The 72,089-nt window shown below is 43.3% G+C and overlaps 2 protein-coding genes and 1 pseudogene across 2 annotated transcripts; all 3 read left to right on the top strand.

Annotated features, from left to right (window-relative positions):
• The first annotated feature begins 20,453 nt into the window (after positions 1–20,453).
• On the top strand, positions 20,454–22,198 carry LELP1 (late cornified envelope like proline rich 1). Its single transcript, XM_025860075.1, has 2 exons — positions 20,454–20,581; positions 21,759–22,198. Exon 2 carries the CDS (start codon positions 21,777–21,779, stop codon positions 22,068–22,070), a length of 294 nt encoding a protein of 97 aa, XP_025715860.1. The 5' UTR covers positions 20,454–20,581; positions 21,759–21,776; the 3' UTR covers positions 22,071–22,198.
• Positions 22,199–33,064: 10,866 nt separating this feature from the next.
• Positions 33,065–33,881, top strand: PRR9 (proline rich 9). Its single transcript, XM_025860069.2, has one exon. The coding sequence runs from the start codon at positions 33,065–33,067 to the stop codon at positions 33,389–33,391; it is 327 nt and encodes a 108-aa protein (XP_025715854.1). The 3' UTR covers positions 33,392–33,881.
• A 20,184-nt stretch (positions 33,882–54,065) lies between these two features.
• Positions 54,066–54,332, top strand: LOC112814521 (guanine nucleotide-binding protein G(I)/G(S)/G(O) subunit gamma-5 pseudogene; annotated as a pseudogene).
• Positions 54,333–72,089: the final 17,757 nt, after the last annotated feature.

Genomic DNA, 72,089 nt, shown 5'->3' with positions numbered 1-72,089 from the left:
TAGTGGATAGGCATTTCTGCATGTCATGAATGGAATTTATAGAATGATTTTCTTTGAGAAATTTAGACACCATTCACTATAACATAACTTGCTTCAGGTGAGAAAAAAATGCATGCTACAAATGTTAAGTGACATTCCCAAAGTCCCAAAGGGAGGATGTGGAAAGTCAGGACAAATTAGATAGTGGACATTCCAGTTTTCATTCCAGTACCCTTTCATTCTCCTTAATTTGGATGAAATTACAGTCTAAATAAGAAAGTAAGCTTGGGTGGAACCCTTAAGTTTAAAAAAAAAAAAACAGATTGTGTGCTAATATTCCTATATTCCAGGATTTGGATGTTTAGCTGCAAGATGGCTCTTGTTTATAGCTTGTCTGCTTTAGACAACAAAGTCACGGGTGTAAGGGAGTTATAATACACCCCTCAAACATCATCACCAAGTGAGCTAAGCAGGACAGGATGTGCAGAACAAAACAATAGGGAAGAAAGAAAGGGTTAGATACTGGCCACAGAATGGGGCCTCTCCTGAGGTCAAACCATTGACCTTGTCCAAGTTCAGAGACTATGTGACCAGAAGGAGCCTTGGAGGGTGAATCAGGATGGGGAAACCTTTTTCTGTCATCAACCCCATGGAGGACATTTCTGCTCATGTCTAAGGTGGGTTGCTCTGACATCACTGCTGGAAATTTCCACATACATGCACCTTTCAGGTGGGGTGGACTTTCAGGTATTGATTGGAAACTCTCTTGTCCCTCCCCCACACCATAGATGCTATTCTTCCCTACCCCAGGTTGAGCATGACCCATTACTCCCCACACACACCACAACATAATTTTTGTTTTTTTTCTCCTTATCATCTTCCTTTGGACTAGCAATAAGTACTCACTGGATACCCAATTTTCTTTTTTTCTAAGATTTTATTTATTAATTTGACAGAGAGAGAGAGAGAGCAGGAACACAAGCAGGGGGAGTGGGAGAGGGAGAAGCAGGCCTCCCACCGAGCAGGGAGCCTGATGTGGGACTTGATCCCAGGACCCTGGGATCATGACCTGAGCCAAAGGCAGATGCTTAATGACTGAGCCACCCAAGCACCCTGGATACCCAAATTTCTATCAGATTTTTCCCTAATTCCTAAAGCAATCATAAGATATGGTTATTGTTTATCCCATTTTAAGGGGAAGGCTGAGGAAAAACAAAGGTAGTTGGTTTGTTCCTCTTCATACGGCTAGTAGTTGACAATAAGGGGTCAACAGCCAAGTCTCTCTGACCTAAGTTCCCAGCTTCTCGGTTCCACATTTGGCTGCAGTGTTGATGCTAGACCTGCTGGGTCCTTCCCCTAAACTGGGCACTGCCCAGATGGCAGAGTCCAGGGAGTGCCATAGACCAGGAATGGTCACCTCAGGGTGGAAAGAAGGACAGGTCACAGAAAAACCCTCTTACAGTCCTAAAGTGTTTTTTTATTTGGCAGCTGTTACCCATGGTGGGTCCTGTGACTTGACAGATATGCCAGAAAGTTTGATGGGAAGGTTGTCCCTGAGGACAGGGCTGTGGTGTTTTGAGGCAGTACAAACAACAAAGAAAACAAACACAACAAAAAAGTATTTCCTATTTCTTACAGATTCTCTCCCACCCAGAAAGATGTCTTTTCAGCAACAGCAACAATGCAAAATCCCTTGCCAGTCCCAGGTCCCAGAGCCCTGTCCTCCCCAGGTCCCTGTGCCTTGCCCTCCCAAAGGGCCTGAGCCATGTCTCCCACCCCCCAGCCAGCAGAAGTGCCTCCCTGTGCAACCTCCCCCATGCCAAGAATACCTGCCAAAGCAGAAGTGATTTCTCTGAAGCCACCCTCCTCAACCTGGTCATGAAGCAGATGGATTCTCTTTCCTCTCACTGTAGATTCTATTTTCACCCAATAACATGGAACTACATGTGGCCTCAGAAGAAGCTACTTCTCCAAATTCAAGGTGAATCATGAAACCTCCACAGTTTGTTCACCAGCTTTTCTCATTCTACCCCAGACAGCCAAAGTTGGTCAGATGTGACATGTTCTTAGGGCACTCTTTGGAGTCTGGACAGGTGTGTGCTTCTCTGGCTACCATCACCTATAGTGGGCCATTCTTCCACCACAGCACCCTCTACCCACAATGCCATTGGTCTCTCCATGACAAATTCTACCTCTGGAAGCTGAAGAAGAATCCCACAAAGGAAAGAAAACATTAGCTTTTCTTTAGGTTTCATAAAGGAAAATGGAATTCCCCTAAATGGTCTTAAAATTGACATGAGAAGACACTCTCCTCTTCTACATGCCACAGAGTAGTTGCTAAAGCTACCTGCCTTCCCTACCCCTCCCCACCCCATCTCTCATGGTTAGTAAGACCCTTCCTGGGAACAAAACCCACAGAAGGGCTCTGTGGCCCCTTTCCCAGTCCCACTGGAATCATGTCCCTGCCTCTCTGTTTGATCCACTAAAAATATTATCCTTGAGGAAACTTGACCTTTGTTCAGTTAATACTCAGACCATTATGGGTATAGACTGGGTTTGGGAAGGTGGGGAATGGCAAGAATTACAGGAAGAGGAGTAATGGCTTATCCAAGAAAACAGGGCACAGGGAAAGAGGGAGGATCTCCTCCTTAGAAATACCTCCTGCCCAGTCTCCAAACCAAACTGACTAGCACCCCAAATGGGCTCTACCTTCAATGCCTCAGCCTTCTTCCCAGAGGAAACTCACTCCAGGGAAAGGAGATGAGGAGCATTGGTGGTGGAATGATGGGACTGCTGAGGAGCTGTGGGGTCAGCAGGACCCTCAGGGAAGTGGAGAGTAAATATTCCCCTTGAATTGTATTTAGCTAATCGTACCATCCTTCAGCTACAATGCTAAATAAAGGGAAAAGATTCAAAACAGCATGTGACCTCTATTGTGTACAGTTATAAGGCATGTATTTGTAATTGAAAGCCCAAATGCCTCCCCTACATTGGATATTGTGGGGTTCAATCTAATACAAGGAATGACTAAAAGAAAAGAAACATGGTAATTTTAAAACTCCCCTGAAGCATCGAGGGGTGGGTGCCCACAATGTGTGATGCTCTGTTTCTTACTATGTTTTTAGGGAGATGTAAATACAAGGCACAAAACTTTGTAGGGGAGACAAGAAAATAGAACAGGCACCAGAACTCTAAGTGATGTGTATTTAGTCAAGTCACAATTTTGTGACTTGACTGAATGGCTGAATGATGTCTCCCAAAGTTGTCCACGACTTAATCCTGGGAATTTGTAGATACCTTACCTTACAGGGTAAAAAGGATTTTGTAGATGCGATTTAGTGAAGGATATGGAGATGGAGAAAGTATCCTGGATTATCCAGATGAACCCGTGTACTCATATGGCTTCTCATATGAGGGAAGTAGGAGGATCAAGAGTGAGTCATAGGAAATGTAAAGATAGAAGCAAGATATTGGAGTGATATGAACAGGGGGCCATGTGCCAAGGAATTCAGGCAGCCTCTAGAAGAAGCTAGAAAAGGCAAGAAAACAGATTCTCCTTTGAAAGCTCCAGAAGGAACACAGCCCTGACAACATCTTAATTTTAAACTCTGACTTCTAGAACTCTAAGACAATAAAATTGTGTTGTTTTAAACCATTGAATTCATGGCGATCTGTTACAGCACATAGGAAACGAAAAGAAACTTCATTCCCTCTGCTTAAAACTCCTGAAGGAGACAGGAGGTGGGAGGATGAGGCAGGGGGCGGGGACACAAAGGGCACTTGGTTCATGAGCCCTGGAGCCCCTAGACTAGGTCTAGTGGCCTGCTGGAAATGATACTTAGGAGAGCTGATTCAGCTGAATATTTCTGTTAAATATTCAGAAATTTGGAAGCCGGTTGTTAAACCATTGGTAGCTTGAAACTGTCCAGGATTTACACCCTGAAAAGCATACAAATTCAGGCTTTGCTGCTCTCCTTGCAGCAGTGTTACCAGCCCCCATTGGTTAGCCCCAGTTTGGGGGGCTGATAAATTCAGCAGTGCTGTGATGGAGCCTGTCAGGTGGCAGGGGGCTATGGGTGCCTTCTAGCACCTGAGGACTTCAGTCTTACACCAGGGAGAACCTGAATCCAGTTTGGAAGAGGGCCCAAGCTCCAGAAAGGAACACAGGAACCACCACCTTGATCTCATCCTGGTGAGACCCTGAGCAGGGGACCCAGCTAAGCCATGCCCATACCTCAGAACAAGGACACCATGAGATCCATGAGATAGATAGTCGGTATGTGTTGGTTAGGCTGCGTTTGTGTGATTTGTTATGCAGCAATAGAAAACTAACACACATTCTATAAACAGTTTCTTTTTTTTTAATTTTTTTATTGTTATGTTAATCACCATATATTACATCATTAGTTTTTGATGCAGTGTTCCATGATTCATTGTTTGTTCATAACACTCAGTGCTCCATGCAGAACATGCCCTCCTCAATACCCATCACCAGGTTAACCCATCCCCTTACCCCCCTCCCCTCTAGAACCCTCAGTTTGTTTTTCAGAGTCCATCATCTCTCATGGTTCGTCTCCCCCTCTGACATACTTCCCTTTTCTTCCTCTCCTGTTATCTTCTTCTTTTTCTTTTTTCTTAAAATATGTTGCGTTATTTGTTTCAGAAGTACAGATCTGTGATTCAACAGTCTTGCACAATTCACAGCGCTCACCGTAGCACATACCCTCCCCAATGTCTATCACCCAGCCATCCCATCCCTCCCACCCCCAACCACTCCAGTAACACTCAGTTTGTTTCCTGAGATTAAGAATTCCTCATATCAGTGATACATGTCTTTCTCTGATTGACTTATTTCACTCAGCATAACACCCTCCAGTTCCATCCACGTCGTTGCAAATGGCAAGATCTCATTCCTTTTGATGGCTGCATAATATTCCATTGTGTATATATACCACATCTTCTTTATCCATTCATCCGTCGATGGGCATCTTGGCTCTTTCCACAGTTTGGCTATTGTGGACATTGCTGCTATAAACATTGGGGTACACGTACCCCTTCGGGTCCCTACATTTGTGTCTTTGTGGTAAATACCCAGTAGTGCAATTGCTGGATCGTCTATAAACAGTTTCTTGCCCCCCCCAAATATTAGTCCTTTTTTTTTTTTTAAGCATTTTTGACACAGTCCCATGTCCTGGTTCTGCCCCATCTTCATCTCTCTCATCTTGAGTCATTTCAGATGATGATATTCCTCCAACTATAAGGAGTGGATCTGACAGGACAGACACAATGATAAGCAACTCCAGGAGAGAGGCACAGGATCCATGTTCTGAATTGAGTATCTTGTAAATATGGCTGTGGTGGTTCCTATGATTGTGGCTAATTCCAGGGGACAGAATGGCAGTCACAAAGGGTAAAAAAAAGTGTGTGAGCAGGCAATGCTACTCCTCTCCCCTCTGGGTCCCTCATGGTTTTTGTCCCACCATGAATTCCCAGCCCACCAATGAAGGGCTTCTGTTAGAAGTGTGAGAGAGGTCCCATCACAGCAGAAATGAAGGAAAGGTCCCCTTAACCCTCCTCAGGTTCCTGAGCACTGCCCAATGGCCCCAGCCAGCATTGATGCCCCAAGTTCAGGGCCTACAGTGCTCCCAGGAATGCCCACCAAAGCAGACATGCAGCCTCTGAGGCCACCACCAATAATCAGACTTGAAGTTCCCCCATGCCCCTCCTTCCCCCACAGCCCCACAAAATTCCAGCTCAAATGGGCTCCAAGCATAAAAATCTTCACAATCCACTGGCTTTCCATAGGCAGTTAAGTGACCCACCCTGGACCCTATAACAATAGGGATTAGACCAGAGTACTCTTAGGATCATCTCTGGAGCCGATGGGTGCTTCTTTCCCATTCTGTCCTCTGATCAGAGCCAACTCCTCTAGCTGGTCAGCCAACTGCTTCTTTCCCATTCTGTCCTCTGATCAGAGCCAACTCTTCTAGCTGGTCAGCCAACTCAACACTGGTCCAGTGTTGCCTCCTGGTGGTAAAAGAAGATCATTAGGAAAAACGTTCTCTCCCTCCTCCCCTGTTAAAAATATGAAGACATGTATTGCAATAGGCACTGGGTGTTATACGCAAATAATGGATCGTGGAACATTACATCAAAAAGTAATGAAATACTGTATAGTGACTAATATAATAAAAAAATAAACAAAATTAAATTAAAATATGAAGACCTTGTAAAGCAAAGATGGTTCCAAAATTGCAAGAACTGTCCTCAATCATCTGAAATTCCCCCCAGAATTTACTGACTTTGCAATCCAACCTTCAGGGAAGGAAATGGGTCCCCTGTCTTTTATTGCATGCACAGAGACTGAGCCTGCAGAAGGTACCCAGTGTGCCAAGGGGGCTTCTCTTCATCTCTGCTCTCTCCATTCAGACATTTCTCTCAGTGAGACTCTGTAATTTTCCCCCTTGCAGGGAGATGGGATGGTGACAGAGTCATAGGAGCACACAGGAAATGGAAGCTGGTTGGGAAAGCTTGGGAAGAGCCTGAGGAGAATATGGGTCACAGCAGAGGGAATGGGAAGCTTTGTTCCAGGGAATGACTCCCACCTTCCCACGGCCTCACAGATCCCATGCCAGCTGCTGCCCTTCCAAATCCACCCTATCCTGCATCCTCCCTTTACTCCTGAAGCACGTCTCTCCTGGCAGGAGGTTTGGGTGTGTAGGGGGGTGGAGGAAGTGTTCTGGGCAAGGCGGGCACTAGTTCTAGAGAAGGGAGGATTGACTTTCAAAGCTGGAACTTGACATGTGAGTCCATCTCTACTTGCTTATGACCCTGAACCAGATGGGGGCTGTATCCTGGACAGATATGGGTGGTCTGGGGTTTCCAGCCTATAGGCCCAAAGATGCTTGCCTCCTGGGGTCTCTGGGCTGATACAGATATACTGACAATGGAAGCTGACCCTTGGAGACAGATCTCTTCATTAACATCTCCACCTTCATGAAGCCAGATCTCCCTCCTCTAACAAACAGTTTATTTTATTCTTAACTCCTCTGCTAGATTTTGTGTTGTATGTCCACTCATTCATTCCCTAAACATTCACCGAGCATCTATTACCTATCAGGTCCTGGGCCAGCACTGAAGATGCAAAGAATAAGAAGGCCCTTCTCGGGAGCAGGGCACCTTGTTAGGCAGGAGACAGAAGTGTACACAGCCCTTGCCTCCCAGCAGAACAGGTGAGGGCACCAAGCTGTAGGGAGTGCACTGGGAATGTCCAGAGATAGCATCTCTTGACTACAGCAGTATAGGGTGCAGGGACATCTGCATGGAAGGCAGCGTTTTCAAGATGAGTTTGGAAGGTGAGAAAAAAATAATAAATATCAATCAGAGAGAAGGGGAAGGAATCCCAGTTTAAGAGAAGAGCAATGGCAAAGCTACTGAAATATTACTGCATCTCTTTATTGATAATAAGCATCAGTAACTGAGTGGCCAAGACATGTTGGGCTATGTGCTGGGGATTAGGAGTATAGAGATAAAAATGAGCGTTTCCTGATCTCCTAGACTAGCCCATCATTTGAGGGAGAGAAATTGGGAAATAAGTACACAAAATGGGGATGAAATCTTAGAATGAGCCTGGCTCAGGCAACAAACAGCTTGTGAGGATCAGATAAATCACGCAGATGACAAAATGTCCTAGAAATTCAAGGAGAGAGGAGGGAGGTAGGAGAAGAGGAAAGGAAGGAAGGAGGATATGACTGGCAAAAAAAAAGCACAGAGTCAAAAAAGCTCAGCACATTTTGGGAACCATAAGTAGTTTAGAAAACTGAGATGAGGCTGGGAAAAGATGGCAGAGGAGTAGGGGACCCTAGTCCAACTGGTCCCCGGAATTGAGCTGGATATCTACCAGACCACTCTGAACACCCACAAAATCAGCCTGAGATGTAAGAAGATAGATCTGGATCTCTACAAACAGAATATGGCAGGCGGTGGGTTTTGAGGTACAAAGCAGGGAGCCATGATTCCCTGGGCAGATATCAGAGGATAAATGGCAGCAGGCAGGAGCCAGCCCTCAGCATCCTACACCGCCGGTGAGTGATAACCTCACGCCCTAGGGACGGGGCACAGACTCATGGACTGGTAGCTGCAGGGAAAAGACTTTAGGGACTTTGTTTCCTGCGGACGGAAACAAAGAGCGGTGGGGCCACACAAGCGAACTGGGGGCGGCTGGTGGTTTTAGAAGCACAAAGGGCAGAGACGTGCCATGACCTGGAGGCAAGGACTGGGAGTGCTCCTGAGGGGTGCACAACCCAGGACGTTGCAGTTTATAGCAGCATAGACAGAAACAGAGATAGTGTGGCCTGGAGAGCTGACTGAAGAACAGACTGTGATCTCTCTGCTCTGAGCAGAGGGTTAGAAATGGTCTCTTCTGCTCTGACTCTCAGAAAACATGCAGAAAGCCACCAGGGAAAGACGCCAGAGAGCAAAAGCCCCCCCAAAATGGTTTTCACTGAGCCCATCCCCCACCACAGGGGGCAGAGCAACTCTGCCCAAACAGGGTTGTCTGAGTAACAGTGGGGCAAGCCCCTCCCCCAGAAGACAGGATGGGAGGATGAGAGGCCAGCAACCCTAGGTCCCTACAAACACGAGCATCTTGCTTGTGTTGTGGTCAATAATTTGGACTCTATACATTCTCTCAACCACCCATCAACAGAATGACTAAGAGGAGGAACCCCCCAAAATAGGAAAGACTCAGAGATTATGATTTATGCCACAGATTTACAAATGGATGCAGATATAACCAAGATGTTGGAGATGGAATTCAGGCTAGTGATTGTGAAACAATAGCTAGAATGGAGAAATCAATTAATGGCAACATAGAGTCTCTAAGGGCAGAAATGAAAGCTGAATTAGCATAATTTAAAAATGCTATCAGCGAGATCCATCTAATCTAGATAATCTAACAGCTAGGGTAAGTGAGGCAGAAGACCAAATTAGTGACCTGGAAGACCATTTAATAGATAAAAAGGGAAAAGAGGAGGCCAGGGAGAAACAACTCAGAATCCATGAAAATAGAATCAGAAATAAGTGACACCATGAAACATGCCAATGTCAGAATTATTAGAATCCCTGAGGGGGTGGAGAGAGAGAGAGGACTAGAAGATACAGTTGAGCAAATGAAGCTGAGAACTTCACTAATCTGGGGAATGAAACAAACATTTGTGTCCTAGAGGCAGAGCAGACCCCACCCAAGATCAAGAAAAACAGGCCAATACTCGGCATGTAATAATAAAACTCGCAAATCTTAGAACCAAGGAAACCATCTTAAGGGCAGTTGGGGGAAGAGAGTCCTTACGTACAGAAGAAGGAACATCAGCATAATGTCAGACCTATCCACAGAGACCTGGCAAGACAGAAAGGGCTGGCAAGACATATTCAGGGCACTAAATGAGAACATGGAGCCAAGAATACTTTATCCAGCAAGGCTGTCATTTAGAATGGATGGAGAGATGCAGAGCTTCCAAGACCTCCAGAAACTGAAAGAATATGTGACCACTAAGCCGGCCCTACAAGATATATTAAAGGGGGTTCTATGAAAGGAGAAAGAGTGATATAGAAAAGAAATTTAAAGGAACAATATATAGAAACAAGGACTTCACCAGCAACATGATGAAAATAAATTCATATCTTTCAATAATGACTCTTAATAGGAATGGTCTAAATGCTCCCATAAAATGGCATAGGGTTGCAAAACTGATTAAAAAGACAGAACTCATCCATATGCTATCTACAAGAGACTCATTTTGAACCTAAAGATACAACCAGGGGGGAGGAGCAAGATGGCAGAGGAGTAGACCTGGATTTCTTGTGGTCCCAGGAATTCAGCTAGATAGGGATCAAAACATTCTGAACACCTATGAACTCAACAGGAGATCGAAGAAAAGAATAGCAACAACTCTCTGAACAGAAAAGCGACCACTTTCTAGAAGTTAGGACGTGCAGAGAAGTGAATCCAAGGCGATATTTGGGAAGATAGATGGCGGGGGAGGGGGACTCCGTTAGCCGCTACCCACAAGTGATAGAGCAGCAGGGCACAAAATCGGAACTTTTAGAAGTCTGCTCCGCTGAGGGCCATTGCTCCAGTGGTTAAGCAGAGGGTGGAACCTTTGCTGGGACAGTGTGGTCTCAGGACCCCTGGGGTCACAGGAACACCGGGGGTGCCTGAGTGTGGCAGAGCTCCCAGGCATTAGAGCAGGGAAGCCGGCTGCAGAGACGGAGCCAATGAGTGGACTCTCAGCTCGGGGTTGCCATAAACCATGATCTGCGGCACAGTCGGGCCACTGCTCTTCCAGCAGGGACCCAACAAGCAGCAGATCCAGGAAGACTCCCCTTCCTCCCTGGGAGGAGTGGCACAGGAACGCACTGCAGGACTCTACTGGGTTTGGAGACTCCACATGGGGTCGTGTGCCAGAGATAGAAACGCTCAGTCGCAAGTCGGGTGAGCGCAGAGTGCGGCCAGAGTCTGGGGAGACAGGAGTGACTGACTGCTTTTCTCTGGGGGCTCACTGAGGAGCGGGGCTCCAAGTTCTCGGCTCCCAATCTCAGAGATTGGGAGGCCGCCATTTTCACTCTCACCCTCCAAAGCTGTATGGAAAGCTTACAGGGAACAAAAGCTCACAAGAGCAAACCCAAGCAGATTACTTAGCCTGGACCTAGCAAGGGCGGGACAAATCCGCCTCTGGTAAAGACATCTGAGAACCGGGCCAACAAGCCCCTCTTCCAGAAGACCAGCAAGAACAGTCAGCCAAGACCAAGTTTACCAATCAATGAGTACAGCAGAACTCCAGCACTAGGGGAATACTGCACATGGAATTCATGGCCTTTTTACCATGATTCTTTAGTCTTTCAAAGTTAATTTTTTTAATTGAAAAAGAAGTTATCAATCTCAACACCCAAAGAACAAATGATCCAATCATGAAATGGGCAGAAGACAGGAACAGATATTTTTCCTAGAAGACATCCAAATGGCCAACAGACACCTGAAAAAGTGCTCAACATCGCTCAGCATTACGGAAAGCCAAATCAAAACCTCAGTGAGATACCACCTCATACCAGTCAGAATGGCTAAAATTAAGAAGTCAGGAAATGACAGATATTGGCGGGGATGCGGAGAAAGGGGAAACCTCCTACACTGTTGGTGGGAATGCAAACTGGTGCAGCCACTCTGGAAAACAGTATGGAGGTTCCTCAAAATGTTGAAAATAAAGCTATCCTACGACCCAGCAATTGCACTACTGGGTATTTACCCCAAAGATACAAATGTAGGGTTCCGAACAGGTACGTGCACCCGATGTTTATAGCAGCAATGTCCACAATAGCCAAACTGTGGAAAGAGCCAAGATGTCCATCGACAGATGAATGGATAAAGAAGAAGTGGTATATATATACAATGGAATATTATGCAGCCATCAAAAGGAATGAAATCTTGCCATTTGCAATGATGTGGATGGAACTGGAGGGTATTATGCTGAGCAAAATATGTCAATCAGAGAAAGACATGTATCATATGACCTTGCTGATATGAGGAATTCTTAATCTCAGGAAACAAACTGAGGGTTGCTGGAGTGGTGGGGAGTGGGAGGGTTGGGGTGGCTCGGTGATAGGGATTGGGGAGGATATGTACTATGGTGAGTGCTGTGAATTGTGTAAGACTGTTGAATCACAGATCTGTATCTCAGAAACAAATAATAAATTATATGTTAAAAAAAAAGAAGATAGCAAGAAAGGAAAAATGAAGGGGGGGAAATCAGAGGGGTAGATGAACCATGAGAGACTATGGACTCTGAGAAACAAACTGAGGGTTCTAGAGGGGAGGGGCGTGGGAGGATGGGTTAGCCTGGTGATGGGTATTAAAGAGGGCATGTACTGCATGGAGCACTGTGTGTTATACAAAAACAATGAATCATGGAACACTACATCAAAAACTAATGATGTAATGTATGGTGATTAACATAACTTAAAAAAACGATACATACAAACTGAAAGTGAAGGGCTAGAGGTCCATCTTCCATGCCAACGGACCTCAAAAGAAAGCTGGGATAACAATTCTTATATCAGACAAATTAGATTTTAAACTAAAGACTAGTTAGAGACACAGAAGGACACTATATCATTCCTAAAAGTTCTATCCAACAAGAAGATCTAACAATTGTAAATATCTATGCCCCCTACATGGGAGCAGCCATCTACATAAGCCAACTGTTACCCAAAATAGTCATACCGATAGCAATATGTTAATTGTAGGAGACCTCAGTACTCCACTTTCAGCAACAGACAGATCATCTAAGCAGAAAATCAATAAAGAAACAAGAGCTTTAAATGACACACTGGACCAGATGGACCTCATAGATTTATACAGAATATTCCACCCTAAAACAACAGAATACTCATTCTTCTTGAGCGCACATGGAACTTTCTCCAGAATAGACCACATACTGGGTCACAAATCAGATCTCAACCGATACCAAAAGATTGAGATTATTCCCTGCATATTCTCAGACCATAATGCTTTAAAACTGGAACTCAATCAAAAGAAAAAACTTGACAGAAATTCAAACACTTGGAAGCTAAAGACTACTCTGCTCAAGAATGCTTGGATCAACCAGGAAATCAAAGAACTTAAACAATTCATGGAAACCAATGAGAACGAAAACACATTGGTCCAAAACTTATGGGATAGTGCATAGTCGGCCCTAAGAGAAAAATACATAGCCATCCAAGCCTCACTCAAAAAAATAGAAAAATTGCAAATTCATCAACTAACTCTACACCTTAAAGAACTAGAGAAAAAGCAACAAACGATGCCTAAGCCACACATTAGGAGAGAAATAACTAAGATTAGAGCAGACATCAATGAATTAGAAAACAGAAACACAGTAGATCAGATCAACAAAACTAGAAGCTGCTTCTTTGAAAGAATTAATAAGATGGATAAACCATGGGCCAGACTTATCCAAAAGAAAAGAGAAAGGACCCAAATTAATAAAATTCTGAATGAAACGGAAGAGATCATGACTAACACCAAGAAGATAGAAACAATTATTAGAAATTATTATCAACAACTATATGCCAATAAAATGAGCAGTCTGGATGAAATGGATGTCTTCCTGGAAACCTATAAGCTGCCAAGACTGAAACAGGAAGAAATTGACAACCTGAATAGGCCAATAACCAGTAACAAGATTGAAGCAGTGATCAAAACCCCCCCAAAAAACAAGAGTCCAGGGCCTGATGGATTCCCTGGGGAATTCTACCTAACATTCAAAGAAGAAATAATACCTATTCTCCTGGAGCTGTTTTAAAAAATGGACATAGAAGGAAAGCTTCCAGACTCATTCTATGAGATCAACATTACCTTAATCCCCAAACCAAGCAGAAACCCCATCAAAAAGGAGAATTTGAGACCGATATCCCTGATGAATATGGATTCCAAAATCCTCAACAAAATCCTAGCTAATAGGATCCAACAATACATTAAAAGGATCATCCACCATGACCAAATGGGATTTATCCCTGGGGTGCAAGGGTGGTTCAACATTTGCAAATCAATCCATGTGATAGAACACATTAAAAAGAGGAGAGAGAAGAACCATATGGTCCTCTCAATTGATGCAGAGAAAGCATTTGACAAAATACAGCATCCTTTCCTGATTAAAACTCTTCAGAGTATAGGGATAGAGGGAACAACCCTCAAGTTCATAAAATCCATCTATGAAGAACCCACAGCAAATGTCATCCTCAATGGGGAAAAGTTGGGAGCATTTCCCTTAAGATCAGGAACATGTCAAGGATGCCCACTTTTGCCACTATTGTTCAACATAGTACTAGAAGTCCTAGCAAGAGCAATCAGACAACAAAAAGAAATAAAAGGTATTCAGATTGGCAAAGAAAAAGTCAAACTCTCTATTTTCACAGATGAAGTGATACTTTATGTGGAAAACCCAAAATTATTAGAACTCATACAGCAATTCAATAATGTGGCAGGATACAAAATCAATGCACAGAAATCAGTTGCTTTCTTATACACTAGCAATGCAACTGTAGAAAGAGAAATTGGAGAAACGATTCCTTTTACTATAGCACCAAAAACCATAAGATACCTTGGAATAAACCTAATCAAAGAGGTAAAGGATCTATACTCTAGGAACTACAGAACACTCATGAAAGAAATTGAAGAAGACACAAAAAGATGGAAAAACATTCCATGCTCATGGATCGGAAGAATAAACATTGTTAAAATGTCTATGCTACCCAGAGCAATCTATACCTTCAATGCCATCCCGATCAAAATTCCAGTGACATTTTTCAAAGTGCTGGAACAAACAATCCTAAAATTTGTATGGAATCAGGAAAGACCCCAAATCACCAAGGAAATGTTGAAAAAGAAAAACAAAGCTGGGGGCAACCCATTGCCCGATTTCAAGCTATATTACAAAGCAGTGATCATCAAGACAGCATGGTACTGGCACACAAACAGACATATAGACCAATGGAACAGAATAGAGAACCCAGATATGGACCCTCAACTCTATGGTCAAATAATCTTACAAAGCAGGAAAACATATGCAGTGGAAAAAAGACAGTCTCTTCAATAAATGGTGCTTGAAAAATAGGACAACCACATGCAGAAGAATGAAACTCGACCAGTCTCTAACACCATACACAAAGATAAACTCAAAATGGATGAAAGACCTCAATGTGAGACAGGAATCCATCAAAATCCTAGAGGAGAACATAGGCAGTAACCTCTTTGACATCAGCCACAACTTCTTTCAAGATACATCTCCCAAGGCTAGTGAAACAAAAGCAAAAATGAACTTTTGGGACTTCATCAAGATACAAATCTTCTGCACAGCAAAGGAAATAGTCAACAAAACAAAGAGGCAACCCACAGAATGGGAGAAGATATTTGCAAATGACCCTGCAGACGAATCTGATTTCCAAGATCTATAAAGAACTTCTCAAATTCAACACCCAAAAAACAAATAATCAAGTCGAAAAATAGGTAGAAGACATGAACAGACATTTCTCCAAAGAAGACATACAAATGGCTAACAGACACATGAAAAAATGTTCATCATCATTGGCTATCAGGGAAATTCAAATCAAAACCACATTGAAATACCACCTTACACACCCGTTAGAATGGCAAAAATTGACAAGGCAAGAAACAACAAATGTTGGAGAGGTTGTGGAGGAAGGGGAACCCTCTTACATTGTTGGTGGGAATGCAAGTTGGTACAGCCACTTTGGAAAACAGTGTGGAGGTTCCCCAAAAATTAAAAATAGAGCTATCCTATGACCCAGCAATTGCACTCTTGGGTATTTACCCCAAAGACACAGATGTAGTGAAAAGAAGGGTCATATGCACCCCAGTGTTCATAGCAGCAATGTGCACAATACCCAAATAGTGGAAAGAGCCAAGATGCCCTTCAACAGGTGAATGGATAAAGAAGATGTGGTCCAAATATACAATGGAATATTACTCAGCCATCAGAAATGATGAATACCCAACTTTTACATCAACATGAATGGGACTGGAGGAGATTATGCTAAGTGAAATAAGTCAAGCAGAGAAAGTCAATTATCATACGGTTTCACTTATTTGTGGAACAAGGAATAGCATGGAGGACATTTGGACAAGGAAAGGAAAAATGAAGAGGGGGAAATTGGAGGGAGAGATGAACCATGAGAGTCTATGGACTCTGAGAAACAAACTGAGGGTTTTAGAGGGGAGGTGGGTGGGGGGATGGGTTAGCCCGGTGATGGGTATTAAAGAGGGCATGTACTACATGGAGCACTGGGTGTTATACGAAAACAATGAATTGTGGATTACTACAACAAAAACTAATGATGTATTGTATGGTGACTAACATTACATAATAAAATAAAATTTAAAAAAAGAAAACAGGCAAAATTTTGTAGACCCAACTTTTGAGATTGTTGGGCCTTGTCTTCAATTTGTTGGTAAAATTGGGGCTTATATTCTAAAATTAGCTATAAGGGGCTGTGGAGGATGAATTAGAGTTGGGGCACTTTGGGAGACCTGTGACAATGACAAGTTCAATGAAACCACAGCAGTTACCATGAAGCTGATGGGGGGCTGGCTGGAGAGAGGTGCATACCGTGGATCCCAATACCAGCCTGGGGCACAAGGCTGTGGTTTGGGAGATAGAACTGACAGGTGCTGCTAGCTCGTTTGGTGTAGGGCTGAGTGGGAGATAGGAGGCCGGGTGATCTTAGATTTCTGGTCTGGAGGTCTCAGCATATGGGAACATGCCTCGCAGAGCTGGAATGAACAAGACAGTGTGTAAGAAAAGATGTGGAAGGTGACGAATTCTAATTTTGTGAAATCAGTTTGAGGTACCAAAATATATCCAATGAATGTTAATATTTAAGCCTGGAGAAAAGGGAAGAGTGTGGGCTTTGGATTTCTTTGGCATAGAGGTGGTAGAAACAGTGGTAGAGAAGGACGTCAGCAGCAATGTGTCAGGTGAATGAAGCCAGGTGAAATTGAAAGGACTGAGCAGAGGAGGAAGAGGTCATCAAGGAGGGTAGATGAGGCCAGAGAAATGGGCCACCATCCAGGTATTAGAGGAACCCAAGGTGAGAGGGGTGAAAAAGAGAATATAAGAGTGTCAAATACAGCAGTAAGGTCAAACCGGATCAATACAGAACCATGTCCATGAAGATGCCATAGACTTCCCTTGCCTAATACACAGTGAATGAGCAAAAAATCCATAAACATCAGGAAAACATCCCTAAGAGTAATTGAACAAAGAAAGAGGAGGATTATGACTGTTTCCCATGGGCCACATATGGCCCACAAGAGAGGGAGAGCTGGCTCTCTGTGCCATGTGAAATCCTATCCAATAGGGCTGCCTGGAGGGGAGGTAATTGCAGCAGAGAGAAGCTGGAGGGGAGCTGCCAAATGCCTAGGTGCTATAGGAGCTATACACAATCAGCACCGTGCTTAACATCTCAATGAGGGGCGACAGGGTCCCCTGAAGAACACATTTAAATTCCCCACAAGAGAAAAGGTCAGCTTTAACCACTTGCCAAGCCCAGAAAACTCCTAGGTATCAGGACACCAGAAAAATATCATTCAGGTAAGAATTTTCCTGTCCCTTCTGCCTCTTCCCTCTCTAGTCCCTTTCCTGAAACCAGGGGCAGTTGGGCAGATGAAGGAAGAGGAGTAGAAACTCGAAAAAGCAAATAGAGAAGATTTTTCCTTTCTGGTCCCAGAAGAAAAGAGAAGGAAATCCAACATTCAGGGAAATATACCTTCTAATTACTGAAATAAGATTGTTTAGAATAAATAGAAGTGACTAGAGAACTTATTGTCTAACCATGATCCTACAAGTCTAGCATATGCTAGAGATTCCATCCCAGGAGGAAGGGAAGAACCAGCCCCACAGAGAGGGTCTTAAGAGGCACCAATGGGAGTAGTAGATTTGGTTTCTGACTTTATTCTGTGAGGACTATTTATTCAATAGGAATTACACAGAGAGATAAAAAAAAAAAGATAGAAAAAGAAGACTTCACCTAAAAAACAGAGAGGGTGGTCCAAGTGAAGTTAAACTGCTGACACATAGAATTCCCTGGTCTGATATAATATGTAGGCATACAGACCCTGCAGGCTCACACAGATAAACCACTGAATGGTCTGCTTATCTAATATTCCTGTGAACTCCATCAGGAACTTTGGCTGGAAGGCAGAAAAAAAAAATGATATGGAGAAGTGGGATTTCAGGGCCAAGATCTGGTGAGGGGAGCAGGGGGAGATCCAGCAAGCCAAGGGATTGAAAGGGTCAGGAAAGCACTGACAAACATAGTAACTCACATGTACAGCAAACATTTACTAACAGCCTGGGAGGGTCAGATAAATCATGCTGAGGACAAAATGTCCTAGAAGTTTGTACTTCATTCATAGAATCTCATTCAATCTTCCCAGCAAACTGTGGGTACTGTGAGAGTGTAGGGTGTAGGCTTTGCAGTTGGAAATGTGCCTGGCATATTGTAAGCACTCAATATAAGTTACATATTGTCTTATAATCAGTGCTATTATTACCACATTTTATGGATGAGGGAACTGAGACTTAGAAAGTCAATTACCAGGGGACATTGGTAAGTAAAAAATGAAGGTGGGATTTGAACCTAGGGATCTGACTCCAGTGTCCTCACTCTTAATCTAGGGGCTTTGACACCCATTCTTCTCCCCTTCCAACCTCTTTCCCTCTGAGACCCAGCAGCTCTAGAAGCTGTTCTGTGTTCACCTCGGTATGCCTTGCTGCCAGCCATGCTGTTGACCAAACACTGAGCCAAAGGTGAGGGTGATAGCCAGGAGATTAACATAACACTGCCAGGAGTCTTGGCCTTTAAAGGAGGGTTTTAAAGACTGAAAAGATGATGGACAAATGTCCTGGTGAACGTCCAATGGATGGTATACTTTCATTCAGTGGGAATTTCTTGAGCAAGAAATAGGAGAAGGAAGAAAGGAGAGAGAGGAAGAGGACAGAAGACAAAGGCCAGTAGAAATCACCACATCTACTTTTCCTTTTTTTTTTTTTTAAGATTTATTTATTTGAGAGAGAGCGAGAGCACACACATGGCAGGGAGGGGCAGAGAGTCATAAGCAGGCTACAGCTGAGCACAGAGCCCAGTGCAGGGCTTGATCTCCTGATGCCGAAATCACAACCTGAGTCAAAGCCAAGAGTCAGACGCTTAACTGACTGCAGCACCCAGGTGCCCCCAAATCACCACATCTTTTGACATCACCATCACAAATAACTGCCTTCTCCATAGCCAGATGGCTAGCTTTGGTCCAGAGCTGAACAGTAGGTGGAGCTGAGTCTCTTGAGATGAGTACAGAAATTGCTTCTCAACAGCTTTGAAGAGCCAGAGTTCATAACAATGAAAAGTATAGAGCAAAGAAAATGAGTATTGAGGGGTAAGCTCTACCAATACAATGGGTCTAATACCAGTTATCCTGGTGGCAGGGAGTTAAATTCTGGCCCACTCTCCCCTTTTATTTGGGTTCGTTTGGGTTTCAATTGTGTATGACATTCTTTCTCCTTTGTAAATACCAAATAAACCCTATACTGAGGTTCCCCATCCTCCCCAGTACCTTTTCTCTCTCTCCTCCAATCCTCTCTCATCCTTATCCACTCAGCAAACACCTGTTGTACTGAATCAAATTCAAGGTCTCAGTCTGCTCAGTGGCACAGAGTTGGAGCCACATTTCCAATAACCATTCAAGATGTTCCACTGCGACCACATTCAACGTGCTCAGACTTAAACTCATCTTCTTCTAACATAAATCTGTTCTGTTTCCTCAGCACCCATTAAAAATAATACCTGGGAGTCATCTTTCATAATTTTCTTCTAAGTTTCCCATTAACTGAATCCCATAAACATGCTTCTCTGGTGATATTTCTCTTATCAGCACCCTTTCACTACCACTACCACTGCCTTCCTTCAGACTTGGAGATGTTTATAATCTCTTTGAAACAGGCTAGTGCAGCTTTTGCCCCATCCCCCAGTCCATCCCACCCTTTGCTGTCAGAAATTTCTGTCAATACCTTAGATGTGATCATTTCACCGTTTTAACCAAAAGTCACTTGTGGCTGGTAGTCAGTGACTGCCAAGATGAACTTCCTGAGTTCAAGGCACTATGTATTCCACCCCATTTGTCTTTCCCACACCAACATCCTCCTACCACCCCAGACACACCCCTGCTCCAACCACAGAGACCCATTGGCCAGGCCTTTGAAAAGGCAAGGAAGGAACTTTCTCAGAGGCAAATCCTTTCTACTCTAAAACAGGATCTAGGGTTAACCCAGTATGTCAGAACTGGTCAGGGGCATCAGACTCAAGTTCTTTACAGTAAGGAGGGTTTACCTTGGATATCAAGGGGTGCCACTCCCTGATTGAATAAATAATTGCAAAGTACAACAATTAATGAGTTATAAGCAGAAACACAGAAAAGGAGCTAAAATAATCCCCGGACTTTGGCTAGGTTGTGTGGAGTGGTAAAAAGAGGTTTTAGAATCTGATATTAGAAAAATAGGGAGAAGAGAATCAAAATGGCTGTGAGCAATCTGGGAAGCTCTCCTAGAAAGGTGGAGAAGGGGCAAGTTCAAAGGAGTTAAAATTTGGGGGGAAAGAGAGACCATGTGTAAACAGAGCTTTTCTGCTCCTAGCAACAATGAACCTCCCTATCCTTAGAGTTCAGTAACCTTCACCATGGTCTGATTTCACCAGCATGAATTTTGAGTGACCCTGAGAGGGAACAGGACAGCAAAGGGGGGTGATTAAGCACAGTATATTCTCAAGGGCTTGAGTTGAGCTGGGAGCTCTGGAGTCACACAACAATTGCTACCTAATGATGCAGTGATGAGGTCACAAGTGGGGCTCCCCTTCCCCACCCCCCACCCTTGGCTTCCTCAGAGCTAGGCAGAGGAACCAGAGGGAAAATCCACCTTCTCACACACAGCAATACCATCCATCTCATTCGACTACTTATCAAGTTCACTACCAACACAAAGGGGTGAGTTGCAATTGGACAACTGCAAATGCCCCGTCTTTTTCCTCTCCTTTCCTAAGAGTGACTTAAAGCACCCCAGGCATTGAACAGGGTTGAGATGATGGCTATTTTTGAATGAAAGCTTCCTTTCATTTTCAGTAACAAGAACTGGGCTATGCCTCATTTGAAAGAGAGATTCTTAACAATTTTGGAGTTTAACTTAATGATTTATTTCTCCAGGGACCCATATTGCTTTTAAAGCTAAATTAGATAAACTTTTACTTTTATATTGTTAAAGGAAATTAAAGGAGTGCCAGTTAGATACAACTTGCAAGTATTGTCACAGACTGAGAAGCCCTGTTCATATCTAGAAGTCAAATCATCCACAGAAGACCTAACTCAGGGCAAAACTTAGGAGGAAAAAAATTCTTCCTTAAAGTCATATTTTGTGGATCTCAAATTCATATTTTCAGAGGAATTAGAATTTCCCAGTTCATCTCCTCCTCTCCTGAGTTCTTCCCTTACCCTAATCATGGGGAGGAGTCACAGAGTAACCTATGGGAGTCCAGCCATGGTAGAGATTCAGTTAGCTTCCCATTCCCAGTTTTCAAGTGAAGAAAGCAATTCTCAAGGCTCTGAGGGCATAGGGAGGACAGAGGAATGAAAGAAGTGTCCTGAGTCCCTAAACCCACTAATATACCCTCTCATTCCATCTCCAGAGGGTTAGGGAGGTAACCCTGCAGGAATTGTTAAAACCCTTGTGGCATGGATGCCTTTAGCAGTCTGACCAAATTCATGACTTCAGAACAATGTACTTAAATGAATTAATTAAAAGACATGGAGTTGCAAAAGATACCAATTATATTGATAACATATGATTAAATATGGTTTTATCATGGGGGGGCGGGCAATTCCAGGACCCTAGGTTGAAAATTCCTGCTGGGGGATATGGAATTAAGACAAGTGTAAGTGAACAAAAAGCAGGGTAAGGGTGAAGAGACCAAGAAACGTTGTCACCAATCCACTCCAAGGACAAGAGGACAGCCCTTAAATGAGAATTTGGTCTAGAGCCCAAACCATCCCAGGAAAGTTTTTCATAAAAGCAAGGATGGGCAGGAGGTGTGAGTGGGAAACCTTGCTGGTCCTCTCCCACCTTGCAGTGTGGTCTCTCACATATGACCTGTTGCATGTTTCTTTACAGGGCCCAGAAAATCAAAGAATGTCGAGCGATGATAAAAATAAATCTAGTGAACCCAAGAATGAGCCCAAGAACTGTGATCCCAGGTGTGAACAAAAGTGTGAAGCCAAATGCCAGCCCAGCTGTTTAAAGAAGCTGCTGCAACGGTGCTCTGAAAAGTGCCCACGGGAAAAGTGCCCAGCACCACCAAAGTGTCCACCGTGTCCATCACTGTGCCCCCCACCATGCCCCCCACCGTGCCCTCCTCCATGCCCAGCTCCCTGTCCCTCCAAGCCGTGTTCCAAGCCCTGTCCTCCTAAATGCCCACCTCCCTGACCACCCCCAGAGTGAGGCACACGGGTACCATTCAACCCACTACCTCCAACAACTCTACCATGTTCACCATCTTGTGATGAAAGCTGAAGCCATGAACTGACAAGTAAACCTGTTCCTCTGCTGTGCAAGGCTCTCTTCTCCTGTTTTTGTTTTGGCAGTTTGGGTTTTTTTTTTTGTTGTTGTTGTTGTTGTTGTTGTTGTTGTTGTTTCCCAGCACTAAACCACCAAGAAGCAATCCTAGAGAGTGAGGCCAGAACCCTGAGACTCTACAATCAATAATTTTTGAAGACAGCCTCCCTTCTGGCCCCACCTGCTGCATACAGGGGTGTGGCATCTCCTGAGGGGTGCATCCAGGGAATGCAGACTGAGAGAGCCATAAATATAGCTGTTAACAGTGGTTCACCTCAGGAGCCCAAGTGGCCATGACAGAGGAAGAGGGCAAAAGGGGGAAAGAAGAGTAGGATGTTGAGGAAAGGTCCAGTCCAGAAAGGCTTAGGAAAAATTCTCCCCTCCGCTGTTAATCACACTGCATAATGCTTGGGCAGAACGCTCTGAAGACAGGCTGTGTGGGCTTAAACTCTAGCTCTGCTCTAAGCTTTGGGTTCCTGCTCTCTGTAAAAGGAATCCTGATGCTAGCAGTGGGCTTACAGGGTTGTCATGAGGCTTAGGAGGTAACATGTGTCCAGTGCCTGATTTACTGGGACATAGCCAGCACTCAAGGAGGGGAACACATGGCACTTGCCCAGGTTTCACATGTCACACCTGAACATAATTGCCCTGTGCCTTTCTTCCTCATCAGGTACAATATTTAGGTTCTAACTTATACCTATAAGCACAGCTAGGCACTCTTTTAAAAAATAAAAAACAGCAGTACCTGGGTGGCTCAGTCAGTTGAGCCTCTTACTCTTGGTTTCAGCTTCATGATCTCAGCGTCATGAGATTGAGCCCAACATCATCGGGCTCTGCACTCAATGGGGAGTCTGCTTGAGATTCTCTCCCTCTCCCTCTGCCCCTCCCCTACTCATGCTCACTCTCTCTAAGAAATAAATCTTTAAAAAATAAATAATAAAAAACAAAATTGAAGTTGTGCACTACACTAATGTCAGCTGGCTGGTTTGGATACTGAACCATAATTATGTAGCATGTCACCACGGAGAGAATTCCAGTGAAGTGTGCATGGGATCTCTATTAGGGCAACCTCCTGTGAATCTACAAAATTTCAAAAGGAAAACTTCACACAAAAGATAGGACAAAACAAAGCATCTCAATTAGGAATGAATGGGAAAAGTATTCACAGCTGCTCTGTTAAGTGGGGATTATTTACAAGTGGCTAGGGAAAGTCCACATCAACCTTGCTTACCTCACAAAAGGGACTGTATCAGTTCATTTTGCTGGGAAGGGTATTAGAATGGGAAGGGAGCATAGAATTAGAACTGTAGGAAATGGAGTGTCAGGGCCTGGGAGCGTGGTCACCATTTCAATCTCCCTCATCTTCCACCAGTCTCTACTCATCTTCAGGGTGGGTCTCCTCCCCTCCGAGGACCCCCTCCATGTGGTGAGGTCCTTGGCCAGGTGCAGACCCAGTTTGTTGATGAGTTGAACTTGAGATGCTCCGATTACTTCTGGGAAAGAAACCTGAATGCCCAGGAGTACATGAACTTACCCCTGTGGCCAAGTGGATAAGAGAGCTTTGCCACACAGACCAAACTAGTTTGTCTTTACAACCCACAACATTCAAGTGGAACTAGGCTTAGGGTTCTCTGCTGTCACAGTAAGAGGAAATGAGAGAAGCCAATTCTGGGGTGGCTCCTTATGGAATCATGGCACACAAACAGCTTTCCATCCTTCTGAGTCTAGAAGCTGGTATAGGACCACAAAGATGCAGTAAGAACAGATAGTCCAAAATATGCCCAAGACACATGGGACCCCCAGACCAAGTTATATAATTAGGTGATTGCAGAAGCAGACTTTTAGGACATGAGAACTAGACAAGGCTTTTAGGCATGCAACCCCTCATTTTCCAGATGTGAAGAATACCAACTTCTCTGATATGAAGAGGCCTTAGCATCTCAGAAGCCCTGCAGAGAGGTGCCTCCTGGATGCTGGGAACTTCTGGAAGCCTAGTTTAAGGCATTAGGGCCCTGTGGTCAACTGTTGATAAAAGATGGACAACTCTTGAGCCTCAGTAGAAATCACGAGGGAGGGAGAAAAGATGGAGAAGGAAAGAGAGAGAGGAAATAGCACTATACTGTGACAGCCTCTTCCATCTATTTAATGATCACTTTTAAATAATAAATCTGAGAATCCCAGTGCTAGAGTGTGCCACTGTTAATGAGAGACAAAAATCCTTTTAGGAAAGAATTTGAGGAATATGGAAAATGTATCAGAAGCATAAAATGATTCAATCCTTGGACCCAATTGTCCCACGTCTCAGAATCTGTGCAAAGAATAATAATTCCAAAATGGAAAAAAGAAAAGCTGTGTAAAGCTGATTATCACAGTGTGACTTAGAAATAATTTAAATATCTAACAGAAATTTTGATAAATACACTTATCCAAGTGTATTACTTGATGAAACATTGTGCAATTACTAAAATGAATTAAAGGGGAAAAAAGCAAGGCCCCAGTTGGATGTATAGCATAAAAGCAATTATGTTTAACCAAAAACTTCTATGAATAATGATGATGATGATGATAAAAGGAAATTTGTCAACATTCTAGGTATTTTAGGACGATGGAGTTATGGGTAACCTGTGGAGTATTTTTATTCTCACTAGTCTTTAGATGTTCATAAATAATCTTTTATTTCTCATGTAATAGAAAAAAATTATATAATCATGAATACTTCAGAAACCCACCAAAGTCCTTTCATTTGCTTAATGAACTAACTAAATAAATAAATAAAAGGAAAAGAAGGAAGAACATCTTCTTACACCTGAGTGCACACCTTGGGTGCCTTCCTTTGAAGGGTAGGGTCTCAGTCCCAGGCCTCCAGTGGCTCTGTGACAGTGTGGGTCAGGGGCTGGTGCTCTCCTGGGTGGCTCTGAGGACTCTGGGCACAGACTGGGTGGAGGCGATCTCTGAGAACATGAAAACATCCATTTGCCAATTTAGTTCTCTTTTCTCACATGTAAATGAAACCAAAGATACACATCTCTTAATGGCTACTTTCCCAGCAAAACCTGGATCAAAGGCAATGCCAGGGAAGATGGCTAGAACGTGATGAGTGTGCTACCTCCCTGCAGAATGCCTAATTACTTCCAGCCCCAGCGGCAGTCACCAGGGCCCTACCCCAAATGGTAGAGGGTTGTATAAATAAATAAACAACACCTGAAGAACAGCACCACGGGAAGCTGTGCAGTGCTCATCTTGATGGCTCACAGATACTGTGATAGGGCAGGACTAAACCTCTCCTTTCATGGAAAAGCTTTAAGAAGAGAATCTACCACAGAACCCCTCAAATCATGGTTTCTTGAGAAGCAGGCAGTGTACAGCTGGCCTTGCAAAAGGACTTGTAAGTCCTCTCAGACCAGGCCAGCTGGGGGCGGTGCTGTGAGCTGGGTCAGTGCTCTATGAAAGGGCTGGCACACAATCACAGGGATGTCTTGCTTTGAAGCTCTGAAGCTGGAAGGCACCATAGAGCTCACTTTCATGTGTCCTCCACATGCAAATGGCAGCTGGGGAGATGGCAGCAAGGAGCCAGTTACCAAACCTGTCCTATTTCCCTGTCTTGCTTCCACATGACCAAATATTCCAGCCAGGGACACGAGCACAGGCACATTCTGGGAGGCTTTATTGACAATGACAAGTCATAACTGCTTCCGTGCCACAGCTGTTGATGCTCAGCAAAGAAACAGGTGGGTAAATACAGTAAGTCAATTGCCAAACATATAAAGATGCTAAGATACAAATTGATCGTAAAATGCATAGCAGGGTATTTTCAGCTGCACCAGGTGCATAAAACCTGTGATGCCTTAGCTACAGAGCTCTTTCCTTTCTCCCAGGCTCAAAGGAAAAGATGTTCAGACTGAGGATTTGTGCTTTTCCCACCAGAAACACCTCAATAGTTTCTCACCTACACCACCCAGAACCTCCTAACTGGCTTTTGAGGTCCCAAGTTCACCTTCTAGTCCTCCCTCCAGTGTAAAGCAGCCAAGGCTGGCTGGCTAAAATCCAAATCTAAACATGTCAGTCCCTTGCTTAAAACCCTTAAAATATTCCTTTTTGCCTAAACAACAGCTTGAATGACTTGACCAGTCACGCAAAAGTCTTCCAGAGCTGGCCCCCACCTCCTTGTCTGGCTTTACCTGGCCACTTCTCTCTCCTTCTAGAACTATGCATCCCAGCAACAGGTAAATGCTGGCACTTCCTGGCATGGCAGAGGTTTCTGGCCTGTGTGAATTTACACTTGTCTGTCCTCTATCATTCTTCCTCTTTCCATTGAGTCCTCCTCTGAATGGTTCACTTGGGCCAGTCTTCATCTCCCTCTGAACCCAACTCAGGGGTCACCTGCTCCGGAAAGCTTCCCCCACTGCCCCCTGCAGGCTGGTCAGATGCCCCTTTCTATGATCTCAAAGCATCCATGCTTTTCTCCTGTAACACTTATCCCACCATATTCTGTCCATCTGTTTACACTGGACTGTAAGTTCTTTGAGAATAGACTGGCACATAGAGCAGACATTCAGTAACAATAAATGAGTGCATGTTCAGTGGCTTTGGATGCACTTTTCCAAAGAGAAAGGGGATTGCTCTGGGCTGAGGCCCTGGTTATTGTGTTGCTTACCCTCACCACATGTGTCATTCCCAGAATTCAGAGGTAGGAGCGAGGGACAGGGCTGAATATGGCTGGCCTGTGACTGAGAAAAAGGCATCCCTGGAATTGGTCACTTTTCCCTTAGGTTACAAGATACAGATCCTGCCAGCTTTCCCCCCAGCCTCACCTGGGAAGCACAACCTGCCTCTGAGGAGATTTCTCACTTTGGAAGGTAGTATGGTAAAGGGAAATGTTTTGTCATCACAAAGATGTGGACTCGAAGTGAGCTTTACACTCAGCTGTGAGGCCCAGGCCAATTGTGTCACCTCAGTGGGAGAAGTGGTCTGTTTCTTCCCCTTGAAGAATGAGAAGAAAATTCTCACTGAGGTGTGGAGAGAACTGACCAGTGAGATGGTATATACAAAGCCCCTGGCATGGGAAACTGAACTTAGAAAGCCAGGACATAAAGGTACTCAAGAACCTGGTCAGTGCTTGGAGTCCTCACCCCCATCTGCTATGGCCCATGTCTTGTTCTTCCATCCTGCTGTGTGATGCAGCGGGCTTGAGAAGGAAAGAGAGAGTTAAAGGAAAGGAACACAAATATCTTTGAAGGCAAGTAGATTTATAGGACCCTTCCCCCCACCCCATTCCCAAACTGGGCCCCAGAGCCCACAAATCACAGTAGGAGCCAGATGTGCCTTTTGCAGCACTGAGTATAAGTGCCGGATGTGGCACAAAATGTGCCCAGTGTCTCAGTTGTCTGGATGAGGAAACCCAGCTCCAGAGAGGGAAGCATCTTACTCAAGATCACACTGAGTTGGTTGCTGGAAGAGTCTAGGATTTTTAATCCCAACTTAGGCCACAATGAGGCAGGACAAAAGGGGAAAAGGACTGAAGACCAATATCAACCTAAACAATTTGGGAACATACTTCTCCCCATTTCCTGTGTCAGTGGTCTTTAACGTGGGTGCCATGAACCTCCTGAGGGTGAAGATGTGTATCTATGTATATTCCTCATCACCTCAATACTACCAGTGGTAGTATTGTGCACCAGTGGTACAGAACCACTAGCTGTTCTGCATCTTTTTTGCCTCCCTGAAGTTTATAAAGAATCCCCAGTACAGTGGTGTCCTAAATGTTTTTACGTGGGCCATTGCCTGGTCCAGACATGAGCTCACCACATGATTTTGAAGTAGGCCCTCAACACTCTCCTACCTCATTTGCCTCAACTTAAAAAAAATGCAGTTGATAAATAATTTAGTGCCTCCTATTTAAAGCACATGTTGGGCTGAAACAAGGAAGGAGAATCAGGTGGCCTGTCATGTCTCCTCTGGGCATGGTGGCCTGTGACCCACCACCCCTCCTACAACCCTGTGTGGGCATTACTGGAGGCAGGGAAGTGAGGGGGTAGCGGACCCTTCTGAAGGAGCCCACAAGCTCTCTAGTGGCACCTGCTCCCAGGGAACAGGGTGAGCCACATTCTGCACCATTCGGCTTTATCAGAGCCACTACCCTATAATATGCAGAGGGACCAGCCGAGTGAATCAGAAGAGTCTGGGAACTTTTATGATCTGAACAAAGGAGATGGTTATTTGATGGGAATGGGGGGGGAAAAGCATGTCCTGCACACACCTGACTCTCTTCTGCTGACCCTATATAATTACACCCTGGCTCCCAATAATGATAGCTGCAGAAATTTAAAATCTTAAATCTTAGATGGCATTCAATCAGATTAGCCCCAGTCTCACTGGAGGGCTGGGGATGGTTAAGGAAACTATTTAGGCACCTCATCTTAAGATGTAGGATGGGACAATCTCACAATCTCCCCAAAGCTGTCCAGGCTACAACCCCAGATACTGGGCCACTAGGGTTGATTTTTGAGGACTTGGACCCCAAATACTCCCACTCTGTATCTAGGAAAATATAGTCCACCTAAGGTCACTCAATCACCTGGCTGGGCCACTGCCACCCACAGAAGATGTAAGACTAGATGGATTATAAATTATAACCTAATCAAGGAGGAAGAGCCCCCCCCCAACTGCCCCGTTCCTGCCCCACCACACAGATATGCATCCACGTACTTACAAAGTCATATAGATGTCCAGGCTAATCATTCATGAGTATCACAGAACGTCAAAGCTGCAATAGACCTAGCTTGACTCCTAGGCTACCTTTCCTATTTTAATAATGATGAAAAGCGAGGAAGGGTCAGAGGCTTGCCTAAGGTCACATACCTTGTTAGGGACAGAGCCAGATCTCAGGACCTCTGTGCAGTACACTGTCTACTACATCCCAGGAAGTAGAAAAGCATAAGAAAAGATGGAGCCCCAGGGGGACAGAGTAAAGGAGATGGAATAAGAACTGAGAGAATCAGAAAGGCTTAATGAGGGAGCTGAGTCCTGAACAGAGTCAGATGGCACTAACATTCTGTAAGTAGCTTGATGGTCCTAAGTGTTGGTGCATATGTTCTCAAATTTATTCCTCACAAGGAATCCATGAAATAATGTTATCCCTTCCCAACAAGAGGAAATCAAGGGTCTGAGAAGCTAAGTAGCTTATCCAGGATACACAAACTCTTTGTAATTGAGTCAACCCCAGGTCAGTTGAGGTCCTGGGCCCAGTTCTTTTCCCATGCATCACCAAGAGCTGGTCTTTGACTGAGGGGTTGACATGACCAGTGAGTAGATACTTAAATGAGTGAGTGCTAAGTGGGATTTTACGTCTTCATATGAGACTTCCCAACAGCTTCAGGTGTTGAGAAGGTGTATTAATTTTCTATTGCTGCTGTAACAAGTTACCATAACTCTAGTGGCTTAAAATAACAGAAGTATATTATCTCAGAGTTCTGGAAGTCAGAAGTCTGACATAGGTCTCTCTGGGCTAAAATCAAAATGGGGGTGCCTGAGTGGCTCAGTTGGTTAAGCGTCTCTCTTTGGCTCAGGATTTGATCTCAGGGTCCTGGAATCGAGTCCCACATCAGGCTCCCTGCTAGCGGGGAGTCTACTTCTCCCTTTCTCTCGGCCTGTCTCCCCTGATTGTGCACTCTCTCTCTCTGATATAAATAAATAAAATCTTTAAAAAAATTTTTTAAATAAAATCAAAATGCCAACAGGGCTATATCTCCTTCTGGAGGCACTAGGGCACAATCTGTCCACTTGCCATTCCCAATTTCTAAAGGTTGTCCACAACCTTTAGAAATTCCTGGCACACGGTCTCCATCTTCAAAAGCAACAATAGCCAGTCAAATCTTTCTCACATCACCTCACTGTGACACTGGCTCTTCTGCCCCCTTTTCCACATTAAAGGACCCTGGTAATTACACTGGACTCACTTCACTGTCATCAGCTCACTGTGAGGCAGAGAGAGAGAGTCCTTTGAGAGAAGTTGAACTCTGACCTCTCCCTAACTGCATTCACCCTCCTCCATGAGAACATGACCTGCTTTCTCCATTGTTCAGCACATCCCTATTTGGTCTCCTCCTGAGGCTCAGCCAAAGACATAGAAATGCATGTAGCCCAAGCAAGGTCAGCTCATACATCCTGTTGTAGAAAACTTCTGGAAGTTTCAACCAAGCAGTGTCCCTCCCTCAGCATCTCACCCACCACTTTCCTGAATTAGCCTCAGACTCTCCTCTCAGCAGCACTCTAACAAGCATTCCTTCTTCCAGGCTGCCTGTAACACCATTGCCCACCCTCCTTGCCCGGTAATTCCTACTGCACAGCAAAACACAACACAGACACTCCTCCCCCAGAAGCCTTTCAGGACCTTCCGTCCATTCAAGACTGATGAAGGGGCCTTCTTCTGGAGCATGGGGGCTTACCTCTGCCAATCTTCTCCATGAGACTATGGAGCACTTGAAAGCAGGGTCATGAATGACTGAAAGAATGAATGAATAACCCCAGTGATGGAGAATTTCTTATCTGCTAGGACTCCACAGAGTTGCCTTGTTTCTTAGACAACATTTTATACCAAAGATGGAGACGAAGAGGGAGAGGAGAAATGGAAAGAGGAAGGAAAATGAGGAGAGCCCCCCAATCCTACACCTGATTCCCAGAGTCTCCAAATGACCTTGTCCCTTCAGATACACCATAGGTCTTCCAAATCCCTCTCCTTATCCCACCCAGTCCCACTCTCACCTAGCTCCCAGAAGCCAGCCTGTGACCACTTCCACCACTGCCTCTTATAAGACACTGATGGTGCCTACACTAGTGCTACATCAATCCCTAAAGACCAAAATGTCACCTGGTCTGTCCCTAGCTCACATTTTAAAAACTATTTGGGGGATCAAGCATCCAAAAACTGTATAAACCTTCAAAGGAACATCTGATTTTAGCCAAATGCTATACTTAAGAAAATGACCTAAACACACTTCTTCAAGTTAACGGGGACACCATCATCTTGAAAGTCGCTGGGGTTCAACCAACTTTAGCAAACAAGCACAGGCCACCACTTTATGGCCTAAGGGCTTCTTTTATAACAAATGTTTTCCCATCCTCCAATACATGAGATCCTCCTCTACTCCCAATTACTTCCTACATTCACCTTCTTTATTCCTTAATTAATGCATTCACTCCATTAATGGTCATTGGTCTTCCACTTATTAGTCCCCTACCCTCTAGAAACCTACAACTCAAGGTAGTAATAAGATCTTACACATAAGATAACTGGAATTCCTAATAACTATAGTAAATATCATATAAACAGCACCAACAATAGACACTATAGGAGTTCAGAAGGAGGTGAATTCATTTCTGGTTTAATGTAATCAGCAAAGGCTCTTGCAAGGCAGACTTGAATGGAAACTTGCAGAATGTTTAGGGTTTCACAAGTCACAGAGAGAGAGAGAGAGAGAGAGGACACACAAGACAGAAGTGGCAGCCCACACAGAGGCTCGGAAGTGAGAAAACTGGGTGTGTTTGCTTTGAAACTTTTCCTTTCATCCCCCATGGTTTTTATTGACCTAAGTTTTAAGAAAAGTTTTTCCAGAAGACAAGGAGGAAAACCAACCTTGTTCCATCCTATTTTCTTGGTCACTGTGAAAACTCTGTAACTCCACTTTTAGAAATGTCATAAATCAAAGTTGAGAAGATGAAGATTACCTGCATTCTCCCTCCCATTTTCTTCCATCGTACTTCACAACCTAAGAGTAACAAATTACTCCAATTTCCCTAAAGACTTCTATGTAGGAAAATCACTCTCTCCGGGTCCTTTGTGTGCTTGGGGTCTTAGGACAAGCCATCTTGGGAAGTGTGACTTTCCAGGGTCAATGAAGAGACATCAGTGGAAATATCTGAAATGGCCCATACACGTCCTTGATCCAGACAGACCCCAGGTCTTAGGCATAAAGTCTTCCCATGGGTGAAGACAAGATGAGTAAGGTGGATCTTATCTCTCACCACATCCTGAACCAGTTTGGGCAGATAAGGAACCCAGTCCCAGTTTAACAGACTGAGATAACGTTTTATGAACATTCTTTTGCTGCTACCTCTAATGATAGAGATCTGAGAGGAGCCCCTCCCTGCTGAGGTCTGGTGAGGACCCAGCGGCCCAAATGGAGGCTGATTAACAGGCATCCCAAGCAGTGACTCAAACCATGGGCAATTTCAGAGGAAGCTCGTTATGGTGACTCCACAATTAGGACATCAGCCCACGTGGCCAGTCAGTTACTGTAGGAGGCAGGACCAGGCACTGTATAAAAGTCCCTACCTTGCTGGGCCCTGCAATCCACGTCCTTTGTTGAGTCTTGTTGAAGACAGGTAAGTGGTGACATCTGTGCCTTCTCTCCCTCTCCCTTGCTTCTCTGTCTTCAGGAGGCTGTTCTCTTCCTCCACTGGACTGTACTTTCCACTGATTTTTAGTGGTTTGCCATTTCTTGGGCCTCTCACACCATCCTGTGTATTCTGTCTAGTCTCTTATACCTGATTTTCAAAAAGACTAGCCAAACAGATGAAAAGGGAAAACCTGTGGTAGAACTGGGTGTCAGATATGACTGGGCTATGGGTATCAATACAAAAGCTATGAGAATATTCCCACCTAGGAGATGGGTGTCAGAGGGAGCTGAAGTGGGGATAGAAAAGAGAAAAGGATAAAAAACAGCAAACAAATAAGTTCTTATGGTTTATAATCATTCACTCCCCATTTCCTTCTACCAACCCATCATCTCCCAGTACCCAGCCTGGTACTGTTACTGTAGTTAATTTCAAATCTTGTGTTTGTTTCAGGTTCTGTTACCCACCCTAGGATGTCCTTTAATGATCAGCAGTGCAAGCAGCCATGTGTGCCTCCTCCATGTCTTCAAAAGGCCCAAGAGCAGTGCCAGGCAAAGGCTGAGGAGGTGTGCCTCCCCCCATGCCAGGACCCCTGCCAAGAGAAGTGCCCAGTGCAAGTTCAGGAGGTATGTCTTCCTCAGTGCCAGGAGTTGAGCCAAGAGAGTTGCCCACAGCAAGGCCAAGACCAATGCCCACCTCAGTGTGTGGAGTCATGTCAGGAGCTATCTCAGACAAAATGTGTGGAAGTTTGTCCACAAAAAGTCCAGGAGAAGTGCTTACCCCCTGGCAAGGGAAAGTAGCATCTCATAATGTCATCTGGGGTCAAGAAGAAGATGGCCAACAGATGAAAACCTAACCCAAGCCCGTGCTATGGTAACATTCACCTGTGGGTACCTCTGTGTGCACCTGTTCTTGCTTCCTGGCTTCTTCAGTATTCCAGGACTGGGTCTGTTGTCTCTGAAGGCATTTCTCTCTGTGTTTCATCAATCTCTGTGAATAATTATTGTTCTCAGCAGTCTAGTAGAAGGTTTCAACTGTAAGAATAGTGCAGTTGTTCAGCTCCCATGGGGCACGAACTCATCCAGCCCTGAGTGTATAACAGCCAAGGATGCTTCCATTCATCATTCAGAGCTTCAGCCTCTCACTCGAACCTCAAAACATGCTGACTTTTGATGGACATTGCTCTGATCACCACCACCACCACCATGGATACCGAGAAGAAGTTGGTGGTGTTATGGAAATAAAAAATTGGGTTGCTTTGTCTATGCATCCTAAACAGGAACAGCAAATGATTGGATATTGGAATGTTAGTTGTGCTTTTAGAAAAATGAAACAAAAGTATATAAATGATTGAATCCAAACAGCCAATAAGGACAAATGAGATGGGATGTCTGGGGTCCTGGTTGATCTTTGTGCTTGATGGCTGGTCTGCTTGGGCCCTATAATTTCACATACATTCTTTAGAGACGTGATTTATGTCTGTGGGGTGCAGGCTAGTCTGCTCTCCAGCTTCATTGCTTTCTTCTCCCTGGTGAAGGTAAATACAGAATAAAGCTGATTCCAAGGTTGATGTCTGACTTGATGTGTGCTCTTTCTTCCCCACTGCCCAACCATAGTCCATCCCTGTGATGATTACGTTTCCCTTTTTTTTTTGGACAAGCTGGAGTAGGAATGAAAAACAGACCTCACAGGTGCATAGAATAGCAAAGTTGACAGAGGCCTCCTGGAAGGTCACCTGGATTATTCCACCCCCACCCACAATGCATCATGGGCTCACCTACACACACATTTCCCACCTGGGAGAATCCATCAGGACCTGGGAACTGCCCACACTCAGAACTTCATATCCAAATTCTTGCCAGTATGGTTTCTTTCCTCTCTGATCCTTGCTTTTGGAGGAAAGGGCTCAAATGGGGAGGAGGAGAGTTGTATGGTAGAAGGGGTCCCCAATGAATCCATGATATCTTACAAGCATAGTATCCCTGTCAGAAGGAGCAACTAAAAATGCTTCTGAGATAAATAGACTCAAGGACTAAAATTGTCCTGCCATCCCAGATTTCAGGAAAGCCAGTCAGCCTGGGTCACCTCCTTGCACCATGTTGCCCCACTTCCTCTCACTGAAAGGGTCCAGCAGAAGCAAGACTTACTAACATGAAAGAACATGTAGCTGCTTCCTCAGTGGTGCCCTGAGGTCTGATCTGGACCTTACGTTAAGGGCTGGCCTCCTAAGAGCTAAACTGGCCCCTCATTCACTCCCCTGGGCCCCCTTTCTGAGTCAGACCATATGGGTATGCCCAATGGAGAGCTGCTTGGCTGATCTGAGAGCCTTGCAGCACTGGAGTCACCCAAGTCTCTTAATCTTAGAGATTTTCTAAGGCAAGAGAAGAGGGGACAGGCGGCAACTTGGGGGAAGATTTCAAGCAACGACCTGAAGCCCTGAGAACTCACTCACTCTGCAAATGGCAAACATGGGCCCCGAGCTCTATGCATATTCTCTGAGGAAATCCTGGCAGCAGCTCAAGGGGTCCATGTGTTGCCCCTTTATGTTTATTAGGGAACTGGTCTGGCCTCACAAAACAAGTAAGTGGTGAAGTCAAGATTCTAACTGGAGTCCCTCTTGACTCCAGAACAGAGTTCTTACTTGCATGAGGAAGTGCCTGTGGCACACAGGAAAGATTTCCTGAGCTGTCTTCACATCATTCATTCATCCACCTACCAAATGCCAAGTGCTGTGCCAGATGCTGGAGAGACAGTGGTGAACAAGCAGGCAGCATCCCTACACAGAGCTAGAGAGCTTCTTTCCACAGGCCACATGTGCCTAGGGGACCTCTCCAAAACCTGGACATCCCAAGTCCCTGAACAGCTCCAGGTGCCTGAATCACAGTTCTTTTGCCTCCCTGCTTAGTTGGAATAAGTTATCTCTTCCAATTTCTAACTTTGGAATAAACTCATACTCCCCCAGGGCCACAACCTGCAAAGAGGCTCCAGAGAGCCTTCCTAGCAGTAGAGCTTTTAACTGGGCTGACGGAGGTCATGACACTTCCCCAGCCTGGCTCAAGCCCAAGAAATGTCTTTGTTCTCCAGCACTAAAGGCGTGCACAGATTGGAGTCCAAGATGGGACACTCAGACGCTGAGCAGAACTGCTGGGCAGACAAGCAGAGAGAGTCTAGCAACATCAGAGAAAGGACAGCCTGCTGATTATAGGGGAGGCCTCAGGAGATGGGAAGGAGACACACCTACAGATTGTAGATGAAGGAACAAACGTCAAGGAGCCAGAAGGCCTTCATCAAACTCTGCCATGAGAACGACCACACCTTCCTCGTGCTCACAGAGCTCTGACCCAAGCCCTGCCCATACTGTTGCTGAGGGAATCAGGGCCCTAATGACATGGGCCTAGGACATGGAACAGTTAAGATCAAGCCTTTCAGAAAGAGGGATAGGGACATTACCAAGATGAGTCTGGATTTAGAAATTCTAGTTGACAATCCCTAAGGAAAAAACAAAACTGGAGCCCATAGTTTGAATATACTCCTAGACCAAACACCCATAGCTGCATAACTGAAATTTACAACTATCCTGATTTCCCCAAAATGTGGGCTCTGACCATAAGTGAACTTAAGCTTTCTTCACGTCAGCATGACCTCACAGTTTCCTGAGCCTATCGGCTACAAACAAGTAATTTATGCAACACTGTTCCCCTAAAAGGAATGTAGGCATCTAGTGGTTAATCATTAATAGAGATCAATGTATTCATAATTTATCAACTGAGCTGTAACCCTCATTCTGTGAGCTTATTGCCACTTTCAGCTTGAAATCTTCCAGTTTTGTGAACTATTCTTTTGTTCTTTTCTCTTAACTTGATTTGATCTCAGTTTTGACACAGTTAACTCAATATGTGACAAGAGTGTACCTCTGGGCTCCACGTGTCAAGAGGAAATGTGTCAAGAAAACAGACATTTATGGAGAACCTGCTCTGTGCAAGGCACCACACCAGGCTCTGGAGACCCTGGTGGAAGGCACCCATGTTGATAGCACAATGGCCTGAAGACTTTCATATTAGAAACTGTTGAAATTTATTTAGACTAGGAAAGAAAATACCCAAGGGAGCAGGATAGCTCTTCTCAATACTTTAAGTGCTTTTGTGAGGGAGGGATTGGATTTCTGTGAGGTTCCAAAGGACACAGTTGGGACTGATAGACAGAAGTTACCAATTTGGTTCAGTTTAAGAACTTTCTTATGATGAGATCTGTTTGCTGGTGACAGGAGCTTCCCCTGGACGTGCCACATTCCCATGAACTGGAGGAATGCAACTAGGGAGTGATAGTAAGTGTAAGCGCTAAGCCTCTTTCCAACCTGTCTGGCACTAAGACTCAACTAGCTCATCTAGGTCTCCCAGGCAAAATTGGGACCCAGGGGCAGAGGAGCCTAATAGGACAGCAAGACTCAGAAGGCCAGACCCTGAGGTCAGAAGACGGAAAATTACTTATGGCTTGAGACTAAAGGAAAGGAAGAGGTAAGTGATGGGAAGTGGCTCCCCCAAATTTAGGTGTTTTCTTAGTATGTTTTTGGGGTCCCAAACACTTCATCCCTGAGTGGCACCTTACAGTAACTCCTTACCAACTTCCAAATCCAATCTTCCCAGTCCAGGTTTAGAACACCTCTCTTCCCTTTATTCCTTGCTTCTTTGCCTTCAGGATCTCTTTTCTCTCCTGGACCAGAGTGGTCCACTGTTCCATGTACCTGTGCTCTGATAACCCATCACAGCCTCCTTTCTACCTGTACCTGCCTCTTTCCCTCTCACTCAGGATTCTCCCTCTGCTTGTGTCTATCAGCCCATGGGTTTAAAACTCACCTCCTCCCAGAAATCTTCCATGTCAAAGAGCCAGCAGGTGCACCTACACAGGTTCTGAGGGGTCTGTTTCCCCCTTGCAGCTACCTTGTATGTAATTATCTGTATCTCCTGTTGACATATGAGCCCTAGATGTCAGCCCTTGGGCCTTGCTGTGCTCTTTGCCTGTCTTCATGGGGCCGACGACACTGAAGTCTTAGGTACTCTCAGAGTCAGCCAACCAGCATGACCTCTGAGGCAGAAACAAAAGGGGCTTCTTTTATTGATAGGGTGACCAACCATCCTGGTTTGCCTGGGACTGACGGGGTGTCCAGCATGCAGGACTTTTGGTGTTAAAATTGGGTTAGTCCCCAGAAAACCAAGACAAGTTGGTCACCCTGACTGTGTACCTGCCTGTATAGGACATGACGTTTGGTGCTATGGGAACACAGAGGGAAAGCAGATGAGACTGTATGCTGGAGGAATTCACAACCCAAGGTTGGAATGGGCAGAACTTTCTGAAAAACTGTGTACCCAGAAGGCTTAGTGCCACTGCCTGCCCTCCTCCATAGCCCCATTCTGGGTGTGCGTATGTGTATGTGTTGGGTGAGGGACACTAGATCAACGGGCAGGTCCCCAGACTAACTCTGTGTAAGCAAAAACTGTCAGGTCCTCAGCCAGAGAAGTAGTATAGTGGGGGATATCCCCACGTCCTCCCACTCCATCATTAACCTCAAGATGTCTTGGCCAGTGGGCAGCAGGCCTGAACTTACCCATTCCTGCTCTTTCTTCTCTCCCATGGACATTTGCCTCTCACCTAGAGGTGGTTGGAAGAAGAAGGGGTGGGCTGGCAGGGCTCTGCCTCTCCCACACTCAACCTATCTGGTACCAACTAGCCTTCCTTCAAAAGCCCTGGGAACTGCTTTTCTTTTTTCAACAGCACCATCTACTGGCCACAGAGGCACTCCTAGCCTGGCTGTATGTCAGAGAGGACCATATATGGAGCTGGCCAATGCTAGGTGCTGGTGGAGGCAAGAGCAGACATGTAGCATCTAATAGAATAGGAGGAAGGCTTAATGAGCAAGACAAAGTTAAATAACTTACAGGGTGGGGGAAATAGGCATAAACTCAGGAATCAGACTGTGGGGATTAAAACCTAGACTCATCACTTATGATCTTCCCTTAAAAAAAAAAAAAAACTTACTGAGATTCTTGTAGGTACCAAGCACTGTTACTGTTGCAAGCACTGAAGATACAGGAGTGAACTAGATGCATAGAGTTCCTGTCTCCCAGAGCCTACATGAATTGGAGGAGACAGACAAAAAGCACCTAAGCAAATGCATAAATAAGAAAATGTAGGAAATAAAACAGGGAGACAAGATACTCTGGTGAGGAGCGGTGCTCTTTAGTTGGGAAAAGCCACTCTGAACAGGTGACATTTGAGTGTAATCATGAAGGACCCAGAGGAGCCAGCCATGTAGGGATTGGGGATCAGGGACAAGTATTAGCGGAGTGATAAGCAACTGCAAGGAAGCTCTGCAGGCAGTGGCCTCTGGAATATCACTCCAGACACACTACATTTGAAGGTGGACACTGACCAACTTTAGTCCATTCAAATGAATGTGAGAAAAAGGGCAAGGCCTCCGGGCACCATGTTGTGTAGGTGGTGACTGAAAGATGGGAGCATTTCATCCAGAGATGAGAAAGATTTACAAGGTAAAGGTCTTTAAATCTTTCCAATGTGACTCCAGAGGGAAGAGCATGTATCCATGAGTTTAGGATACAGAAAGATAGGTCATAACAGGAATCAAATGGCCGAGCAGTAAAATGGACTGTTTGTACCGTAGTGAGTTCCCCATCACTGAAAATGTGCAAGAAGAGGCCAAATGACTAGCCAAGGTAAATACGAAGTTTGGACTAGATTTTTTTTAAATCCTGCATCAACACAAATTGAACAAACCTTTTCTACAATTTTAAAGAGAAAAGAGTTTTATTTGAGCCCTAGTTAGGACAGCTGCCCAGGATACGCAATCTTCATAAAGAAGAGTGCTCCAGGGAAGGAATATTTGGTATAAGGTTATATAAGCTTTGAGTAAGGGACAGGTGGGGCAAGGTGAGGAAGAGTAGGACTACAGGATCAGGCTCACAGAAGTCCCAAAAATGAGGAGGTAGAAGGAAACCAGAGAGAAGAGAAGGAACCTGACCACCCTGCTTTAAGTGTGAGAGGTAGGGTCTTGTTATAACAGCTACTTGTGACCAAAAAAGAATTACCGGACCCTAAAAAGGGTGTAAGCCATTAAAGGTGTTATCACTAATCCTTACTCAGTGGTGCTGACAGTAGAGATGTTAAAAGGATTGAAGTTCCCTGGCCAGCCTTCAATAAAAGACCAAACTTATAAGCCCTCAGTGGCAGCCCTGTGGGGACCCATCTCACTACTGAGAGATTTTTCTGTATCCTCGCTTAATAAAACTCTATCACTTTACTCACTCTCCTTTGTCATCAAGATTCATTCTTCCACTCCATGAGACAAGAACCTCGCTTTCCCGCTTCAGGTTTTTTACATAGTCACAAATCATCATGACAGAGGACATTCCAGAAAGCTACAGATGTTATATTATGTTTTTAGTATGTGCAAGACCATGGCTTTAATCTGATAGGAACCAGGGAGGTTTTTTTGGTTTTTCCCATCTTTTTTTGGAATGCTCCTTGTTGGTTATTTTTTTTTTTAATAATGAGGATGTACAATGTGTGATTGGGGCAAAATAGAGCCCATGCTTTGAGGTTTTGCCATCAAAAGTCATTTTGATCTTGGTAAACATGGAAGTATAACTTCCCTGGGAACCCAGGAATAAGGCCCACAAATGTTGAAAGTTGAAAATTTCCTTTATCACTTGTAAGTCCCCTCTACTCTTGCACTTGAATCACTTGTATGTTGCTCTGAATATGGTGAAAACAGCTTTTGCCAGCCAGTCACTGAAGGGACATTTGTCCCAGAGTCCTAGGACCAAGAACATGCCACATCAGGGTAGAAAGCTGGGTGTCAGATACAGAACAAGCTTTTACTCAAACCCGGGGCAGACCCTAGCAAAGATAAGTGGGAAGTCCTCATCTCCTCTCTCAGTTTGCTTCCTGCCCCCTTTCCCTGTCACAGCACTGGAAATGGGAACTTCTTCCTCTACAGTGGTCTGAGGAAAAAGTAGTCCAAACTATTCAGGAAAATATCCTAGTCTTCCAGAGCCTTGAAACTCTTTATGTTGCACTCCCTGATAACAAAAATATACTTGTGTATGACCTATAAATATATGAAGAAGGTGTTCAACCTCATTATTCATCAGAGAAATACAAATTAAAACCTCAGTGGAACACCACAACCCACTGGCATGGCTAGAATTAGGTTGGTGAGGTTGTGGGAGTGCAAATTGGTGCAACCACTTTGGAAAACAATTTGGTAATCAATGTGGTTTTGGAGCAGTGTTGCTGGGGTCTGGAGCCGACGGCCAAGAAAGAATTCTTGAGACATCTTTGGTGCAAAAAGGTGTTTTTTTTAAAGCACAGGGACAGGACCCATGGGCAGAAAGAGCTGCACTGAGCTTGTGAGGAACAGTTGATTATATACTATGGGGTTAGGGGAAGTAAGGAGAAAGGGAGGTTTTCAAAAGAACTTTCATATGTTAAAGAAGAATCACAGGATACAGGAGGCCTTGCCATTGTTAAGGTTATTTTTTTCCTCTAGCAAAGCATTAACATTAAGATAGTTGGGAGTTTCCTGGAAGACTGTCACACATATCCTACCCAGGAGCGGGATGGGGGGAGGTTTGCTGGGTGTCAAGTTATGGTTTGTCTTCAGCTAGCCTTCTGCTCCCTCGTCAGAAGCCATTTCTTGTGATCTCCTTATTTGCTGCAAATAAAAGTTTTCTTTGTGCTACAACTCAACCTGGTGCCGTTTCTGACTCACTAAGGAATGAATTTAGTTACAATGTGTATGAATGATATACAACTACACACAGCAGTATGATTGAATCTCACAGATATAAATTAAGTAGAGGAGAGGAAATAGACACACAAAGTGCACTAGGATGAACCTTGTGAAGTTGCCTTTATGGAGATCAAAAACTGTTGAATATTGACAATTTCATGGTTCAGATAAAGCATACTCTTTTTATATCATTTATATAACCTATAGAAACTAGCAAAGCAAACCTGTGTTGTAGGGGTCAGGATAGTAGTTATACTTGAATTGAGGGCAGGATGGTGGTAACTGGAAGGCGGCAGGAAGGAGGTTTGTGTGTCCCTTCTGTTTCTTAATCTGGGGGCTGCTTACCTGGTTGTGCTATCTGTGAAAATTTGTTGAACTGTGCACTTAAAATCCATTTTTACTGGGCGCTTGGGTGGCTCAGATGGTTAAGCGTCTGCCTTCAGCTCAGGTCATGATCCCAGGGTCCTGGGATCGAGTTCTGCATCGGGCTCCCTGCTCCTTGGGAGCCTGCTTCTCCCTCTGCCTCTCTCTCTCTGTCTCTCATGAATAAATAAATAAAATCTTTAAAAAAAATCCATTTATACTTTTCTGAATGTATACTTTAATAAAAAGTTTAAAATCCTGAGTTCATCATATAATAAATATATATTATTTACAAGAAATAGATACATACTATCATTGGAACATATAAATTATAAGCAAACACAAAATGTAGACAATTTTAAGGGATAAAATAAACACAGAAAAACATCCAAATATTTTGCTCCTGGTCCCAGTGGATGGTTTTATGCCCCCTCAGTGGATGAGCAGCTCCCTCTGGAGACTTTTTGTAGCGGTGTTCTGGGTTATTTAGCAGCTCCATGACCCTGGGCAAATCTCCTGGTCTAGATTCTGCATCTGTGAAACTGAAATGCTGACCACTTACCCACCCTTCTCCTACAGGGCTATCCTCAAGATCAAACAAGATATTTGTGAAAGCACATTGTAAATGCTAAATATGAGGGATTATTGATTATTACTGTGATATTATAATTTATAATAAGAAATATATATTTGGTCTTCAATGTCTCTTACACAAAACTTTTAAAACCCTTGGCACTTCCTGAGTAAGAAAGATAATAACGATGTCTTTTGTTGTGTTACTGACACATGACTTTCGGACTGCATCTAAGAATGGGGCTGGTTGCCGGAGGAACCAAACCTGTAATTAGAGTGTTGGAACTCTCAATCCTACCTCACTGAGCTCCGTCCAGGAAGGCGAGTAGAGCTAAAAGCTGAATCACCATAGTGAATGATTTATTCAATCATGCTAATATAATGAGGCTTCTGTGAAACTTAAAAAGACAGAGTTCAGAAAGTCCCCAGGCTGGTGAGCTCGTATGTAGGGAGAGTACCACCTGGACAGGGCATGGAGCCTCCCAGCTCCCTATACATCCCTTCCATCTGGCTGTTTCTGAGTTACATCCTTTTATAATAAACCAGTAATCTAGTAACTACAATGCTTCTCTGACTCTGTAAGCCATTCTCCCAAATTAATCAAACCAAAGGAAGCGATTATGGGAACTTTTGATTTATGACTGGTCAGAAGTACAGGTGACAACCTGGACTAGCTGCTGGCATCTGGGGTGGGTGTAGGGAGGGGGACACAACAGTCCTGGGGGACTGAGCCCTTAACCAACGAAATCTGATGCTATCACCTTCAGGTACATGGTGTCAGAATTGAGTTGAATTGTTAAGACATCCAGCTGGTGTGTGAGAATTGCTTGTTAGTGTGGGAGAACCTCTACCACATTGGAACTGGGATCCAGAATCATCCTTTAATTACAATTAGTACAGAGTTAGGATTAGCAGAGTCACATTAAGATAGTGTTACATGCTAATGAAGGGGGCAATCTGATAAAATAGTTTTAAATTCTGTTAGAAGTAGCTCAAAATTTCTGGAAGAACTTCCCCCAATCACTAGAATTGGCAAAACTACCTGCCAGGAACATTGCGCTTATTTCTATACCAAGTAGAAAGCAGAGGTGATAGGTAGATAGATAGATAGATAGATGATAGATAGATAGATAGATAGATAGATAGATAGATAGATAGATGATAGATAGATAGATAGATAGATAGATAGATAGATAGATAGATAGATGATAGATTGATAGACAGAAAATTGTAATACTGGCAAATAATATGTGGCAGAAATTTTCTAAGCACTTAATATACATTAACTATTACAACCCTTTTAAAGACCAAAAGAAATAGGTCATCTTACTATCACTATTTTATAGACAAGAAACTAAGGCTCAGAGAAGTTAAGTAACTTACTTAGGGTCTCAGAGATAATACCTGAGAAAGCAGAGCTTCAAATCCAGATTGCCTAGTTCCAGAGTCTATATTATACTTAAAATAGATGACTTCCATATTACCTTCCAAAGCTGAAGCTAACATTTATAATCTCTTCCCATTCAGTAAAGCTCAGTCTGATATCAAATAAACTTCCTTCTTTAATCTATTATTCAACAAATATTTTTGGACACCAATTACATGCCAGGCACTATACTTTGTTTTGGGTATGTCAGACACTGATGGGTCCCAGACCCCACAACAATAAGGTTATCTTGGTGTGGGGACATCATTGCCAGGGTGAATATGTACATGCATATGTATATACTTGTTTATACAAATAAGCATGCACCTACCTGTGTGTCCCACTATACCTCAAACAACGTGTATACGATGTTCAATTTTATTCAGCGTGCAATGGGAATGGAACCAAACCAACATGAGTTCATTCCTTGGTGAATCACAGAAAGTGCACCAGGCAAGTTGTCACATGAAGAAAACTTTATTTGCAGCAAATAAGGAGATCACAGGAAATGGCTTCCAAAACCTTGACTCCCCAGGAGAGGGTGGATGGGTTCCTTCTGTTTAAGGTTAGGATGAATATTTTGATAGGAAAGCCTTGTCATTGTGAGTAGAGGTGGGCAGAAGGTGACATATGTGGCTTAAGTAAACATGCCTATGCACACATCATATATTCCGTAAATGAGGCTGGGGCTCCTCCTTGGGCAGAGATTTTAGTATTAATGAGATAAAGGTAATGGTAGATCATTCCAGAGGTCACTCTATGGTCCATCAGTGCAGGCATGAGTTGGACATTTAGCTCAAAACGTCTGGGTGGTCTGGGCCAGCAGGAGGTCTTGTCAGGGCAGTCACCATCACCTGAGGGGTGTTTTGGGATTTCATTTGCCTGAGTTGATGTAAGCTGGAAAGAAGAGTTTAAGGAAAAATATAAGACAAAGGTTAGTGAGTATAAGCAGGTGGGCAATAAGTGTCAGGTCTTGGGGTCCAGCTGGTGACAGGAAGACCCTGAAGGGTTTTAAGCAGAGAAGTAGCATTTGATTTGATTCAAGACCTCGAAAGATGATTCAATCCACAAAGTAGATAAAGGATGATAGACAATGCACGAAAGGACATGTAGTTATGAGAAAAGATGATGGATGGCAGCAGTGGAGACAGAAGAGGATGGGTCTGGGAAGTGTCTTGCAGGAGAAGTTAACAGTGGATTCAATGTGTGGCGTGAAGGATAGGGAAAAATGCAGAAGTACTCCCACGTTTCTGTCTTGAGTCATTGTTGGGACATTTACAGAGAGGTGAAGAGTAGGAAATATTTGAAAACATAAGTCTCAAGTTCAAAGATATTTAGGGCAGAAATAAAATTTGAGAGTCATCATCACATTGACGGTATTTAAAGACATGAGAGTGGCTGAGATCACCCATGGAGAAGAGCAGGGGACACTGCATGGTCAAGTTTGGACAGTAGAGGGGAAGCCTGCACAGCCAGCTGGCTGATAAGAAGCAAACAGTGAAGGTGAGTGGGGTCTCAGGAGACAGGAGAAGAGAGGAGTCTTAGAAAGCAAGGAGAATCAGTTGATTCAAACATCACAGAGGTCACTGGTACCCTTGACAATAGTGGCAGCAGAGAAGCCAGAATAGAATAGGTGGCAGGGGTCTAAGGAATGAAAGGAAGGTGCTGAGGCAAGGATGGTCAGTATGGACTGTTCTTTCAAGGTGCTTGGCTGTGAATGCGAACACAGAAAGGGGGATATAGCTGGAGGGAAAATAGGAGTCAAGGACACTTTAGTTGTTTGGTTTTTCTCAGGATAACTGATAACCAAGAAATGATCCAGGAGAGGGGGGATGACTGAGAATAGAGAAGAATGGGGAAACTGAAGACTGAGGTTCTTAAATAAGAGACCTGACAGCCTCACTGTTTAGGTCTCAGCTCATACTAATTCTTGAGAAAGGTCCTACATTCCTCCCAGCTACCCGCAGACACACACACACACACACATGCACACACACGCGACCATCACCATTATTACCATCAGCATTCTTTTTGCTATGTATTGAGTTTATTATTTTCTTCTTAGAACTTACCTAAAATAATAACAATATTGATAATAATTTTTTTCTATCTCTCCACTCGCCTCCCCTCAGGCAACCACTAGTTTGTTCTCTGTATTTGAGTCTGTTTTTTTGTTTGTCTCTTTTTTGCTTGTTCATTTGTTTTATTTCTCAAATTCCACATATAAGTGAAATCATATAGTATTTGTCTTTCTCTGACTGACTTATTTCACTTAGCATTATACTCTGTAGCTCCATCTATGTTGTTGCAAATGGCAAGATCTCTTTTTTATGGCTGAGTTATATTCCATTGGATATATTTACCATATCTTTTTTACCCTTTCATCTATGGATGGACACTTGGGTTGCTTCCATTTGTATTTATGTAAATAATATTAAAATAACCACAGTGGTATGTATGCCTTTTTGAATTAGTGTTTTTGTTTTCTTTGATAAATACCCAGTAGTGGAATTAGTGGATTATATGGTAGTTTTGTTTTTAATTTTTTAATCCTGTTCTCCACAATGGCTGCACCAATTTACATTCCTATCAACAGTGCACAAGGATTCCTTTTTTTTTCCCACATCCTTGCCAACACTTGTTGTTTCTTGTATATTTGACTCTAGCCATTTTGACAGGTGTGAGGTGATATCTCATTGTGGTTCTGATTTGCATTTCCCTGATGATGAGTCATGCTGAGCATCTTTTCATGGGTCTGTTGGCCAGATAAGAGTTTTTTGTTTGGATGTTTACTGTGATTTTTCCCATTTCAATATGAGCTCCCAGAGGGCATGGATTTGTCAGTGTTGTTCATGACTATATTCATACCATCAAAACAGGAGCAAGTACACAGTGAGTATTAATAAGTATGTGTGAATAGAAGGGCCCATGTGGAGAAAGGAGGAGAACATGTTCTGTTGTAGAGAAGATGAGGAAAAGAGGCAAAAATGCAGGTAGTCTGACTGATTTGGTGGGGGGGAGAAAAGAGGGTTCCCAACTGAAGGCTTCTGTTTTCTTAATGAAGCCCACTTTGTGGTCCACAGTCATGGGCTGAGATTAGGGGCAAGGGAGTGTAGGAAATAGAAAGTATGAAAGACTCATCAAGTAGGCAGTACCTGGCAGCCCTAACTGCTCCAAACCATTGGAAGTTGTCAAAATATATCAGACTTTACATATATTCTTCCCTCTGCTGGGAATGGTCTTTTCTCCACTTATCTGCCAGGCAAACACCTAAGTCTTGGTCTGAGTGTCACATCCTCTGTGGGGCTTTCCAGCAGAGCCTCTTCTTCTGACAGCAGGTAACTACTTTATGTCCCCATTTGCATCTATTCACACAAAAGCCATCCCTTGGAGGTGACACCACTGGATGTAATGGTTTGTGGGCATGGTAGTCTTCTCCACTTGGCTAGCAGCAAGCCCCCAGGAAACAGAACATATCATTTTCTTCCCTTCATCCCAAAGTTCTGCTTGGGGACTGGCACGTAGTGATGTTAAACACAGGATCTCTGGATTCAGTTGGATTAGTTTGTTGTTCAAAGAAAATCTCGGACCAGAGCTACCCTGGGACATAAGAGGCTTTAATGAAAGATGTGTGGCTGTGGATGTCGGGTGTGGACGGGCTAATGGGCAGAAGCATGGCTGAGTAGCCACTTCCCAAAACCAGGGGAGAAGCCAACCCTGAAGCCTGGGCTCCATTTATAGGGCTTCCATGGGTGGACCTGGAACTCACATGAACACTGCACCCCAGTTACAAAGACAGCCCCACCTGAGCTTTTGACACCACAGAGGCTAAATCAGGTCCAAATAGTGAATGTGCTTCAGGCCATTGTCAGATTCCACATGGAGCTGCACCATGAAGTTCACCCTACCCATCCCCACCTCTCTGTCCCTACCATGTCCTCCTGGAAGAAGGAGCACCTCTTCCTCTTTACCCTCTAGAGCCTCAGACACCCATGAGGTTTACACACTGCACCTCTATGCACCATATGCTACAACACATGTAAATAAACACAGACACATGCCCTCTGTGGGCACACACCACATCACACACATGTACACATGTACATAACACATGTGCATGCACATGAGTACAAAAGACACACACATACAGAGCTGGTCCTCCTCCAGAGCCAGTACAGGTTACTCTGGGTGCTGGCACCATGTCTGCCCTCTTGCCCTTTGTCTATTGCCTGAGCCTGAAGCACAAGCCATGTAGCCACAGAGGCAGAAGGAAACTAACAGTTCTGTCTTTTGGTAGTGCACCTCTACTATTTTTGTCCATCATAGGGGCCTCAGTCAAAGGCCTGAGGCATGTCCATAGATTCCATTTGGTGTTATAGGGATCATCCCATCAGATGATCCAGCCCTTACCAACAGAGACCCCCAGTTTGAAGATGGGACACAGCTAACCTCAGGGAGACCCCAATCCTACCCTCTGGAGCCTCCAGGGAGACACAGTCTTGGCCTTAAGGCCACCCCCAGTTTGAGGGGCAAAGAAAAGCCCCTGGCCTCAAAAGACCCCACATGCTAATGACACTACAAAGTTTGAGAGTACCCATCTCATGCACCTCCATCCTCACCCTTTCCAGACTTTGGTATTTAAGAAAACATGGTATAGGGGCACCCGGTTGACTCAGTCAGTAGAGCATGTGACTCGATCTCAGTGTTATGCGTTTGAGCCCCACCATGGGCATAGAGCTTACTTTTCAAAAATTAGAAAAATAGAAGAGTTTATTTAAAAAAAAAAAGATAAGGGCACCTGGGTGAATTGGGCTCAGATTATGATCCCGGGATCCTGGGATAGAGCTACACATCATGCTCCCTGCTCAGCAGGGAGTCTGCTTCTCCCTCTGCTCCTCCACCCCACTCATGCTCTCTCTCTCTCACTCTCTTGCTCTCTCGCTCTCTCAAATAAATAAATAAAATCTTTAAAAAAAAAAAAAGACAAAGAAGGGGCGCCTGGGTGGCTCAGTTGGTTAAGCGACTGCCTTCAGCTCAGGTAATGATCCTAGAGTCCCAGGATCGAGTCCCGCATTGGGCTCCCTGCTCAGCAGGGAGTCTGCTTCTCATGTTCTATGTCTCTCATTTTTTCTCTCTCAAATAAATAAATAAAATCTTTAAAAAAAAGACAAAGAAGATATGGTATAAAAAACAAATGAAACACACACAAACTTGACTAAACTATTCATGTGTTAAAGAGGTCAGTCTAAAATATGGCAAGGATTTTCCCACCCATATACTGAACACTCAGCTGAGGTTTAACCCAGGCTGGGCCAAAACATTGATTCTGACACTCCCAGTCTGTCTATCATTGCAGCTTAATATACTACCACCAACACCATCACCTACGTTTACCTTGACCCAATCTTAAATTCAAGAATTTTTGTATCAGAGGTTAAAAGGGGGTCAAGAACAGGGGCTGGTATCACATAACTGTAAATGTGGCCCGTCCCATGTTCACACACCCCTGGTAAAGCCCTCATCAGGGCCACCATGCTCCAGTTTCCCACCCTGCCCCCAGCTCTCCAGACCCCAGGTGACACCCCCAAGGCCACATCCACTTGACTGATGACACAGCCCAGCAGAGCTGACTCATAGAATGAGTAGCCTTGTGTATATTTGAAAGAAGAAGACAGTTGTGCAAGGTGAGTTTTGGCAGGCTGTGGAAAGGGCCAGATGTGAGGCAGCAAAAAGGAGGACCAGCTGATAATTATCATAGCTTCTACTGGAATATCCAGGTGACAAATCCACCTTGGTGCCCATAGATCAAGATGTTTCGAAAGCTAAAAGTGGGTGAGTCTCATTAGCTATTCCACCCATGGACTCAACTGTATAAAAAGATTATTCTGTTTCAGCTTCATCTGGAATCAAATCATCAGTCTCATTTGCTGCCCTCTGTTCCAGCTCTGGGGTGGACAAGAGCCAGGTATATAAAGCATGTTGAGCCCCCTTACCTGTGAAAATAACAGACTGTACTAGATGCCCTCTAGACACATCCAATGGCTCTAAGCAGGAGTCAGGAGGAACCCTGGAGTGGGAAATCACCCACACATATATGAAACAATGGGGGACCTAGCCAGAGCACCCAGGTGTAAGGTCCCAAGATAAGAAGCCTGGTCTCTAGCTCCACACTGTAGACTAGTGACAAATCCCTGGCATAAAGAATGCCTGACAACTAAATATGAATATTGCTCATGAAACTGGCATGGTGTCTCCATTGGCCTGTTCATTCGTTCAATACACATCTTATGGGAACCTGCTATGGCTGGCACTGAGCCAGACCCTAGGAATTCAGAGAAGAATAAGACAAAGTCGCTGTCTTCAAGGGGCTCAAAGTCTCCTGGGAGAAGCAAACACAGAAACAAAGAAAAGAAAACACAATATGATGAAAGAAATACAATGTTAGAAAAATGCCTGGCCTTAAAGATGGCCAAGTGAGCAACTCTGCCCATGTAGGTGAGGAAGTTAATTCAAGAAAGTAGAGATAATTGAGCTGTGAGTTAAAAAAAAGAAAAAAGACCTGGAACCCTTCAGTTTGACCTCAAATTCCTGGTACTTATGAGCTTTGTGGAAATCACCTGTGTCCTCAGTGTCTTGGTTTACAAGATGAAGGTATGTCCACAAAGCTCTTGTCCAGCTCATAAAGTTCTGAACATCAAAGAATGAATACATTGACTCCAAGTGCAGGCAAGGACCCAAAACACAAATGTGATTCAGTCTCTAAAGTCAAAGTCAGCCATGAGCTCAGGCACTAAATAAGTTTCAGGTAAGTGCTCAGTCCTTAATGTTTGGAAACATTCAAATCTCAATATAACCGTAACATTTTAGGTGTAGGACATTTCCAAATATTAGTAAGTATGACAACGTTTTAGCATCCCCTTCATAACTATGCTGATAATGCAAGAGCACTTTGGGAAGTAATGAACTTATGTCTTCAGGCCAGGCAGAGTTGGAAGATGCATGATGCAGTTCTACATCATGAGTCAGGTAGGCCTCAAGGGACCAGGGTCTAGACTGTAATTACCACCAGAGAGTATGGAGAAATAGTAATTGGTCATTACTAAAAATGGCTGTCTTTGGCAAATTTTCTCCAAAGTTTAGTTGACCCAGTAATTCCATGAAACAGACTTGTACATTGTACCAGAAAGGGTGGGAGGCCATTTTGCAGCTAATTCAAAACCAAGGGGTCCTGAGAGAAGCTACTTGGCTCAGGACCAGGGGAACCTTGCCAAGGTATTCCTGTCATAAACTTTTGTTTTTTCAGGACAAATTAATTCTGCCTGTGCTGTGGGACAGAAGACTGGGGACTCAGTGAAAGACCTCTATAAGGGTTAGAGCTGAGCCTAAGCTGCTTCCTAGAGAAAACTCAGCCTTACCTGCAGGTGGCTCCAAAAGCCTGGCTCCATACAGAGGCAGGCTTCCTGCCCCGCAGGTTCAGTGCACTAGTTTGACTTCTCAGATTTCATAACAGATTGTCAAACCTGCTCCCTGCTTCTCTGGTTTCCAAATCCTGTGCAAATACAGTCACCAGTGCTTTAGGTGTGTATCTGAGAGGGTACCTCCTCCTCAGGGGTCCAGAAGGCTCATCCCAAGAGAATTCTACTGATGACCATAACCAACATTGCTGCTCATGGTAGTGCTGCACAGCTCTCTACAGTAGAGGCTATGGCTTCCTCCATCTGAGACCAGGACTCAACAGTTTAGAGATATCAAAGTCAGAGCACTAGTGAAGAGGTGGAGCCAGGACTTGAACCTGGACAGTTTGACTGTCGGAGTTTACTCCTAACACTGCAAAGGTAGTCAGAGGAAGTTGTTATCTGATCACTCCTGTCCTCTAAGTTCTATCTAGGAAACAAGTTAGATCAGTATAAGATACTCAAAAGTCAAATGTATTAACCTAGCTGCTCAAAAAGTGACCTTCCTTGAACCAAAATGTTATTTACTGACCTAGAATTTTCTGCATGTCTTAACAAAAGGGGGCCATGGAAACTATTTCTGTATGTTACCACACTCTTCCCGGAGACTGGGTGTTTCTTGTCACGTGATGATGTCTCTTCTGTAAGGTCCCACTGATAGACACTTTTTTTTTTAAGTCTCCTTTGAGGAAAACAAGACCTCTGTAACTTATTCTGCTTTCCTTTTTGCTCTAGCTCCCATGACCTAAAAAACAATGTCTAGTCTAATCATAAAAAAAAAACAAAAACAGACAAACCCAAACCGAGGAGTATTCTACCTGACCAGCCCTCCTGAAAGTGGTCAAGGTCATATAAAACAAGGAAAGTCTGAGAAACTACCACAGTCTAGAGAGCCCAAGGAGACATGGTGACTAATGTGGTATCCTGGATGAGATGCTGGGGCAGAAAAAGGACATTAGGAGTAAACAAATGAGATGGATAAATTGAGTATGGACATTAGTTGTTAGTAACATATATTGATATTGGTTCATTAGTTGTGACAAATGTACTACAATAATGCAAGGCCTTAACAGTAGGGAAAACTGTGTGCAGGGTAAACAGGAATGCTGTACTATCTTTGTAATTTTTCTGTAAATCTGAAACAATTTATTTTAAAATACCTTGATTAAATAAGAAATAACTTCCATGTTTCTAGGTAGGAAAGTACAAACAGTAAAAATATCAATTCTCCCCAAGTTAATTTATAAAATGGATGGAATGTTAATCAAAATCATTTTTCTTCTTAGCAGTAACAAATTATTCCAGAGTTTATTTATGGAAATAATAAGATGATAATAGCTGAGAAAATATTTTTAAAAAAATTAGTGAAAAGTGGACTTGTATCAACAGATATTAAAGTATTTTATAAAGCTACAAACAATTTAAAATACAAGCATAGGAAAAGACAGAGATTAATGGCAAAGAGTAGATATAACCAAGGAACAAACCAAAATATATAATTTAGTCTATAATAATTAATTAATTAATAATAAAACAAAAAAGTGGAGAAATTAACTATAAAAATTTCAAATTAATTTCATTTGAATTCAAAAAGTAAAAGTAAAAAAATATTTTTAAAAAATTGGAAAAATACAGGGACGCCTGGATGGCTCAGGCAGTTAAGCATCTGCCTTCAACTCAGATCATGATCCCAGGGTCCTGGGATCAAGTCCCACATCAGGCTCCCTGCTCAATGGGGAGTCTGCTTCTCCCTCTGCCTCTCCCCCTGCTTGTGTTCCCTCTCTCACCCACTCTCTCTCTCTCTCAAAATAAATAAAATCTTAAAAAAAATGGAAAAATACAACTTATCTCATGGTAATCTTTTCAGTATACAAGCATAATAAGCAAGAACAACAAAAAAAATACAATTTCTATGTCTACAAGTAGAAACAAAATTAAATAGCACCAAAAAACCTTGGGAAAAATACATTTACAACATACATGACCAGCAAAAGGTAATATCCATTATTAATATATTAAAGAAATCCATAAAGAAAAAGATGAGCAATTTAGCCAAAACAAAAAAAATCATGAATAGGAAATTCACTAATGAATAAATCAATAAGACATCAAAAAAATGTTTATCACTAGTGATCAAAGAAGTAAAATAAAAGCAACAAGTTTGCTTATCAGGTTGACAAACAATGAAATAAGAGGAATCATAATACCCAGCATTGACAAAGGTGTGTGAAAATGAATGCTCCCATACAATGCCTGTGGGAGTTAAAATTGGGACACTCTTTCAGGATGACATGTTGGCACCCATAACTATAATAATGATGATGATAGCCAAGAATTTTGTACTCACTGTGGGCCAGGCCAGGATCTAAGGGCTTACCATCTATTAGGCCACTTGGGTGTCATAGCAATTCAATAAAGGAGGTACTGTTAATATCCACATTCACAAGGGAGGAAACTTGGTCCTGCAAGATCTTCCTTCAAAGGCCATTCAGCTGGCTGGTGGCAGAGCTGGATGACAATCCTAAGTGGTCAGACTCTAGAGCCTGTGTCCTTGCCTGTGGATAAAATGTGATGAATGTGCTGAGATTCAGGGATCCTGCTTCTAGGAATTTAAGCTAAGAAAACAATTGGCAATATTTACAAGCTTATGTATAAGTGTGTTTACCGCAAAAATTTTGTAAGAGCAAAGGAAAAAGCAATGTAAATTATCAGCAGTAGAGAAATGATTCGCTATACTGAGGTACAACTAGTCATTAAGACATACTGTAGAAAAATAAAAATATGTTGTTAAGTGAAAAAAAGTAGGCTTTAAAATAATAAATATGGGCTGCACTGCCCCTCATTCTGGTCCCATGGACCTAAGACACAACCCATCGGGGCACCCACAAGCTGGCTTGACCCTAATGAGTGCTATATCTGGTTCCTCCAGTGCTGTCACTCTGAAGAAAGTCCTTCAACAGCTCCTGCTGGAAGCAAGGCTCCACTGGGTGAAGGTTTCCCAGGCAGCTACAGACTTGAAATGATTCCGTCTGCAGAAGGCTCAACATGACTCCCTGCTGACTGGGGAATCTTCAAGTAAGAATCTCTTCAGACCCCAGAAAGCCTGTTACTTTTTGTAATGCCAAGAATCTTTGGATTGTTTTCTAAACCACTTTTAATGAACCTGTGAATGTTCAAAGGAGAACTAAATTTGAAGCATGTACAAAAGCTTATCCCTATAACAGGTGCCATACATACAAACTTTTGTCAGTCCTTAACATTTACCTCTCTGAATTTTCATAAATTTCTATTTCACAAGGGTAATTATTTTATTATTTATTTATATAAAATTACATATTTATTATATGACAGCAGCATACAATAAAATACCTACTGTAAGTAATAATAAAATAAGGAATTGTATTCTCTAAAGTAACACAAGTATACTTTAGGCCAACAGAATATTTTTATTTTTGACGCATTCTATATTTTACAAATGTTCGAAGTATGCACTGCTTTTATAATAGAAAGTTATATACTTTGTTCTTTGTTTCAAAATGACCAAGAAAAACTATTCCTTTTGATTCCCATATCTGATATGTCTCCTTTCCTTGGTTGTGATTTTCTATTTCTGCTTCATAAAACTTGTAACATAGGTACCCTTTGCCATGGATTTAAGAGCAGCATATTAATAAACAAATAAAATATAGTACAATAAACAATTTTTTACTAAAGCATTAATGTCAACAGGAGATGGCAGTTTATCACAAATACAAGTTGTGAATTCAGAGTTAATTCATGTGTTCTCCACGTGCTTCTCAGACCTTCAAGCACAAGTCCAGGCAGGGATTCAAGAGAACAGGAGGATTCCCCAGCCCCACTCCAGGGTGAGGAGTGCCAGGGCTCTGGGCCTTTCTCTGCTGAGCATCCTCCCAGCCCCAGAACAGGCACTGTGGAAGGAGCTGGAACATGTGGAGAATGGGGGATGGAGCGGAAAGGATGTCTCCTCACAGCTTGTGAAAATTGGGCAACTAGCATAGTGTTCTGTCTGACCTCCAGGACCTTGAAAGTCAAGACCACCAGCCTCCCAGTTGAAGGCTGTGGTGGGACAGTCACAAGTGACAGGTCTTCTAAGCTCTCTGATTCACATGGTACAGTGTTAGCCAACTTTCATAGTGTGCTGAGCCTTTATTTCTGCCAGGATGTCCCTCAGGGCATGTGGCACTTTATGGCCTAGCAAACACATTTGTACACATTATCTCACACAATCTTGGGAGCTGCTTGCCTGGTGCCCTATACTAGGTCTTTGTGGTCCTATTCTCTGCTTCTTCCCAGAATCCAGAACAGCACTTGTCTGTGTGCATGGAGTGGCAATTGACATGGCATCAAATGGACATTCAGGGTAATGTACATGATATATTCTTATGTTAAATGGAGACATCAGTACCTATTTCTCAGGATTGTTGTGGAAATAAAATCAGGTCCTTGTTATAAAACTCTTGTCAAGGCAGCTGACACATTGTGTAGGGTAATTAAAAGCACAAACATCCCTCAGAAATATTGCAGGTTCAGTTCCAGACCACCCCAATAAAGCTAATATTGCAATAAAGCAAGTCAGATGGATTTTTTGGTTTCCCAGTACATATAAAAGTTATGTTGACACTATACGGCAGTTTATTAAGTGTGCAATAGCATTGTGTCTAAAAAAAACAATGTACATGCCTTAATTAAAAAATATTTCATTGCTAATGAATCATGTAACACTACATCAAAAACTAATGATGTAATGTATGGTGATTAACATAACAATAAAAAAATACTTCATTGCTAAAAAATGCTAACCAACATCTGGGCTTTCACCTAGTTGTAAATCTGGCAGAGGGTCTTGCCTAGATGTTGATGGCTTCTGACTGATCCGGGTGGCAGTTGCTGGAAATGGGGGTGGCTAAGTCAAGTTCTTAAAATAAGACTACAATGAAATTGCCCCATCGATTGACTTCCTTTCATGAACAATTTCTCTGTAGCGTGGGATGCTGTTTGACAGCATTTTACTCACAGAACTTCTTTCAGAATTGAAAGAAGTCGACCTTCTCAAATCCTGCCACTGCCTTATCAACTAAGTTAATGTAATATTCCAAGTCCTTTGTTGTCATTTCAACAGTCTTCACAGCATCTTCACCAGGAGTACAGTCCATCTCAAAGAACCACTTTCTTTGCTCATCCCTAAGAAACAACTCCTCATCCATTCAAGTTTGATCATGAGATTGCAGAACTTCAGTCACATCTTCAGGTTCCACTTCTAATTCTCATTCTCTTGCTATTTCTACCACACCTGTAGTTACTTCCTCCACTGAAGTCTTGAACCCCTCAAGGTCATCTGTGAGAGTTGGAATCAACTTCTTCCAAACTCCCGTTCATGTTGATATTTTTACTTCTTCCCATAAATCATGAATGTTCTTAATGGTGAATCCTTTCCAGGTTTCCAACTGACTTTGCCCAGATCCATCAGCGGAATCACTATCTATGGGCAGATATTACTCCTTGATCCATGGGCTGCAGAATGGATGTTGTGTTAGCAGGCATGAAAACAATATTAGTATTATTGTATATAACCATCAAAGCTCTTGGTGACCAGGAGCGTTGTCAATGAGCAGTAATATTTTCAAAGAAGTCTTTTTTTTGGAGCAATAGGTCTCAAAAGTGGGCTTAAAACATTCAGTAAACTATTTTGTAAACAGATGTGCTGTCACCTAGGCTCTATTGTGCCATTTCTAGAGCTTGGGCAGAGTAGATTTCATGTAATTCTTAAGGGCCCTAGGATTTTTGGGATGGTCAATGAGCATTGGCTTCAACTTAAAGTCATCAGCTATATTAGCCTCTAACAAGAGAGTCAGCTTGTCCTTTGAAGCTTTGAAGCCAGGCACTGACTTCAGCTTTCCAGCTATGAAAGTTCTAGATAGCATCTTCTTTTGATATAAGGCTGTTTCATCTACATTGAAAACTTGTTATTTAGTGTAGCTACCATCATTAATGATCTTAGCTAGATTGTCTGAATAACTTTGCAGCTTTGACATCAGCCGTTATGGAAATGGCTTCTTTCCTTAAATCTCATGAACCAATTCTGCCAACTTCAAACTCTTCTTCTGAAGCTTCCTCACTTCTCTCAGCCTTCACAGGAATGAATAGTTAGGGCTTTGCTCTGGATCAGGCTTTGGTTTAAGGGAGTATTGTGGCTGGTTGATCTATCCAGACCACATCCATATCAGTAAATAGGCAGTTTTGCTTTTTTATCATTTGTGTGTTCACTGGAGTAGCACTTTTAGTTTCCTTCAAGAACTTTTCCTTTGAATTTACAATTTGGCTAACTGAATCCAGAGACTTAGCTTTTGACATGCCTTCCTTACTAAGTTCAGTCATTTCTAGCTTTTGATTTAAAGTAAGAGTCAGGTGACTCTTCCTTTCCTTTAAACACTTAGGAGCCATTGTAGGGTTATTAATTGGGCTAACTTTAATATTGTTGTGTCTCAAAGAATAGTGAGTTCCAAGGAGAGGGAGAGAGGCAGGGGGAAGGCTTGTCAGTGGGGCATGCACACAAGTCAGAACACATACAACACTGTGATTAAGTTTGCCATCTTATATGGAAGCAGTGTGTGGTGTCCCAAGACAATTATAATAGTAATATCAAAGATCACTGACCATGGATCACCATAACAAATATAATAATAATGATGAAAAAGTTTGAACTATTGTGAGAATTACCAAAATGTGACAGAGAGACATGAACTGAGCAAATACTGTTGGGAAAATGGTACCAATAAATGTGTTCCATGCAGGGCTGCCACAAACCTTCAATTTATTAAAATTACAATATCTGAAAAGCATAATAAAGCATAGTGCAGTAAAATGAGGTATGCCTGTATCTGAAGAACCAAAGAACTAAAACATGAAAGGCATCCCACTTTCCTGAAATCAGAGGTGCAACTGCTTACAGATTTGCCAAGACCCAGGGTCCTGATGCAGCAGAAAGTCTTGCAGGGCAGGGTGGGGTTGTACCCCATTTCACCATAGCCCCCTCCACCCACATATTCTTACAGCTGAGCACTTAAGAAATCCCTTTCTCTTGTCACCAAAACATTGCAGAAGAAAGGTACCACCTGAGGGGCCATGTTGCCAAACTGCCCTGCTGAGCTCTGTTGGCAGAGTCAGGCATGTCCTGGGAGCAGTTTTTCCAGAAATGATGATGGATTCGTGCTGATCCAGTCATTCACTTGTGATGAAAGCCACAGGCCCCTTGCCCTTGCCAATCCTGGAGGTCTTATCTACTGCCTCCACCCTGGGAGGAGGGAACCACCTGGAGAACATGTAGCTCTTCAGGTCTCCCACACCTCTCTTCCTCAGCAGGACACCTGGACATCTCCTCACACACCAGATGGCGCCCTGTGGGGCCACTTTACCATGGAATGAGTCATCTCTGGGTACTGCTGCTTTCTGCAGCTACACAGAGTTATGCTCCAATCTGGAACTCAGCATAATTAACTCTGCACTCACTTCCCTGTGGGGATGCTCTTGGCAGCAAAGGAATACTGGGTTGTGCCAAATGAACACTGGCACTCACATACTATGGGATTTGAAGCCACTTCGCTGAGCCTTCATTTACTCAGCTGCAGGATGGGAGTAATAATGATGCCAAAATCACAAGTTATTTTGAAGATTAAGTGAAACAACTCTGTGATTACTGGTCAGGGCAAAGGTATTTGATGATTTATTTGTTCCACATGAAATTATCAGACAGATCAATGTAGTCAGTCAAACTCAGTCATGGTTATAAGATCCACCTTACAACATTTCCAGAGGCCACAGCTAGCCCCTGCCTGGACCCCATTCCCACTGTGCTCTCTCTCCCCCACAAGCCCATCCCCACCTCAAGGCAGCTCAACTTTTCCTCAGGGTGCCACTGTTTGAAGAAACGCCTTGTACAATTAAGATCTAATCATGCTTCTTCCCTTTCTAAAAGACCTTTGGTGGCTGCCCGTATGCTTTAAAAGTAAAAACTCCTTACCATGGCTTTCAGACCCCTTCATGATGCCTTCCCCCGACATGTGCACCGCACCACAGAACTGTCCCTCCCAGATCCTACAGTGGCCTGCACGTTCCCTGCTGTGCTACACCTTCACACATGCTTCTCCCTCTGCCTCAAATTCCTGCCCACCCTTTTGTCCTTATGACATATTCTGAAGGGTCCTAGGGCCAGGAAGACAGCACCACACTTTAGAGTGGTGTCCTCTAGAGTGTGTCCCTGTGTGTCACTCCATGGTGCGAACATTCATCAATATGTCTGTCCTTCGGACTACCATTAAACCCTGGAAGGCAGGGGCTATGTCTTCTTCATCTTGATATCCCCAGCTTCTACCCCAGAGTAGTGCTCAGTGCATCTGTGGATGCCATTCTTTCCAGAAGGGAATTCTTTTTGTAGTCTGCTTCCAATTCTCCAGCATCTCAAGCCAGCCCACCTGTCCTCCTCAAAGGCCAGGTACAGGCCCCCATTACTCTCTCTTTGGCATACAGCACAACTCAGCTCCCTACCTACTGGCACCCATCACAAATGAGAACTTATGTGCATCCACATTTGCATTTAACTATATGTGCATATATCTTATCTGTGGGCAGAAATGGGGGTGCTAATTATGGCAAATTTCTCAAACTTTAAGAACGTAGTTTGTGGCTATGGAAAAGAATAAAAGACATTGGCCAACCAAGGCTTGAAACCAGTTTCATATCATTTTGTTAAGACAAATGAAATGAACTTCCAGAGATAAGGTTTATTACAATCTCAGGGTAGTAAGGGTCATGGTAGTAATAATAATTCTATAGCTTATTAATCACCAATTAACCCTAGAATAATGCTAACATTGATTGAATGTTTTCTGTATGTTGAACAGAGTATTAAGAAACTTAATATGGACTGATTCAATGTTCACACCTATACAAAGGATCCACCACTTATAGTTGTGTGACCTTGAGTAATTTTGCCTCCATTTCCTCATGAGTAAAGTGGGGATAGTCATGGCACCTACATCATAGTAATTAAGTGAATTATTGTATATAAATGCTTAGCAAGCTTCCCCAAAATGTGACCCCTTCTCCCTCAAAGTTAATCTGAACCTAAGTTTATTAGTCCTAACCACTAGGTCTACTACTTTAGAGCAGCTATATGGCTCAGGCTGCCCAAGGAGTAAGAACTAAAACCAACAGGTGGAAGAAACAGAAAGGCAGATATCTACTCATTATATTTTCCTTTAAAAAGTCTTTAAAATGATAAACACAACAATTTTACATCCTCTCTACCTTTGAGAAACTATTGTTCATGTGTATACGGAAGCATGTATAAAAATATGCATGGAAATCTTATTTGTAAGAGTGAAAATCAAAGCAATCTATGGCCATCAATTTAGAAACGGCTAAAGAGACTGTGGGAGAACCAGTACATTACTAAGGAATAGTGACAAGCAACAATGTGACTTTATACCCTTCTACAGTATGTGCAGGGTGCTGATCTAAGTGCTTACATAAATTAACTCATTTAATCCACACATGAACCTAAGGAATATAGGTATACTATAATCCCAACCAATAAAGGAGAAGACTAAAGCTAAGGGAGGGTCAAAAATTTAGATTATGCAAATAACAAGTGACAAAGTTGTGATCTGAATCCATGCAGTCTGGCTCCAGAGTCTATCCTATTCCCTGTTCTACTAGTGTTGAATGAAAAAAAGCAAGGGGCAAACAGACACAAAAAGTATGGGTACACAGAACTGTATACACAATATAACACTACATTGTTCCTAAATATGTACATAAAAGCAAGGAAATGACCTACCAAAAGAAATTATACTGAATTATAACACTGGTTGCCTATGCAAGGCAATAAGATTTAGGTACAAGGATTGGGAATTTTACTTGCTCTAAAAATGGCTTAACTTTTGAAAAGACAATGTATTTCAGTATTGTAGAATGATTAGAAACTTATAAAATAAAAATAGCTAGAAGGAATCAGCTATTTCAAATTAACTGGGTTCCCTAATCTTAAAAGGATTGATGATCTATAGCTTAGATGGCCATTCTTAAGGAATTCTTTGGAAGGGGTCCAAGCATCAATGAGTGAGTGGGCTACAAGGCCACCTACTGCCCCACTCCAGCTTGTTGTCATCTTAGGCAAATAAACTCAACATGCTGCCAGTTATTCATCATCTTTTATCATCAAACTTCTCACCCTTCTTGTCTGCCTTAGCTCCATGAAACACATTGCTTATATTCACACAAATGTAATTCTAATTCCTTTTAATTTCTGTCCACTTTTCTAACTCTACTCCTTTACCCATCTTTATTCTTCTACAGCCCTTTAATCACTCAAAGATGACTATTCATCAACCCTCAAGTTTTCTCTTCTCCATGCTAGTTGTAATGGTGGTGGTGAAAATGAGTAGTGATGGTGATGGTGGTGTTAACGGTGGTAAGGGTGAGAATGAGTCATGGTAGCAGTAGCAGTGGTAACAGTGGTGGTGGTGGACATGGTGGAGATGGTAACTGATGGTGGTGACGGTGGCGGCAATGATGGTGGTGGTGGTGACAGTGGTGATGGTGGTGGCTGTGATGGTGGTGTTGATGGTGGTGGAGGTGACAGTGATGGCAGTGACAGTAGTGGTGGTGACAGTGGTCAAAGTGATGGTAATGATAGTAGTGGGGAAGATGGTGGAGGTGATGGTGGTGATGACAGTGGTAATTGTGCTAAAGGCAATGGATATGATAGCAGTTGTGGCCGTGGGGATGGTATAAGTGGTGACGGAAGGGATGACAGAAGTGATAAAAGTGATGAAGGTGAGGGTGGTGAGAGTGAGCAGAGGTGGCAGTGGTAGTACGTGTCATCATGGTGGTGACAATGGTAGAGGCGGTGGAGCACCAGCTAGTAGCAAAAAAATAGTGATGGTGAGAATGAGCAGAGTTGGCAGGGCTAGTCATGGGGATAGTGGTAATGACAATGCTGTTGAAGCAGATGATAACGTATGGTGTTTGGCCCTTGATGTGGTATTGAAAGACATGACAATATAGGCACAGTGGCAATGGCACTGAAGATGATAAAACAGAGATGCTGATTTCATTTGAAACTAGGCACAAAGCAAAAAGCACCTCTAGATGGAGGAATGATCACTGGCTACTAAGATCAAAGTCCCTCCCCACTTCACTGCTGCCATTTGGCAGGACAAGCAGAGGGGAAAGCACATGGACTGCAGTGAGAGCAGCAGCCTGGGTGGTCTGTAGGATAGTATTTTCTCCTTTCAGCCACAATAGTTTGTTCTGGATCTCAGCCTTCCATGTCCACTTCATTTTGGGTTTGTCCAGTATGGCAATGTCTGTGTGCATTTGAGAGAAAGAAAAATGGGAAGAGAGTATAAAGTAAGGTAAGCCCACCAAGGCAGGCTCTTCAGGTCTCTCTTAGCCCACCCTGGGCTAAGCTTGGCCAGACCTGTCAGAGCCTGGCCCTACTAGTTGCCATTCCTATGGGGAGAGGTCAACAGGTAGGAGTGTGAGGCCACATTCCAGTGGTGGTGGCAAGGCCCCACCGGCCACACCTGGCTCAACACCCCCACAGACACAGAGCCCTGCTGAGAGACATTTGGCCTGTTCTGCCACAGATAGCAAGGTAAGCAATTAGGTTCAGGAATCGGAACACTATTTTAAAGAAAAACAAATTGCTGTGCTTATAACATCCTGTGTAAACAGAGTAACCACAATAGCCATGGCATCTCTGGAACTCCGTGGCATTTCTGAGACTCATTCCAGCAAAGGCAACAAGTAAGTTGGACTCAATTCAAGTTAATTCCATCTCCATCAGCCAAGAGTTTGGCTAAAGCATCTCCATTGTCTCACATTTGATTTCCTGGGGGATTAGGCACAAAAGGCAGCAAGTACCATCATCCTGCTCTCAGCTTTTTTGGGGGGTTCTTCCTCTGAAATTACAGGCTTTCCAAGATCAGACACTTACTGAGCAAAGCTCAGGGTTAAGTGTGGCATCCATACATCCTGTCTGTAGACAAGTCTTAAATGGTGATGACAATGGATGGTGATGGTAGTGGCATCACTAAAGACTCCCAACCAGGACTGAGTGACCTACTCACCATGACATGTTTATCTTCCAATGAAATAGCATCCTTCTAGAGCCACAAATGCCAAGCATCTCCTAAAATCATTACTCTTTTCCCCTTCTTCCTCTTTTTCTCTCAAATGTGTGCTTACCTGCTCATAAATAATCGCGTTGTTTATGATATTTTCCCAAATCTACAGGACATCACTGCATGACAGACACTGGGCTAAGTACTACAAGGTGAATGATCAGCAAGTTTCAGTTCTACCCTCAAGTTCTTAGCACTGCAAGGGAGACAGACATTAACACATAATGTAAACACAATATGGAAATGGTTTTTTAAAAAATATAATAAGCTCAGATCATTTTAGGGGCTCAGAAAGGGGGCACATAATCTAGTGTTGGAAGAGGCCTCTTGGATTGCATAATATTTGACTTGGCTGAGAACCTCCTTTCCATCCAGCCCAAAGCAAGTTTGACTTGGGGTCCCAAAGCCTGGACATCCCCTGCTGAAAAGAGCCACAATAATGTCCCCCATTCCATCATGGAAGCTTAATAAGTTATCTTTAATTCCAGCTTCTAAAGGTCCTGAATTTTCCGGGTTCCTTAGAAGTCTTGGTCCAGAAGGGGATTTGTGTGTGTATGATTTGTCCCTGTCTAAAACAATAGATGACAATTAGCTCTCAGAAAACATTTGCTGATCCTGATGTGGATGCTGACTTGTATCCCACAGGATAACAGAATTTGAAGAGCATGGGCTTTGGAGTCAGACAGACCTGCCTGTAATTCTGGCTCAGTTACTTTTGAACGTGTGACCTTAGACAATTTCTTTATGCTCCTCAGACCACACTTTTGTCATCTATAAAATGTCAGTAATAGTCTCACAGTGTGTGGTAAGGTTTATTTTTTCTTTTTTATTATTTAAATTCAATTAGCCAACATGTTGTACATCATTACTTTTAGATGTAGTGTTCAATGATTCATAGTTGTGTATAACACCCAGTGCTCATCACATCACGTGCCTACCTCAATGCCCACCACCCAGTTACCCCATCCTCCCACCCACCTCCCCTTCTGCAACCCTCAGTTTGTTTTCCAGAGTCCAGACTCTCTCATGGTTTGTCTCCCTCTCTGATCTCTTCCCTTTCAGTTTTCCCTCCCTTCCCCTACAGTCCTCTGCCCTCTTTCTTATATTCCACATGAGTGAAACCATATGATAATTGTCTTTCTCTGATTGACTTATTTCTCTTAGCATAATTCCCTCCAGTTCCACCCATGTCGATGTAAATGGTAGGTATTCATCCTTTCTGATGGCTGAGTAATATTCCATTGTATATATGAATGTGGTAAGGTTTAAACAAAGAAACACTAGAATATTTAACATAGTGCTTGTCACATAGTAAGTGCTCAACAAATGGTAGTTTCAACATCGGTAGTAACAGTATTAGTGAATGAGCGACTCAGAGGAGAATACGGGAGAAAACAGGACGAAAGGATAAGGCCAACCAGACACCCAACCCAACATTAACCATAGGGGATGCAACCTCCCTGGAGAAAATCTGCCCTGGAAAGATTTCTCCCGATCACATCTCCACCCTTAATCCCTCAATGACACCTGACATTTTACCATAAGAGCTTCATCCTTTCACTTATAATTCTGACCCTTACAAACTGTGTGCCCCCTTGATGGAGACTTGCTTTGAACTACTATCAAATAATGTATTACACATTACAATCCTTTGAGTTTGACACTTAATCAAACACCTAATATTTTCCTATAGGTTTTCCAAATAATAGACCTTGTTTAATCCTCACAACACCTTCAAAACATAGGCAGACCAAAGCCATTTTGCACCTAGAGATGTAGGTTCAGAAAGGTTAAGTAATGTACTTTTGGTCCCATAGCTAGCAAGTGGTGGAACCAGGATTCTGCCCTCCTGACACCTGTTCAGTCACCAAAGTCTTGCTATAATGCAGAGACCATTTCAGATAATGACCTGGGTACAGAATGGAAGAGGCTGGGGGCTCCAAAGGAAAGAGTAGGGTTCAGAGGACACACTGCCTGTTCAGGGTGACTCCGGCCTGCCCCTAAAGGTAGTGCTCTGGGTCAGCTCCTGAGTCTTGGTGTCCCCCAGGTCCATGCTGTTTCAGCAGGACAGAGTTGGGCCTGCTCTCACAATGGAGGCTTTTCCCACTCTCTGCTGAACCTGAGGCCCAACTCCTATACCACAGTCTGTATTTCCCAGGAAGATGTTTGGAACCCTCCAAAGGAAAATAGCAGGGCTCATGTTGTAATCTAGGGGTTCCAAAACCTCAGTAATTCACATTCCTCCTTCACAGTTTTTCCCGTATCCATGTATTATTAATACTGTATTAATCCCTGTATTATTAATACTTTTCTCTAGATCCACTCACTATTTTTACTTAGCCAAATTTATTTTAAAAGGTATATTACCACAGTATTACTTTCTTTTACTTTATCCTAAGCAATAATATCCTTAAAAATCATAAATCTGAAATGCTTGTTCTAATGCACATTAAAAGTAGTGGAAAAGTATAGATAAATATTTCTAGAAAAGGGGCGCCTGGGTGGCTCAGTTGGTTGAGCGACTGCCTTCAGCTCGGGTCGTGATCCCGGAGTCCCAGGATCGAGTCCCGCATGGGGCTCGCTGCTCAGCGCGGAGCCTGCTTCTCCCTCTGACCCAACACCCTCTCATGTACTCTCTCTCCCCCTCTCTCTCATTCTCGCTCTCTCAAATAAATAAATCTTTAAAAAAAATTTTATAAAACTATAACCTTTGCATTCTATTCATGGCATGAAGAGATGGTTAAAGTTTTACTTTGACAATTTATCCAAATTAGCAAATGAATGAAAATATTGAACTAGGGGCGCCTGGGTGGCTCAGTCATTAAGAGTCTGCCTTCGGCTCAGGTCATGGTCCCAGGGTCCTGGGATTGATCGAGCCCCACATCAGGCTCCCTGTTCAGTGGGAAGCCTGTTCTCCCTCTCCTGCTCCCGATCCCCCTGCTTGTGTTCCCTCTCTTGCTGTGTCTCTCTCTGTCAAAAAAATAAATAAAATCTTTTAAAAAAAATTTAAAAAAAAAGAAAATATTAAACCAATTAAGAACTTTTGAAGATCAAAAGTAACATTTTTTGCGTTTTTTTTTTTTTTCCACTGAGCCAGCCAGGGCCCGCCAGGTTTTTTTTTCTTTTTTTTTTTTTTAAGTACTCTTTATACCTATCATTGGGCTCAAACTCACAACCCTGAGATTAAGAGTCCATGCTCCACTGACTGAGCCAGCCAGGTGTCCCAAAAGTAACATTTTAATAATATTTTATCCATTCCTTTTGCAAATTATCACCCAGTTACATATTTACATATGTTTTCTACCTCCATCCACAATCTCAAACATGAACAAGCCATTTTCATTTTTTTAAAGGGACATATGTAGAAGAATCTCTTTCTTTTTCTCTTCATTCTCAAATGCTCAAAAAAGTGATTATATTCCCCAATTCTGTTTCTCAATCTTTTCTCCTCAATTAGAAATGTTCAAACCATGGTCCAGTGTTGAAATTTGGTTGTCTCATATACTAACCCATTAATTGTGAGGTTGATATTACTCTATACCTTACTTTAAGGTAAGGTCGAATGACTTGTCCCAGATTCCAAGACTATTTAAGGGAATAACTCAGGAATCAAATACATGGTCTAGCACAAACATCAATAGTTTTGTAAGTATGGGGAAGAAAGTAGTACATAGCTATTACAATAAGGAATGTTTGTGATTCATCAGCACACCTCATTTTATGTAACTCCTCTACAACCCATATAGGATCCATCAGGGATTATGAGGAGTAAAATATCTTAATTAATCATGGAGAGCAATTAAATACCATGAATAATTTAATCAGATATTAATATCAATCGTATTGAAATAATTCAGAAACCTTCTAAAAACCTTCAGAAAACTTCTAAAATGATGTAATGTCTGATTATCTCCTTCTCTGGGAGCTAAATGGGTCTTATAACTTCATGCAGTTACCAGAATGAGATCAGAGAACCCAAATTTGGGAAGGGAGAGAAAGTCAGGATTTTGGCCAGACTCAAGCTAGTAGTGTTACAAAACCTGCAACATATTCTCCTGCCCTTCCTACCTTCCTTTTCTTTCTCCCTCCCTCTGTTCTCCACTTCATTCTTTCCTTTTTTCTTTCTTTTCAATAAATCCTGACTCACTGCCTGGTGTGTCCATAGGTTCCTGGTTTACTAAGAGCTGCAAATGCCATCCTTGCTCTCCAGGGGCAAACAATCTTGTCAGGGAACTGAAAATAGGACAGAGACTAAATATGTTCCCCACCCAGGCTAAAACACATTATCCAGGCCACTGACAATTCCGGATATGGGCAGATGTGGAGTACATTACTCATTCCTCCATTCTACCAGCATCTACTACAGGCTATGCCAGGCATGTCCGGATGCTTGAGATACAGGACAGTAAACAAGACCCAGCTCCACTGCAAGGAGCTCCCAGTCTGGGGGAGTGGAGGGAGCAGGATTACCGTGCTGCAGATAAGTTGCTCTCTCAATCAGATGGGTTGTTGAGCAAGGTTTCCTGGAGGGGTGATGTCTGGTAGGATATTAAAAGAAAAATAAGAGTTAGACAAATCAAGGAAAGGGGGGATTAACAGATGCAGGAAAAACACAGGAAAATATACAAAACCATTAAACACAGCCAACTCAGTTGGGGAGAGGGTCATTGAGTTTGTCTGGAGCAAAATGCTTCTATTGGAGAACAGTCAGATGTAGGCAGTACTGAACCACAAAAGGCCCTTTGGACTAAGAAATCTGGGCTTCATCCTGATGTGGGGACACTGAAGACTTTTAGCTGAAGAATGACCTAATTGGGGCAAATCTATTATGATGGCTAGAGACACAAGTCATGGAAAATGATGTGGGCCAGTTCCACACACAATACAGTTACTGCGGAGACCAAAGGCTGGTGGACAGCAATTCCAGGGCCAGGATTTTCAGGAGAGAGGGAATAGGTTCTGTGAGAAAAAGTCTGACATGAGGAGCAATACTGAAGTTTGTGGAAAGGAGACAGACACACATATACACAGACATATATACACACATCACACACACACACACATACGCACACATAACATGTACATGTGGACATATGTATACACACCACACAGACACACTGACATGTACACACATCACATATGTCTACACACATCATACACACAGAGACACATATAAGCATATAACATGTACATGCAGATACGTGTACATGCATCACACATACACATCCCACATGTGTACACACATCATACGTGCACACCCAGCCACATACATATGAAGGTAATATGAGAGCCAAAGCCCAAACCTGGAGAAACCCATCTACAGTTTTCACTATTTTCCAATCCTAACTCCAAACCCCTCTTCCAAGAAGGCTTAACCCGTGGCTTCTTCTCTCTACATCCTCTTGTCCCTCAGGTGCTTGGCTACCATTGCACTCAAGCATCCTAAGTGATTTGTCTTCCAAATGCCCCACTAAACTGCTAACTCCTTCTCTGCCCCATCCGCCTACTGTCCCACACACACACTAAAACGTTTGCAACACCTGGATGGAGATAAAGGGTATAATGCTAAGTGAAATAAGTCAGTCAGGGAAAGACAAATACCACATGATTTCACTCACAGGTGGAATTTAAGAAACAAATGAACAAAGAAAAAAAAAAGAATGAGACAGAGAATCCAAGAAACAGAATCTTAACAATAGAGAACAAACCGATGGTTACCAGTGGGGAAGTGGGTGGGGGATGGATGAAATAGGTGATGGGGATTAAGAAGTGCACTTGTGATGAGCACTGGGTTTTGTATGGAAGTGTTCAATTACTATGTACACCTGAAACATATTATACTGTACATTAACTAACTGGAATTAAATTTTTTTCACATTTCCAAGGGTATCCTGGCCCTGCAAAGAGAAGATGGAGACAAAATGAAAACACCATTTGAGGGAAAGAAATGATTCTATGGAGTTGGAGTCAAAAGGAATTGGGGCACTAGGTTCTACACAAAGAGAGGGGAGATGAGAAATTTAAAGAGTTGGGGGGTGGTCCTCAGGCAATTAACTTTTCTCCTCACCTACTATGTAGCCACTTTGTGCATATAAAGGAAGATTAAAGTCCCTGCCGACAGTCTATCAGGGAGACAGTCAAGACCCAACAAAATTCAACAATGAGTTTTCAAGGGTACAGAGGGTAGAGGGAAGCTGGAAGATAAGGAGTGGGCAAAGGAGCACAGCCACTAAAACTAATGGTTAAAGAGACTGTGGAGGGACATGGGAATATGAGCATGATAACAATGACACATGGAAAATCGGCACCCAAAATAGAAACTTTATAGGAAAGTATAAAGAAGAAGGGGGAAAAAAGATGAAGATAAAAATACTCACCAAAACTTAAACACCAGTTGTATTTAAATACTGGAATTATACATAACTTTTTTTCTCTGTTTTTCTTTTTTTTTTCTTTTCAAAGATTTTATCTATTTATTTGAAAGATAGCAAGAGACAGCATGAGCAGGGGTGGGGGAGAGGGAGAACCAGGCTCTCTGCTGAGCAAGGGAGCCTGATGTGGGGCTTGATACCAGGACCCTGAGATCATGACCTGAGCCAAAGGCAGATGCTTAACTGACTGAGCCACCCAGGCGCCCCTCTGCTTTGCTTTTCAAGTTATTCATGGCATGTTTACTTGGGTTTTGTTTGTTTTGTTTTTCATTGCATTTTATAGCAAAATGACTTACTAGAGGGTAAGGGACCAGTTCCACCATCAGGGGATTCTCTGCATGAACATTCAGGAGCCAAAATCATCCTTCTTCTGAGACCCAAAATGATATATGTTAATCACAGAAGGATCAAGTATTTTTATCTTGATCTTTTTATCCCTTTTTTCCCAACTGGGCCTGCCCACATACCTTTCTTAATCCCCAGCAATTACATCCACCCTGGGTAACTCTGCAAAGATTACTCATAGCACAGGCCAACTTTCCTCACCCAGCCCTCCTGTTAAATCCCTCCCTCCTCCTCCGCAGCAAGCTCAGGTGGGGGAAATGCTCTTGTGGAAGAAAAGTTCCCAAAATGCCTCTCACTGAAGCCCAAGGCAAGCACACAGGGAAGTATGAGAGCTTCTAGGCTCTTTTCCCAGGTACCACTGATTCTTGTCATCCCACCTAAGTTTCTTCCCTGTCAATGCCTCTGACCCTCATTTCTCCCTCCTCTCTGGCCAGAGGGGGGCCCTGGGAAAGAGGTGCTCTGGGAACAAGCCAAAAGGAAAACAAGTCAGAAGTCAGATTGGCTTTACAGGTGGAGAAATTGAGGCTGAGGGAGGACAATGCCTTACCTAAGCTCACAGGTTTAGATCACAGAACTCCCAAGACCCCAAAACCTCAGAAGAGGAAAGATTCTAATCCCTACCCTTCAGAACAGACTAGACTGGCAAACTCCAGAAGTGCCCCTAGTGCTGTCTCAGGCCTCTCCAGAAAGCTCTGGCAAAGTATGATCCAAAGGATATTCTGAAAAATAAGAAGCAGGAGATGATGGGGGAATCAGGAACTTTGGATGAAAGTTGGGGGATGGAAGGGGAAAGCAGTTTGCCATGGCCAATTTCTTTAAGCTACTTTCCATGGAAAACTAAATCAGATTGTATTTGCCCTGGGATATGAGACTAAATTCTCATCATCTCCTTGGCTGAATGAACAAATATTTATCAAATACTCTGAGTTTGATGGAGATATGAAAATTTAGGAGGATCTGATTTTTGTCTGGATGGTGGTCCTAGCTTGGAAGGGAAGGTCCTAGGAATCCACACCAAGTGTGAGTGATGGTTCCATAGGCCCTCACCCTGGGATTCTCTGAGCACGTGAAGGGAGCCAGTGAAGAAGTCAGTAGACAGCCACCAACCAAATCGTGATCATTCCCACTTTTCTAAGCAATAAGAAGATTTGCCACAAATTCACCCAATTTCAACAAGTTCAACTATTGAAATGAGGAGGGTAGTTAGAAGAATGAGCAAAAATTAAGGATAACTGGCAAGTCTGACAAACTTTAGTGTTCAAGACAGAGACTGGACCTAAATTCTGGTCTTCAGTAGTAAATCCCATAGGCTGTCTGTGAATCAGAGAGGTCACACCCAAAGCCCGCTGCCCGCTGTAGCCCCAGAGAGTTCCTGAGAGAAGCTTGTTAAGTATTAAAATTGGATTTGAGACCAAAGTGGAAAGGGCACTTACCTTGCTTTGATTTTCAATGACCCCAATAAAAGGGAGGTATATTAGTGATTGTTATCTAAAGCAGCATGCCCCCCCAAAACATTGGGGTTGAAACTTTAGAACAAAGAGCCTAGGGGGCTGTAGGTCTGAAATGTTTGTGCTTTTTCCTTCATATCGTATTGATTTCCAGATTCCATTTGATTTGAGAATCAGTTAAAGCAACATGGATTATCCCTTCATAGATATCAGTGGATTATCAGTGGATGGGCTGGGCCAACATTCTGGGAACACCAATTACGACCATGCACAAAAATCTTGAGAGGCCTCCTCTGACATTGCTTATCTCAGGGCAGGACTGGGGCCCACAAATGTTGTTCACGCTCCTCCCTGTGTATCAAGTTTCTGTGTGAGGCCAAGAGGTAGGCCCTGAGCCTCAGGCTACAGAGCAGCTGCCCACCTAAGGAAGGCCTCCACATCAACAA

This window comes from Callorhinus ursinus, unplaced genomic scaffold, assembly GCF_003265705.2.
Source record: "Callorhinus ursinus isolate GAN/ISIS: 27379988/994484 unplaced genomic scaffold, GSC_fseal_2.0 scaffold138, whole genome shotgun sequence".
Classification (NCBI taxonomy): domain Eukaryota; kingdom Metazoa; phylum Chordata; class Mammalia; order Carnivora; family Otariidae; genus Callorhinus; species Callorhinus ursinus.
This window is presented reverse-complemented; position numbering and strand designations above follow the sequence as displayed.

What these genes read in the sequence shown, in the direction of transcription:
- PRR9 (XM_025860069.2), top strand. Translation starts at nt 33,065, where the DNA reads ATGTCCTTTAATGATCAGCAGTGCAAGCAGCCATGTGTGCCTCCTCCA.
- LELP1 (XM_025860075.1), top strand. Translation starts at nt 21,777, where the DNA reads ATGTCGAGCGATGATAAAAATAAATCTAGTGAACCCAAGAATGAGCCC.